The sequence below is a fragment of the Lolium rigidum genome, chromosome 4 (genome assembly GCF_022539505.1).
Source record: "Lolium rigidum isolate FL_2022 chromosome 4, APGP_CSIRO_Lrig_0.1, whole genome shotgun sequence".
Taxonomy (NCBI): Eukaryota; Viridiplantae; Streptophyta; class Magnoliopsida; order Poales; family Poaceae; genus Lolium; species Lolium rigidum.
In genome coordinates this window covers 278,720,286-278,792,374 of record NC_061511.1, presented here as the reverse complement: position 1 = coordinate 278,792,374, position 72,089 = coordinate 278,720,286, and the positions used below count along the sequence as shown (strand labels likewise).

The 72,089-nt window shown below is 45.6% G+C and overlaps 3 protein-coding genes across 3 annotated transcripts; 2 read left to right on the top strand and 1 right to left on the bottom strand.

Moving 5' to 3' along the window:
- The first annotated feature begins 13,949 nt into the window (after nt 1-13,949).
- Nucleotides 13,950-15,030, top strand: LOC124705803 (pentatricopeptide repeat-containing protein At4g14170-like). Its single transcript, XM_047237492.1, has one exon. The coding sequence runs from the start codon at nt 13,950-13,952 to the stop codon at nt 15,012-15,014; it is 1,065 nt and encodes a 354-aa protein (XP_047093448.1). The 3' UTR covers nt 15,015-15,030.
- A 7,399-nt stretch (nt 15,031-22,429) lies between these two features.
- On the top strand, nt 22,430-23,760 carry LOC124705356 (probable carboxylesterase 17). The gene has a single exon (XM_047237089.1). It carries the CDS (start codon nt 22,583-22,585, stop codon nt 23,672-23,674), a length of 1,092 nt encoding a protein of 363 aa, XP_047093045.1. The 5' UTR covers nt 22,430-22,582; the 3' UTR covers nt 23,675-23,760.
- Nucleotides 23,761-37,569: 13,809 nt separating this feature from the next.
- On the bottom strand, nt 37,570-41,124 carry LOC124707844 (protein NRT1/ PTR FAMILY 3.1-like). Its single transcript, XM_047239540.1, has 3 exons — nt 40,852-41,124; nt 39,434-40,250; nt 37,570-38,828 (listed from the first exon to the last, which is right to left on the bottom strand). The coding sequence occupies exons 1-3, from the start codon at nt 40,937-40,939 to the stop codon at nt 37,931-37,933; spliced, it is 1,803 nt and encodes a 600-aa protein (XP_047095496.1). The 5' UTR covers nt 40,940-41,124; the 3' UTR covers nt 37,570-37,930.
- Between the last annotated feature and the right edge of the window lie 30,965 nt (nt 41,125-72,089).

Sequence of the window (72,089 nt, the reverse complement as noted above, 5' to 3'; positions counted from 1 at the left end):
CGCGCGCTGTAAAGCCCGCCGCCGGTCCGCATTCGCCGGCCACGCGGCGAGTTAATGTCGTCGTCTTCCGCGCACGCATCGTCTTCCGCGCGCACTAAAGGCTGCCGCCGGTCAGCTCGCCGCGGACGCGTCGCATTCCACGCGGCATTTAATCCCCGCGCCAGCCACGCCTATATACGCCGGTCCGATCACCGCGAGGCGTACCCCGTGCTCCACTCTCCCTCCACTCTCCCTCTACTCCCAAGATGGCGTTCTACGACGACGACGGCGCAGCCAACAACGGCTTCCCCGCCGGTCGCTCCACGCGTGGGAGGGGCACCTCCTCCACCAGGCGGGGTACCCTGCCCGCCGGACACGAGGCCTCCCGGAGGCGGGCCGGCGGCTAAGTGCCGGCGGCGTTCCAATCCCGCCGCCGCCGCGGGGCCATGCCCTCGACGTCGCCATCGAGGAGGCGAGGATGACGATGACCGACGAGGAGCGCGCCGAGCCACGCCACCACCCCGACAACTACACGGCGTGGAACTCCTACTTCCTCCGGCGGTGGGAGCGGGAGCCGGCGGCCTACGACGGCCCGCCGCCTCCGCCCGCGCGCAACAACGCCGTGGGCCGCCGACGGTGGTGGAGCGCGCCGGAAAGGACGCTGGCGAACGTCCTCGCGCACATCGAGGGCGGCAACTTCCCGGTGCTCACGATGCCCCCTCCATCGGCATCGAGGGCATCGGCGAGCCGCCGTCGGGGAAGCGCTCGGCAGCCACGGCGCATGGCTGCCAGCTCGTCGTCTTCCGGATCGGCGTCAAGGTCATCCTTGGCGCCGGTGAAGAGGAGGAGGCGACGCCGCTTCGACGCCGGTGCGCGTCAAGAAGGAGCCGGCGTCTACGCCGGCGACCGAGGCGCAGCCAGCCGGCGCCCTCGTCATCCGCGAACAGCCTTCCGCGCCGCGGAGCGGCCGGAAGAAGACGAAGAAAGATGCCGCCGCAAGCCAGCTCGCCGAGGAGGAGGCGAAGCGCGCGGAGGACGCCGCGATGGCGGAGGCGATCGCCAGGTCGCTGCACGACATGGAGGAGGAGAAGCGCGCGGACGACGCCGCACTGGACTGGGCGAGGCGCGACTGGGAGCGCGAGGAGGCGGAGCAGCAGCGGCGGCTGCTGGACCTGGCCGCCGCACGCCAACTCGCCGCCCGCGCCGCTCCAACCGCCAACGACGATGTCGCGCGGTACCGCCGTCCTGCGACACCTCCATCCGGCAAAACTGTCCCCGTCGTCGACCTCGAGTCCTCCGACGACGACTGGTACAAGCCGTCCCCGGGGTGGGGAGACGCCGGCCAGGGCAGCAGCAGCCAGGCCGCGCAGCCGAAGGCCAACGACGACGGCTCCGACGACGACGGCGGCGACTACACGGTGTTCTACCGCCATTTCGGCATGTAGAGCGCCGTGTTTTAAAATTAGCGTTTGCATCCCCTAGCCGAATTCGAAATATAGTCGAATTCGGCTTCTATGTATGAACTCCTCCCGTAATGTAATAAATATCATTAAATTTAGTCTATATTCACCCGTTTTTAGCCGTAGTTTGTCAAGTTTCCGTTTTTTAAATTCGCATCGTCGACTTCGCCTGGGCACGCGGCTGGAAACTACTACTCCCCACGCCAAATCTTCCTCCAATCCGGACGAAAATTTCGCCGGATTTGGGCGTGGGGAGCGCCAACGAGTGGGGATGCTCTAATGCTCTTTCGTAGTAATATCCGCGTTGATTATTCGATACAAAAGCTTAAAAAAAGAATGAAATGAGTCGAGGAAGATCTCTCTCTCCTTCGGCGCCCAGATGTTGCAACGGAATAACTTCGATCGGCTTTGTGGGAAATTATGTCTGCTACGTCATACCTAGATACCCCCGGCTAGACGAGAGCACGTCCGATTCGATCGGCGCTGACGGAGCGCGCATTTGATGCTCCGTAGCATAGTTGCATGCGACCTTTAAACGTGCAGCCAGAGATATGGGGACGCCGTCACGATTTTCGTCGGAGATATCGTGTCTAATTATTCCTTCTTGGATTCGATATCTGCGATATGGCGCAAACCCACACCACATGCATGCATGGAAAACAATATCTGAAACTCGACCTACATGATCCAATACTAAGGGTCGACATCCCCTTTTACCAAACAAAATGGAACCCGAAAAAACTGTCATATAGGGCACTTTGGACCAAATAAAATAAGCTTCAATAGGTGATGCAAACCAAAAAACCTAGATTAAAATTATTTGGGCACGCCCTAAAATATGTGGCCGATGATGCAAATATACAACACCCAACACTATTAGGAAAATAGCTATAGGTCCAGACTTGCCGCCGGCGCATCAAAAAAATGCACGCCGGTGCTATTTGCCACCGGCGCACCACTATTTAAGGGTGCCGGTGGTGCCCAAATACCGCCCGCGTAGAGAAAAACTAGTGCGCCGGGGATGAGGTCCGAACATGTTCGGGGCAGGACAAAATCCCCGCCACTTACCACCGGCGCACCACTATGGTGGGACGCCGGCGGTAAGTTGATTACCACTGGCGCCCCACCATAGTGGTGCGGCGGCGGTAAGGGGCCTCAGGATTTTCTTCCACACACACCCTCCCTCTGGATTGCCTTTTATTTTTGAAAAAAAGATAGAAATTTGAAAAAACATAATCCTTCGAGATGACCGTGTGTTATGTGCTCCAGTTTTTAGGAAAATTAACAAACATGAATTTTGATATATTATGCAAAATGGCATCATGTATCGCTAAAACGGCTTTTCTGGTTGCATAGGATCTCCAATAAAAAAATACGAAAATGTATGTATGAAAAACATCTGATTTCAACGGCCCCGTTTACCGATTTTTAGATTCCTCAACATCAAAAAGAAAAACAGAGTTTTCTAAGATCTTAGATTTTGATGAAAAAAATTAAAATACCGCCGACGCACCATCATATTGGTGCACCGACGGTAAGCTAGCGTATATATTGACAACAGACGACCATCTTCTCCTTCTCCTTCACCACCTTCTCCTTCTCCTCCTCCTCCACCACCTCCATCGTCCTACCTCCGGCCACCTCCTCCTCCATCTCCCTCCCTCCGGCGAGAACCTCCTCAACCTACTCACCGGCGACCACCTCCTCGACCTCCCTCCGATGAAGGATGCCTCCGGCCGACCTCCCTCCGGCGAGCTACTCCGCAACCACCTCCTCTCGGCCCTTCATGTGCGATGCCCATGGTGATGACCATGACCATGGTGATGAAGATGCATCTCCCACGACAACGACCTAGATCTAGACCTCTAGATCTAGATCTAGGTCGACTTTTTTTTGAATTCTGAAAAAAAATCTGGAGCTCGTGTATGCGAATCCCGACTTCTACGCTGAGAGGAACGAGAGAAATAAGACAGCTGCTCGTGCAGCCATAGTTTTGAAACATTGGGGGGAGGCCAATCCTTCCACCATCACTATCGATCGAGTTTTCGGATGAGAAGATGGACGACTCATTTTGGATGCCACTTTCCCAATCCAACGACGATGAGGATTACAATGATTTCTGGGACGATCTCTAGGTATCTGAGTGTCAAAGCATCGTCGAGGTCTATGTCGTAGTGTTGGTGTCAAGGTCGATGATATCTATTTAGTCTCGAAGTGTCGTAGGATGTCCACATTGAAAATTCGAACTGTGTATGTATGAAACTGTGGTAATGAAAATGTTCAACTATGTGTCAAAGTGGAAATACAATTCAAATGTTTCAAAGTTTCAAACTCCGTATGAAATCAAAATGGTGATAGTGCCATATTTTAAATCACATGGAATTGGAAAGATGCCCTATTTTAAATTATCTGGAATTGCTGAGAATATTTTGGTGCCCTAAATAGTTGCAAGACACAAGAACAAATGCCCTAAAACTGTCTTTTGGTGCCTTATTTTACATCACCGGTTGGAGATGCTCTAAGATGGGGGGAAACAAAGAGACATAGCGAGCTATGTGCTAAGTAGACTACACGGCTATACATACAAATAAATGAATCCTTCTATGACACTATCCCATGTATATGAAGTAATAACATATATTAATGACATATGCATGATACTAATCCATGTTATTTCAGTGGCGATGGACGGAAATAATTTTATGCAGGACAAACTCTAAAATGGATTACCAAAATACTGATGCGGCATTAATACTATCTATGATTCTGACATAGTAACTTAATATAGCAAAAACAAAAAAATGAATATAAGTAGAACCTCAAACATACTGATAATAAAGCTTTAGTGACGTATTCAATGGCAAAGATATATCACTTTTTTTTAGTATCTTCCATAATTTTATTAATCGAGACATGTGAATATCCCTCGATCGATGTAGCACATCATGAAGTCTGTGAGAAGCCATTGCGGACATCTTGATGCTCAACTCAATATTCATGATCCTCGTCGCTGAGAAGGCTCTTTCAACTATTGTCATTGCGACCGCTAAAAGCAATGATAGGTCAATGAGGCAATACACCATATGAAACATGACATGTCTTTAAAATATCTAGAAAATCTCTAAAGTCTATAATTATCAAGTATGAATAATGAATTGTTCAAGATTATCTTGTATATGCTCATGCAAGATAATGCTCATAAATAGATAAATCTCCATGATAAATCTAGGTAAGATGGGAAGGGTTATTCACATTGAATGTAGAAAACGAGTCTCTTGAGTCAAGACAAGTTTTTCATGAACTCTTAAGATAGCTAAAGCGACGGTGAAAATATATGGTAATAGAGTTTATGGCAAAATAGCAGACTTCCATACTATAAAAATAATCAAGTGACTTGTGCATTTTTCCTTTTTTTTGGATTTCCCAATTTTGGTACCATCTCATCCATACTTAGGATTATGGTGTTATTATTCTGCCCACATTGACATCTTCCAAGAGAGGCTCTCAGCCATCATTCCGCATTTGCGAAAAATGTCCTAACATCCTTAACAAAAAACTGACTAAACAAATACAAATAGAATTTATATCAATAAATATACAAAGCTAAAGTACAAGCGTAAAACATACCCATCGTACAACTTAAGTTGGTTTCAGCTATCCTATAAGCCAGAAAAAATACCCTCGAGTTCTCCTTAAATACCCCACCTTGTACGTTATCAAGTGTCCGATTTATATTGAGAATTAGCTATTGCAAAGAGAAAGAGTTGGTTTCTAACTAGAATAGACCTAGTCCATGTTTTTGTTTCTCGGAACCAATTTTGTTTAGATGTTTACTAATATAAACATAACTTCCTCGTATATTATCCATTTTTCGATATATGACCACCCAGTATGTTCAGAAAAAAAAACATCTAAATGTTTTCGCTAAAAATCAAGGTAGGACAGGTGCCCTATATTTGCCCTACTGGGAGCTCCACCCCTGTGTTGCTTCCAACTATGACAGCCTGATATATAGGCGTGCTCGCTCGACTTGGTAACAATTCTAGGTGTTCTATTAATGTAGTCATTTCTCCTCAATAATCGTGCACCTCTGATCTTATCAAAGGTCTAAATGTTAAAGGCAGGTGGCCCTTGGCTTCTATTAGTAGCTGCCTCTTGCCTAGCTTGTAAAGATCCTTTTTTGGTGCTTTACCAAAGACCTTGGAGGGGAATCAACACAATCAAACTGTCGCTGGAAACATTTCCCCTGGGGCATGATTGTGGCGAGGAAGTAAGAAGAAAGGGCCGAAAAGGCATAGCGCGGGCTATACGGAGAGTAGACTAGTACACATGCAGTTCTGGACATTGTCGAAGGAGAAAGGCGCGCGGTTGGTGGCGCAGGGCAAATCCATCGCTTGTCTCGAAGAACTTTTGATCCTACGGGTATGTTCCCCATACAGCTGATACAGCTGGAAGGAACAGCTGTATGGAAACATTATTCAGATCAGAATCAGATGCTAACCCTGCGTTTTCTGAACCCTGGGCCTGACCCACGGAAGAGGTGATGCGAGGGCACCGAATTGCACAGATCCTTAACGATTTCGCTCTGCTTCAGTTAGCAAGGTGTAAGGGCGTAAGGCCGATCATCCTAGCTAGCTCGTGAACACGCGCCCGCGGAACACACCTTCCATTACAGCGATTCTCGTGTGCTTCCCCTTCCGCGCAGCAGCCGATCGATTCCAAAGTGAGTGATTACTCCTCGAAATTCCTTGTCATTTGGAAATCCCTCACCGTGGCTTCCAAGTGGACGGCAACATGATCTACACGTACCGCGGCAGCGACACTAGCTACCATGGCTTACATTCTGAAAGAGACACATGAACATATGCGTCGGCCACAGCCGCGGATACTACCCACCCTTGCGCCTGTAGCATCTTAGGTTTGACGGGCGGAACGATCCGAGGCCGGCACACGCCGACGTGCGCGGCCTTTCCTGCCTCCGAATCCTCCACACTTCCACAGTGCGATGCCACCTGCGCCCTTTCGCGGCAGGGTCGAGCTGATCGAGCAGCGGTTCCTTGCTCTCGCGCAGGAACTGCTTCCGCGTGTCGACGTCGCCTTCCTGTGCATACTCATGTTGCTGTTCTTGTCTGTCCCCTGTAATATACTCGTCTGCTTGTGCTTGGTTTCGCGGATGCTGGGAGACGAAGCATGTTCTTCGCATGTATACGATCGATCGTGCTGGGTACAGTTGTCGTAGATTCACCGTATATATCCGGACGGTAGCCGGGCATGCATTGTGCTGGAAGTCTAGAACGGCTGCGCCCCATAGCGCCCATTAGCGATTTGGGAGCCGGCGTGGTTTTTAGACTCACACCAGTGTGTCCCAAAAGACGCCGGCTAGTTTTTGAGCCCAATAAAATCGTCGGTATCTCTGTGCCGGCCCCTTCGCACAGGGCGCGAATCGGGCGCGCCGGCGCCTCGCGGCACGTTAGAAAACGAGCGTGGGCTGGCAGACGCAACGATTTCCCCACCTCCTACCCACGCTCGCCGACTCCCACCCCTCTAGATCGCCACCGTCGCCGTCGCCGCCGTGCCCCCTGCTTGCAATAGACACCGCCGTCCATCGACACGGCCGCCACCCCCTCGACCGGCGGCCGCTGTTTCGCCCGGAACAGAGCTTGCCACCACCGCAGCACAACCGCCCCGCCCGCAAGGTGTTCGCCCGATTGTCGCGATGGACAATGACGACGAGATGATGGTGCAGTTGTTCACGGAGGAGCAGAACGCTGAGGCTGTCCGGCGGCAACAGCAGCAGCTGATTCTGACGAGCATGACGCGCGTTCGCCAGCCTTTCTTCGTCGTGCCTCGGCGCGGCGGCTCAAAGCCAGGCAAGAGGAGGAACATCAACCGTCATCGTCAAGCCGGTGCAATGCTGCTTTACGCCGACTACTTCAACGACGACGCGACTCATTCGCCGAAGGAATTTCGGCGCCGGTTTAGGATGATGAAGGAGCTGTTCTTGAAGATTCTCTACGGCGTCAGAGCACAGGTTTGTGGGGCTTCACCTTAATTCAAAAGTGCACTACTGCAATGCGCTGTCTTGCATCCGGAAGTCCTCCAGATACAGCCAACGACTACCTATGGATGATAGAGTCGACATGTACAGAGACTCTCTACAAGTTTTTCCGAGCCGTCATAGCGGTGTTTGCTAAAGACTATTTGAGAGCACCAAGGGCAGATGATACAGCTCGGATCCTGCAAAAAAAAAAGCAGCAAAAGGGTTTTCTGGAATGCTCGGAAGCATTGACTGTATGCATTGGGGCTAGAAGAATTGCCCTTTTGCTTAGCAGGAGATCTACAAAGGCAATGCTGGTGAGTGCAGTGTCATTCTTGAGACGGTGGCAGACCATGTCCTTTGGATTTGGCATGCATTTTTTTGGCAGGACAGGAACAAACAATGAATCAACGTGCTAACCAAACCGAACTGAAACTGAAAACCGAACCGAAAAAAATCTAACCGTAACCGAATTTCAATTTTTATGGTTTTATGGTTAGGTTTCAATTAGTAAAAGTGCTAACCATATAAAATTCAGTTAATTCAGTTAAAAATTGAAAAACCGCAGTTAACCGAAAGAAAACCGAATGGCCTAGACCAACAAATAGTTTCATTTCCAGGTTCATCCCACATGCACGTTAACCTTTTATATAAGTCTGGAAGTGCATATTATACAAGGAATGTGCTCCAGCATGTTGGTATAGACTTGTTAGTATACATTTACGTGAGGATAGGTGGTGAGTTCAAGTCTCTAATGGACAACAACTCTGCAATTTTTTTAGTTTGACCGCATTTTCGTTATTTATCATTTTTTCTCCCATAACACAATTAGTTTGGTCTTAGAAAAATATAGAAAAAAATAGGTGTTATTTAAAAATTCGCGTCAACTTCGGTTAATTTGGTATTACCGAAACCGAACCGAACTTACATGGTTATTACTGAAACCGTACCATATTTTTATACGTAACCGTATTTACCGATGTATTGAAACCGTATTTACTGAAAAACCATATTAACCGAACCGACGTAACCATAATAACCGAACGCGCAGCCGGAGTTGCAGCGCTCTCCGGTGTTTGCCAGGCTAGCTAAGGGACAAGCTCCTGCCGTGAACTATCTACCCGAGGTATGCTACATTTGTGAAGACAATTCCGTCACCAGCAAACGAGATGGACGCTTCTTTTGCAACATACCAGGAAGCAGACGCAAGGATGTTGAGCGTGCTTTTGTGGTGCTTCAGCAGCGTTTTACCGTTGTCAGTTACCCGGCTCTCACTTGGTCTGAGTCTCAGATGTGGAAGGTGATGAACACATGTGTGATCATGCATAACATGATCATTGAGAGAGAGCGCGACGAACCTGTGCAGGATGATCAACCATTTGATTATCAATGGCCACTTTCTGAGGTAGAGCATGTACCCCAAGAATTTGCCATTTTTCTTTCTATGCACAATGAAATTCGAGATGTAAGTGTCCATGCACAACTTCAGACGGATCTAGCTGCACATTTGTGGGCGATGAGAGGAGCCGCCAACCATGCATGATTTTATTTCTATTTGTTTAAATGTATGAATAATTTAATTTCCATTTATTTTATTGTATGAATAATTTAAGTAATATTTGTTTGATTGTATGAATAATTTAAGTACTATTTGTGTGATTGTATGCATTATTGAATATAGTATGAATAAAATGTGATTGATATGTTGTTCCAAAATATTGTAAAAAGGAAAAAAAGTTTTAGGGGGGCGCCGTATGGGAGGCGCCGGTGTGGGAACAACGTCCCCAAATAGAGTATGCGCTGCCGGCGCCCCCCATACAACAGTGTCGACGATCCTGTCGGCGACCATTTGGGGGGCGCCGGTGGAGATGCTCTTACTCGTGGTGATATTCTTCCCCTTGGTGGCGTTATTCGACCATACATCCGCATTTTGGTGTTTTAAAAGTCAACCTAGCACGATTTTTACTTGATATTTAAACATATTTGATTTTTGATATACCTACATATGGGTTAATCTGCGGGATGTCCGCTTTGCAACCCTAACTGTCGCACATGGCCCAAATATATCTAGAGAAATACATTGACGAATACCTTGAAGTAACATTCTTTTATGGGTAACATTTTTTTTGTACCTATAAATATCTCTAGGGTTGTTTTGTTTGGATCTTTACAATTGGTGCTAGCTAGGAAATGATCTCCTAGATTTCGCTGCATGGCAATGCAGGGAGAGTTGAGAGTTGGTAAAATTAATCATGTCATAATCATTTTGGCGCTGAAATTCTGCCTGCCGCTAGCATTGCAATATATATGCCCCCAATATATCCAAAGAAAATGCTTTTCTAAGAGAAATGTTTTTCTACGTGTAAACATCTCTAGAGTTGTATGGTGTGGATCTTTGCCATTGGTGCTAGGAAACTATAAAAGACGGTCTAATATATTTTGGTGCATGGCAATGCAGGAGAGCTGAGAGTTGCCTTAATCATGGCATAATCATGTTGACTTTGTAAGTGCAATATGCTTAATACATTTAGGCATATTTACCTCGTAAATGTTAGTTTTAAAATCAAACTTCGCTGAGTGGTGGGAGGTGTAGTTTCTCCTACGAGACTGCCCTCCCCGGCTTCCTGGAGAAGTTGCCCATCAATAATGGTCAGGCTTTCTCGAGAAGTTGCCCCCCCCCCCCCCCCTATTTTGGTTAGCCTTCCAAATTAGTTTAGGCAAAACTAGTTTCGAAACCTAACCAAAGTTGGGGTTTGGCTTCTCCGGGAAGCTGGGGATGAACGCTTCCCAAGGAAGCTGTCCTAGAGGCTCAAAAGAACAGGGCCTTAAATTGGTACGGAATGTGAAATATTCAGGTGGCACTTACATTCTATTCGAAAAATTTCAGTTCAATTTTAATCCATGTACTACAACACTGTAGGTATCTCCCAATTCGAAGTTGTAATGTGCTCCTAGGTGCCCACGTATGACCTAGGAGCAGCTATAGACTATGGTTGCCCTATCAAGCCGCTTTTCGGCCCTCGTCGTGTCTCTCAATTTGCCTTTGTCCGTGTGAGGTGGGAAGCGTGACAGAACGGATATAAGGTGAACGATCCAAGTGGGCACATCCCGGCCAGTTGATCAGGTTCTGGCTAACATGCATGGAACTAAATTCACTTTATATATTTGTTCCAACATTACACTGATGAAGACACACACCATCTCTAAATATTTGCTCCTAGGCCCTACTGGATTTGAATTTTGAGTGACAACTTTTTGTCCGACACAATAGTACCAGTATGGCACTAATTAAAAGTTCAACTGATTTTTTTTTTTTTTTTTGCGGCAAAGCTATACTGAATCATGCATGTCCTTGTATGTATACCGAAAGAGCGAGCATCAGAGCATGATTGAGCAGGTAGACTCTGAACTAAAGTTTGATGCATATTGGAATCCCTAGTCAAAGATTCAGTCATCTTTGTTTCATAACCGAAAAGCTTGGATCTTTAAGTTCAATCAAGCTCCCACTCAAGTGCCATGGTGCTCTCGCTTTTTCGCTCTAATCTCGGAACAGAAAGAAAACTCTGCATTTTGCCTGCACAGTTGTCTTCCATTGGCTGCCTTGGTTCTAAATTTGCAGTAGGCTTGCATCACTACTAAGACTCGCTAGTACTGGCCTTCACACCTATTGGTCTTCTTCTTTTAAGGCACAGGTCTTGCAACACAATTAGAAAAACATGCTAGCTAGCTATGGTATGAGATAGCCTACATTGCCTGCAACTGCAAAGCAATTGTAAAGAGAATGCATATATCGTATATGGCTTTTTTCTTTCCACCACTAAAATGTGCACAGGCGCCAGTCTAACATTAGCTAGGCCCAGCAAAGCGGAGGAAAGCAAGCAATACGCTGCCCCATCAGGCAAAAGAAGGGTGCAAAAACTAAGTAGGGGAATAGAGCCATTGGCTTGTGTGGTTCCAATATTTGAGATGAACTCCTATGATCTCTTTATTTCCCTGTCACGCAAAAGTTCCCTGAATGGCTGAATGGTCGGGGCGGCAAAGCGTAGTCGGCTGGTCGTTGCGGTTCATGCATTATGCAAAGCGCAAGAAGGCAGCCAGTGATCAGACAAAGAGGTCTTGGCAGTTGGAGTGCTCTTCCATCGTCTACCGCTATTATTGTATGTAAATACGTACAAAAAGCTCTGAAAAATAAGGAACAGAGGGGATGGGCATTGTCATAAGAAACGTCTAGGCTTCGAACTAGTACCTGGTAGTAATATGGTATCAGTTGGTATGGTTAGCTCGTGTCTCAAATAATTAAGCGGCCTTTGGCAAAGCCAAACAAAAAGATCGATTAAAGGCGCTGCAAATTAAACGTACTCGCCGATGTGAAGCTCAAAGGAGAACCAGAGACTAGAGAAAAACAAACGGGGACTTGAGCAGCGCCCGAGGTAGCCAAGTTAAAGAGCAACGGAGACGGCGACTCCAGTGCACTTCTGCGCCGTTGGTTGGACGAGCAAGGAGAGCAAGTGCAGCACCATGGTCCATGGACGCGCGCAGGGTGACGCAGGCGAAATCGCTCGATCGGGTCCTGACAGGGACGGAGCGGAACCGCTGCTCGTCGCGTCCTGATCTTGCTTTTAGGTCAGCTGGGTGCTTCTCCCTCATCCCGCCCGGTGAAGAACAGCCATGGACCAAATAGAACTAAATTAAGCATATGAGGAGCATATCACAAATACATGCCAGAAAAATTATGTATTCAAATGGTGAAAAATAGTGTCCATGGAACAAATCATAACTTCATGCCCAACAAAAAAAATTGAGTAGGGGATTTTTCTGCGTCCATAGAACAAGTCATAGCCACAGGTCAGATTTTTTTTCGAACCATGTTGCATGTGTTAAATTACATAGATAAGTAAGCCACAGAAATGGCCAGTTTACAGAGGCTGGTCAACACCAGCCATAGAGAATAAGGGGGGCAAACAACGACCTCTAAGAGACCACCAAAGCAGTCAAGGAACAAGAAACAACAATAACGACCTTGTCTAACTATGAGGGGCTGGAACACATGTCAGAATTATATACCAACAAGAACAAGGTTTAGCGTCTTGGAACAAATAACGAGTATAAATGGTGTAACAATTCGGACCAACCGAAACAAAATTTAGTGCACTTCAAAGAACTCAAGACTTTTAGCAGAATAAAAACACTGAACCAGATGGAAGAAAATTTTAGTGCCAAAAGAACAAATAACATCTGCAAATGGAACATCATTTGATACATAATTTTAGAGTTTTAAAGTACATGAAAAAATTTCAGGAGTAAAAGAGTAATAAAATTTAGACAAGCATAACAAACTTTAGCACATAAGGAACAAACCATAACTACTAGCATAACACAATTGGACTAACCGGAATAGGATTTTGGCAATCATGGAACAATTGCAATTATTGGTGTAATTTCTTTTATTAAATGGAACATAATTTCAGCAGTTGTGAAACCCCTCCCTCCTATAGGAGGATCTATTTTTAAGGCCGCTGATAAAATAGCTACTACCATGGAAACACAATTTAGGTTAAATTGAACATATATTTAGAAATCATAAAATAAAATAAATCAAAATATGGCCAAAAGGGGAATCATAGGAAAATTAATTTAGATAAATAAAAAAATAATGAAAATGTAAATAGAAACACATTTTTATTGAACTTTAGAAACCGAAATGTTGTAGGTTTGTTTGGTGTCTGGCAGTTGGGTGTGTGAATGACGAAAGGAGGTGGCGTTCCTCTTCTCCAACTGCGTTGGATGAAGTTGGCGGCGTCGGGATTTGGTGACCAGGGGAAGATCCCCGGCCAACGTGCCACAAAGTCTCGGTCTCATCGATTGCGACGGTCTGGTTCATCGGCTCGAAAAGCATCCTTGTATGCGGAGGTGCTCTCCCATATCTGGGTATGGCGGGTGTTTGCCTCTTTTTTCGGTGCTTCCTTGGTGGTGGCGGAGGACGATGGAGAACGGCAGTTCGGCAAGGCACATGTTTCTCCAAGGGTGGAATTTTAATTTTATTTCTTATATGTTTCTTTGTGCAAGTTTGCTTGACAACCATGTTTATCTTAGGTGACGACCATATGTGTAATCTCTGTAAGACAACAGATTGTCTAATGAAATATATGGTTACTTCAAACAAAAACCGTAGGAAACTCTGTTGGACGATACCGGGCAATTGCAGTAGGAAATTGCCCACAAACATATAGACGACAGAAAAAGCCCATGGGCCAAAATTCCTAACAGGCTTCCATCGACGCTACGCCTACTTCCTCTTCGTTACCAATCGTAAGCACTCCGCGCTCGCTCCGGACGACACGGCGGCCGGCGTCGCTAACCGCTCTCGGCCGCACCGCATGCCAGCCCCCGCCACCGTCGCCTCCTTCAACGCCCTCGTCGCCTCGCACGCGCGCTCCGGCCGCCCCTCGCAGGCGCTCCGCACCTTCCGCGACATGCTCGCGCGAGGCTTCCCGCCGGACCACTTCACACTGCCCCCCGTCCTCCGCTCATGCGCGCTCACCGGCTCCGCGGCCCTCGCCGCCTCCTCGCACGCGCTCTCCGTCAAGCTAGGCGCCCAGGGAAACCTCTTCGTGGCGTCCGCGCTGGTGCAATGCTACGCGGGCATGTCGAACCTCCCCGGCGCGCGGAGGCTGTTCGACGGAATGCGCGAGAGGGACGCCGTCCTGTGGACGTCCATGCTCTCCGCTTACTCCCAGGGTGGGAAGCCAGAGGAGGCGATGCGGTTCTTCGAGGGGATGGTGGTGGCCGAGGTGCAGCTGGATGCGGTGGTCATGGTCAGCCTTCTTCTCGCGTGTGGGCAGCTCGGCTGGCGGCGCCACGGGAGAAGCGTGCATGCGTGCTGCGTCCGGAGGTTCCTGGGGATGCCTCTCTCCCTAGGAAACGCCCTCGTGGACATGTACGTCAAGTGCGGGGAGCTTGCCTATGCCGAACGGGTGTTCTCCGCGATGCCCAGGCGGGATGTTATCTCGTGGAGCGCGCTGATCATCGGTCATGGTTTAAACGGGAGCTCAGATGTTGCTCTGAGGCTTTTCGATGAGATGGTGGCCAAAGGAGTGGAGCAGAACTCGGTCACCTTCCTCGGGGCCCTGTCAGCCTGTGCGCATTCGGGCATGGTGGAGAAAGCATATGCTATACTTGAGCAGATGAAACGGAAGGGCATCAAGCCTGAGCTGAAGCATTACTCTTGCGTGGCTGATGCGTTAGGCAGGGCTGGCCGTGTTACCGAGGCCGTCAATCTGATAGAGGAAATGCCTTGCCAGCCAGACGAGGCCATGCTTGGTGGCATACTGGCGGCTTGCCGAGTACATGGTGAAGTGGATGCTGCCGAACGGATTTCGAAGAGGCTGATGGCCATGTCTCCTGCAAAGAGTGGCTACTACATGAGCCTGGCAAACGTGTATTCTGACGCCGGAAGGTATGTTGATGCGGAGAGAATAAGAGGCTTCATGAAGGAAGACAAAGTCGACAAGCTTCCTGGATATTCTGTCTCGGAATAAAATAACTAGCTCCATATAGTAGGCAACGGATTTTGAAGCAGTTTGGCAAGTCTGGTGACATACACCCAGTTCAGTATATGCTTTGACAAATGATATATAGTCACCTGGCGGAAGGGAAGGATAAATCAGATGACTCAACAAGATGTTTTTTGTCGATTATAATACTTTAAACATTTGAGTGGCTGAGTTTGTGCTGTCGAAGTGCAAGTGACAAATATATAAAATTACAAACATTTGAGTTGCCGAATTGGTGCCATTAATCTGTCAAGTGCCAAGAAGTTTGGGGTATCAGCTTCTTCGAACTGAAGAGGACAAGATTGAACAAGTTGATGAAACATACGTATATTGGGACCACACTGTTCTCCTGCATCTATTTGAGAGAGCAAATAAAGAAAACAGTCAACTCTATGTGGCTTTTGCTTGATCAGTTGCCTATGGGGTTGAAATAGCTTTTGACACTGGCAAAAGAATATGTCCAGATATGTGGACATCTGACTGGCAAGGTTTAAACTAGGATCCATGTTGTACTCACAGAAAAGTGTTTGAAAATTTTTACCCATGGTGGTGCTGACTGTGTAGTGCTCACTTAGGTGGTTTGTAACACGTCAGATGGGGAACTCTTCAAAAGGAAATGAAGAAAGCCAAGCCTCCAAATCAAATTACCTTCTACCTATATATGCTTGTGTTTCTACAGCTACAGTGTGCATGCTCTGGATCAGCGCCATAGCTGTTGTAGTTTGTGTCAATTCCGTAGGTGGAAGCAGGGTAGGACGTCAAGAAACCCTCGAGAGGGATTAGGTTAGTTCCTCTGAAGTGGTGGCAAATTGAGGTGCAATATTTTTGCGCATTTGATGGGGTTGAGTCTAATCCTTAGTTCCTTACCTATTGAAACAGCCTCTGAAGTGCTCAGAGGAACCAGAGGAGTTAAAGCTGTTGGAGGAAAGAGGCTAAGTTCTGAATATGACGATGAATGATAAGCTATTTGCTGTTATTCAATTTTTCTTGTATAAGGCTTCATTGAGCTGGCCTCCTCTTTGAGAATTTGGTATTTAGCTGCTGGCAACCTCACTCTGTTTTTCAGTGTGCTGCTGTAATTGTCAAGGTTGCCATTGTAGAGCAACCAACTTTTTGATCTTTCTCCCATGGATTCTGGAATTGTTGGTACATCATAAATCTTCCATGTGCCAGGGTTGGTAGCTGTTTGCTTGGTGATGTGGAAACACATGAAGTATCTTATGAACTCAGACACTTAAAGGTGAAAGCCCCTGTTGGCAGGAGCCATGCAAGAGATAGTGATGGCAGGCGCAGTGAAGCTATGGGAGGTCGTCTGGAATGGCTACGGAAAGCAGAGCAGCACACCAAGATCTACCATGGTGCTTTCATCTTACAGCTCGAAAAGCCCCCTGGCAGTATGCACTCTATCTTGCTACCTCTGTTCTCTTTTAACTTCTCAGAATTTGCTCAAAAAGCTACGGGATTATCCATCTACAATGTATATCATAAGATTTGTTGCTCAAGATACTTCACAATGTTATAATTTTACTAGCGTATGTTAGTACCGAAGTTATCAACAGGTATTGGTCAAATTAATATCTTGAAGACGTCGCGAAGTGAAAGCATTAAAAAAAAAACTGGAGGCTGTTGTAATGTCACAGTTGTAACGCAATGCTATTTCCGTTTTGGGTAATGGTCTAATGGAGATTGGCTAAACACTGCGTGTAAATAATCAGACTTGAGAAAGTATTATGTGTATCATTTTTCACTTAAAGCTTCTTTACTGCCTCTTTGTAACTCAGGATTTTAGGGTCACAGGAATATCAAAGAGGTCCTTTTCAGTACCTCCAAATCAAATTTGCCATCCATTTTAGGGCATCCAAAGGCCCATATCATCTTATACTAGTGGTAAATGTGATTAGTCACGTCTCATATTTATTATAGGATGTAAAAGACTCATGAGGACTAAATAAACCGGAGCATGGAAGCGAACCACTGCACACACGTTTGTGCTTAGTCAAGCAATTCGTACAAATGAGCAGTTGGGTGTGTGGAGGACTAGATATGGAGGAGGGCGAACCCGGTTGGCCTGTATTTTCGCTATAAATCTAGGCAACTAGGATCCGGATTTGGCTAATTTTGTAAGTTATGAGCCAAGCGAACAGGTTTACAGAAATAATACACTTGTCTGTAAAATCTACTCTGTTTAGTGCTTTCTACTGTGTAGAGAGAATAGCCTAGTAAGTTTTCACGTAGCAAATAAACTGTTACCATCGTCATATTTACACATACGCTTTTCATGGATCTAGCACTGTTTATACTGTTCCGATATGGTATGTTACTGTAAGATATTACTGATGGTCACTTGGTCAGATTGAAACTTTTAGGCTGAATCAAGCTCATCCTTTGAGTCTTAATAACGCTGCTCTCTCTGGCCGGCTGGAGCTATGAAGGTACTCGTGATTCGTGCCACGCAGTCTACTGCGGTAAGTCACAAATGTACATCCTTTTTTTAGAGAATCACAAATATTTGTGACTAATAACGCTACTGGCAACCTCACACGAACTCTCTGATCGCATCAACCACAGTGCTGGTAAGTCAGACTGCGAAAACCTTTCATCGCCATTAGTTCCTGCCCTGTTTCTGAAGCTTGATATCGCCTGTGCCTTCAACTCTATCTCCAGGCCTCTGCTTCTGCAAGTGGTACGACGCCGAGGTGTTGACCCTAAAATGATTATGTGGATCCTTGCCCTGCTGTCAACTGCAAACACCAAGTGATAATTAATGGAAGTCCAGGTGACTGAATTTGGCATGCAAGAGGGCTGCGACAAGGGGACCCAGCATCGCCCTCTGTTTCCCTTGTTGATGGATGATCTGAATGCAATTTTCTGTAAAGCTGAAGAAAGGGAGATTTTTCAGAGCTTGCCTCGCTGGGGTGTCAAACACAGGTTATCACTGTTTGCGGACGATGTGGCTATGTTTCTGCGCTCTGTAATAATTAATAAATGAAGTAGAAGTGGCAAGCAAGATTGTTGCTGGATGTTTTTGGACAAGCCTTGGGCCTCAATTGCACCTTGCCAAGTATGTCATCGTCCCAATTGCATGCTCTGAAATTGATATGTTGGCTGCCATAGGTCCCTTCCCATGACAGCTAGTAGATTTTCCCTGCTGTTACCTGGGATTCCCGATGTCTCTTAAATCCCTGCGAAAGGTGGAACTGCAGTTAGCTACCTGGCAAACTCTGATGCTCACAAACAGTGGGAGATTAAACTTGGTTCAGACTGTGCTGACAGCCATTGCTTTTCTTTCATATGCTCTCCCTTGACATCCCTTCATGGGTCCTCAAGTGCATAAACAAAATTTGTTGGTCTTTCCTGTGGTATGGATCTGATGATGCAGAAGGTGGGCACTGTCTCGTTGCATGGGACCAAATGCGTAAGCTGAAGAGCTTGGGAGGACTGGGCATGCACAATTTGAAGTATCTGAATGCAGCTCTATGAATGCGTTGGTGATGGCTGAAATGAGCTGGCCCTGCACGGTCATGGATTGGAGACCCTCTGGCCTCTGGTCAGATGCAGAGCAAATGTTTCAGGAAGCAGCAGGTGCACGGTTGGACAGATAGTGGACCTGTGGGCAAAGCCCTACCCAAATTTCCCCAGCTTTGCTTCCGTTTGTCCTTGCTCGTAGCGCAATGAAAAGGACAGTAGCGGAGGCACTATATGGAAATCAGTGGATTCTTGATATGAGAGGAGCACCCAGAGTACAGGGCTAGATGTGATTTCTGAATTTTTCCAATTATGGATTCAGATATAGGCTCAACCCCCCCTCAACAGCGAAGGGTACTCCTGCTGGTGGCTTACTCCAATGGTCAGTACAGCTCTGCAATAGTAAGGGGGTTGATGACATTATGCCAACTGCTCATGATACTGTCCGAAGCTGGTGGCTCTCCATCTCTAATCGTTTTCCACGAAACAAAAGGCACGAGTTAGCGGTGATTGCAATTTTTTTTTGCGGTTACGGTGATTGCAATTGCTAGATCAGATTGTAATTATGACACAGAATGATCTGCTGTTGTGGGAAACTGCAAAGAAAAGAGTAGTAGGGCATGTTGCAGGACTTGGGAGGAGTAGTGTCTGAACCTTGAGTTGTATCTTGTAAAACCTTGCCTGTTCTTGAAAAAACAAATATATGCATACTGATGTGACATATCACACATACTAATAAACAAGCTGAGGCATAAGATGCGATTCCCAGGCTGGTGTAAAATCTGTGGTTCTGAGTATGAGTATGTAGCTCATGCTCTTTTTAAATGCCCCCACGCACGTACACTATGGGAGGAAATGAGAAGCATATGGAGTTTACCTATCTCTCATTACCATTGTCTAGTTGGTTTCAGACTTTCAGTCAGTCTTGATCCGTATTCCAGATCATATAATTGACACCACCCTCCTTGTGGCTTTTTTTTTTTTTTTTTGGTGTAAACCCTCCTTGTGGCTTGGAGAGCATGGTATGCAAGGAATGAGGCGACCCACAACAAGCTGCTCCTGTCTATTGAGGGGTCCAAAAGATTCCTATGCAACTATCTGAAATTAACTAGAGATATCAAAGATAAACCCACGGTCGTTTGCTGAAACGGAAAAGCCCAGTGGGTGCTACAGGGTTTTCGCCTGGCCCTATCCAGATTACGAAAGCTCCTGATAAACCCTGGGCTAAACCCCCAACAGGGTGGGTCAAGCGCTCGATAGATGGATCATTCAAAGTTGAAGATCATTTAGCTGGCACTGGTATGGTGTTGAGAGATGAACTTGGTCTCACGATCTTCACAGCGTGTCACACATTGGAGGACTGTCATGCACCAGTCAAAGCGGAGCTCAGAGCATGCGCCGAAGGTTTACAAATGCCACCTCATCAGTCACAGTTACCAATCATCATTGAATCAGACTGCTGAGACAACTATCCCCTTCGATCTATGATAAGTACTATCGAGAATTTTATACCAAGTTAGTACAACTTTTGTACTAACTTCTCGACAGTTTTTGTGGATCGGAGGGAGTAGCTGATTTGTCGTTCTCCATCTCTAACCTAGGCCCTTCTTTTTTTAGATAAAAGGCAGCTATTGCTCAACTTTAAATTAATAAAGCCCTCAGGTTTAAAACATAGTTTGATTACATTGCTGCGGCATACAGCTTAGCCAACACAGTTGCGGAAAAACACAAACTAGAGCGATAAAACAAGCTAGGAGAAGGTCAAGGAACGTCGTGGCATCTTCAGCTGGCTGCCCCTGCACGCTCCTGGAGAATGCGCTCGCTAGCCCACGCCGCCTAGTTCTCACTTGCCACCATGTCCGCGTGAATAAGCTTTAGTTGTCTTGTCAGCTCCAACAGGTTTGGTCTGTCTTGTGGCTTTGCGAGTGGCTCCCACAACTGCAAAATAACAATGATTTTATACAGAAGATTAGCTGGTTTCGAAATCACCCTTGATTCAAACACATGCTTATTGTGTACGTTCCAAAGCACCCAACTTTGAGCCGCAAACAAAGTCCAAATAAGACACCGCGGGCGGCCCGAATAACTAGAGACAATAGCAAAAAATTGAGCAAAGGATGTGGGAGACCAACGGCATTCTAGCAGCTGTCTAACCACACTCCACATAAATCTATGGTCGGCGTTTTCCGGTCTATCACATAAGGCGCAGCGCCCCGTGGCTGGGCCAGGTCTCGAGGCAATCAAAAGGCTGGACGGGAGACGATCAAGGACCAGCTGCCAGGTGAATATACGAATTTTGAGCGGTAATTTGGCCTCCCAAATGTCCCTAGCAAAGGCTACCGAGGCGCCCTCCGAAAGCTTGTTGTACATCGAAGACACTGAGTAACATCCTAAAGGGTCGAGGTTCCAGACAACCGTGTCCTCCCCAAGACAGAGGTTGGTATGCTCTAAAATACATTGTAACTCTTCCCACTCCTGTCTGGCAGCTAAGCTAAAGGATCTTGAGAACCTGAGTCTCAGAGGCTACTAGAAGTTGTGGGTTATCACAAATGTTGAACAAGCTGGGGAAGGAATCCTTAAGAGGGTGTCGTCCCACCCACAGGTCCAGCCAAAACATGGTACGCTTCCCATCATACACCATGTGTTTGGCTCCCAGCTTGAAGAAGTTTTTGATTTTATGCAAGCTTTTCCAAAAAGGTGAGCCTCACACCCCTGATCCAGCGAAGATATCTATCGCGGTAACATACTTGGCGCGAATAATCTGGCACCATAAGGCATTGTCTCCCTCGTACAATTTCCAGATCCATTTGAGCATAAGAGCTATATTCATTTTCCTGGAATTGAGTAGTCCTAGTCCCACGGCTTCCTTAGGACGGCAAACCGCTGGCCAATTCACTAAGTGGTATTTCCGCTTAGGTCCCGATCCTTCCCAGAAGAACTGAGAGCGATGCGAGTTAAAATTGGAGTGAACCCCATCTTGTAGCAAGAAGAGTCCCATGGCAAACATTGGCAAACTAGCAAGGCAGGAGATGGAGAGAATTAACCTTTCTCCCGAGGAAAGAAATCTCCCTAACCAAGTTTCAATCTTTAAGCCTAGTTTTCTAACCAGAAACATCCATTGATCTATAAAAAGTTTGCGATCGGAGATAGGTAGACCTAAGTACACGAAGGGAAATGCTCCTAACTTGCAGTTGAGCATGTTTGGCACCCTCTGCTGCACCTCAATTGGTTGCCCCATCACGATCACCTCGCTCTTGTGGTAATTGATTTTAAGCCCGGACATCTCCTCAAAGCACATAAGCAAGAATTTCAGGTTAATGATTTGTCTCTCGTCGTGCTGAATCAGGATTAAAGTGTCGTCGGCGTATTGCAAATGGGAAACCCCCGGGAACCAGATGCGGCACCAGTCCAGAGATGTGGCATGCCTCGCCTGCCTTAGAAAGCATGATAGAGAGAGAGCTTTAGCCATAAAATTAAAGAGCAAGGGGGAAAGAGGGTCTCCCTTTTTTCTTCTCATTTCTATTGTTGTAGCCGTTGAGAAACAACATATCTACCCAAGTTTAGTAGCCACTGGCCAGAGTCTTTGTCTTACTATAATTTTAGTGCAAATTGTTCCAACACCTGATCCAGGTAGGTTCGGAGTTCAGATTTTAGAATTTGATTTGAAAAGCGTGTCTGCAACATGAAAACGACCCCTGAAATTTTAGAATTGGAAATGCGTGTCTGAAACATGAGGACGACCCCTGGCTGGTCCTGAAGTTGCAGCCAAGACGTCCAAATCATCTCGGTCGCGCTTCACAGTTCACACACAACACTATTCCACTCCACGGACAACTCCTGACTTGTGCTCGAATTCCCTGACATTTCGCTGCGAAACTTCCCGCTAAATCAGTGGCAAAGACGCGACCGACGACGCTACTCTCTCTCGGTCGCCTCTGCCTCCGGCCACCGCCTATAAAACGCCGCCTACCTGTTGCTCCCTTCCATCATCGGGCCGTGCATCACACTCTCACATCGTTTAACACGACACCAAGTCGAGCGCGCACTTGCCCTCGTAGAGCACTAGAGCAGCACCAACAACGACGACAATGGCCACCATTGCCGCCGAGTCGCAGCAGCACGAGCACCAGGCGAACGTCGTCTTGCCGGACGGTCGCAAGGTGGTGGACGAGGTGTCCGGCTGGCTGCGCGTGTTTGACGACGGCAGCATCGACCGCACGTGGACGGGGCCGCCGGAGGCCCTGCCTCTGATGCAGCCGGTGGAGCCCTACGCCGTGCCCCGCGACGGCCACACGCTCCACGACCTCCCCGGTGAGGGAGAGCCCGACCTCCGCGTCTACCTCCCCGAGCTCAAGGCTCCTGCTGCTGCCGGGCGCCTCCCCGTCATCGTGCAGCTGCACGGCGGCGGCTTCTGCATCTCCGACCCATCATGGCTCATGTACCACCACTTCTACGCGCGCCTCGCGTGCGCCGTCCCCGCCGTGGTGGTCACCGCCCAGCTCCCGCTAGCGCCAGAGCACCGTCTGCCCGCCCAGATGGACGCCGGCGTCGACGTGCTCCGCCGGCTCCGGTCCATCGTCACGTCCGACGCCGCTGGCACCCTCGAGGACCCGGCGGCTGAGCTCCTCCGCCAGGCCGCGGACGTCTCCCGGGTGTTCCTCGTCGGGGACAGCTCCGGCGGCAACCTGGTCCACCACGTGGCCGCTCGCGTTGGCGAGGACGGCGCGGACGTCTGGGCGCCCCTCCGCGTCGCCGGCGGCGTCCCGATCCACCCGGGGTTCGTGCGCGCCGCGCGGAGCAGGTCGGAGCTGGAGAACACGTCGGACTCGGTGTTCTTCACGCTGGACATGGCCGACAAGTTCCTGGCCATGTCGCTCCCGGAGGGCGCCACCAAGGACCACCCATACACGTGCCCGATGGGCCCGAACGCGCCACCGCTGGAGTCCGTGCCACTGCCGCCGATGCTGGTGGCCGTGGCGGAGAAGGACCTCATCCGCGACACCAACCTCGAGTACTGCGACGCGCTGCGCGCCGCCGGGAAGGAGGTGGAGGTGCTCATCAACCGCGGCATGAGCCACTCCTTCTATCTCAACAAGTTCGCCGTCGACATGGACCCGACCACCGGGGAGCGAGCGCAGGAGCTCATCGATGCCATCAAGAGCTTCGTTGCCCGCCACTAAATTGCAAAACATGTATACTCTTGAGTCGATCTTGTCAGTGTCAGGTGTGTCTGCCATTGAGTCCATCGACCTATGTGTGAGTTTACATCCGTAAGACCATGTGTCCATGTTGGCACGCCTGTTTATTTTTTATAATAAAATTTAAAATAATAGTAATTATATATAAATATATTTGCACAAAATGCGGGTATTAAATTGCACAAAATTTGCACATATATACTGAATACTCCCGTGTAATATAAAAGATAGGCCAACGAAGTTGTAAGTATTTCTTGATACTTCCATGCACTACATAAGTAACAGTTGAAGCAAGGTCCCGTGTCTCATCAGATCAGAAACGACAGTTGTTATTGCCCTTGCCGAGAAACATGCATATATCTGATTCAATCAAACACCAGCAAGAAATATGACAGCAATTCAATATAACAATATTTAGATGGCAATCCTACCTTCCGCCGCAACATCAATAAGTGTAATAAAAAAATGTGACAAAAAATATCTACAGTTCATCTCTATAAGATAGAAGTAACATTAAGCATATAAACAAATGTACAGGAGTGGAAGATAAGGAATCAATTTGTACATATGAAGCAGCAAAGGCAATGAGACCCGGTTAAGCAGACAACGTCCAACTCGACGTAGGGAGAAGCAGCCCAGAAACGTTGGACGGGCCCATTTGGTGCGAATGTTGAATGCTTATGCATTAAAGAGGAGTCAATTATCTGTTGTCTATGTTGTCCCGGTATGGATGTCTGATACGTCCTAAACGTATCTATAATTTCTTATGTTCCATGCTACTTTTATGATGATACTCACATGTTTTATACACATTATATGTCATTATTATGCATTTTCCGGCACTAACCTATTGACGAGATGCCGAAGTGCCAGTTCCTATTTTCTGCTGTTTTTGGTTTCAGAAATCCTAGTAAGGAAATATTCTCGGAATCGGACGAAATCAATGCCCAGCATCCTATTTTTCCACGAAGCTTCCAGAACACCCGAGAGCCAGTAGAGGAGGGCCACAGGGCCACCATATGACAGGGTGGCGCGGCCAGGGCCTGGGCCGCGCCCCCCTATTGTGTCACCGCCTCGTCAGCCCTCCGACTCCGCCTCTTCGCCTATTTAAAGGTTCCTGACCTAAATCTTCGAGACGAAAAAACCACGGTACGAGAAACCTTCCATAGCCGCCGCCATCGCGAAGCCAAGATCTGGGGGACAGGAGTCTCTGTTCCGGCACGCCGCCGGGACGGGGAAGTGCCCCCGGAAGGCATCTCAATCGACATCACCGCCATCTCCATCACCGCTGCTATCTCCCATGAGGAGGGAGTAGTTCTCCATCGAGGCTAAGGGCTGTACCGGTAGCTATGTGGTTAATCTCTCTCCTATGTACTTCAGTACAATGATCTCATGAGCTGCTTTACATGATTGAGATCCATATGATGAGCTTGTAATCTAGATGTCGTTATGCTATTCAAGTGGATTTTACTTATGTGATCTCCGGAGACTCCTTGTCCCACGTGTGTAAAGGTGACGAGTGTGTGCACCGTGTGGGTCTCTTAGGCTATATTTCACGGAATACTTATTCACCGAGTTATGATTTGAGTTGGATGTCTCTATGAAATTGTGGTGTGTTAGTACCTCCTATGAATGCTCACAGTGACAGCGTGGGGTGTTTATTAGTACTTGGGAATACATCTTTAAGGCTTGCCTACATGATGAATTAGTGTTCGTTATCTTGCCAGAGAGTAATTCAGAGTAGCATAGTGAAGTGCTTATATTTATATTCAATTATGATTGCAATGTTGAGAGTGTCCACTAGTGAAAGTATGATCCCTAGGCCTTGCTTCTAAGCATCGAAACTCCGTTTACTTACTGTTCTGTTGCATGTTTACTCGCTGCCATATTTTATTTAGATTGCTATTACCACTCATATATATCCATACTACTTGTATTTCACTATCTCTTCGCCGAACTAGTGCACCTATACATCTGACAAGTGTATTGGGTGTGTTGGGGACACAAGAGACTTCTTGTATCGTGATTGCAGGGTTGCTTGAGAGGGATATCTTTGACCTCTTCCTCCCCGAGTTCGATAAACCTTGGGTGATCCACTTAAGGGAAACTTGCTGCTGTTCTACAAACATCTGCTCTTGGAGGCCCAACACTGTCTACAAGAATAGAAGCACCCGTAGACATCAAGCACTTTTCTGGCGCCGTTGCCAGGGAGGAAAGTACTATTCATGAAAATTCTTTGCTATATGATTCAGTTGTTTAGTCATTGTCTTTACCATTGCTTCGAATCACTTCATTCATCTCATATGCTTTACAATAGTATTGATCAAGATTATGATAGCATGTCACTTCAGAAATTATCCTTGTTATCGTTTACCTACTCGAGGGCGAGTAGGAACTAAGCTTGGGGATGCTTGATACGTCTCAAACGTATCCATAATTTCTTATGTTCCATGATACTTTTATGACAATACTCACATGTTTTACACACACTTTACATCATTTATATGCATTTTTCGGCACTAACCTATTGAAAAAATGCCGAAGAGCCAGTTGCTGTTTTCTGCTGTTTTTGGTTTCAGAAATCCTACAAAGGAAATATTATCGGAATTGGACAAAATCAACGCCCAGGGTCTTATTTTTCCACGGAGCTTCCAGAAGACCGAAGAGCATATGAAGTGGGGAGACGAGGCGCCCAAACCACAGGGCCGCGCGGCCAGGGTGGGGCCCGCGCCGCCCTATGGTGTGGGGCCCTTGTGCCTCCACCGACGCTGCCCTTCCGCCTACTTAAAATCTCCGTCGCGAAAACCCTATTACCGAGATCCACGATACGGAAATAGTTCCAGAGACGCCGCCGCCGCCAATCCCATCTCGGGGGTTCAGGAGATCACCTCCGGCACCCTGCCGGAGAGGGGAATCATCTTCCGGAGGACTCTTCATCACCATGATCGCTTCCGTACTGATGTGTGAGTAGTTCATCCTTGGACTATGGGTCCATAGCAGTAGCTAGATGGTTGTCTTATCCTTATTGTGCTATCATGTTAGATCTTGTGAGCTGCCTATCATGATCAAGATCATCTATTTGTAATGCTACATGTTGTGTTTGTTGGGATCCGATGAATATGGAATACTATGTCAAGTTGATTATCAATCTATCATATATGTGTTGTTTATGTTCTTCATGCTCTCCGTTGCTAGTAGAGGCTCTGGCCAAGTTTATACTTGTGACTCCAAGAGGGAGTATTTATGCTCGATAGTGGGTTCATGCCTCCATTGAATCTGGGACAGTGACAGAAAGTTCTAAGGTTGTGGATGTGCTGTTGCCACTAGGGATAAAACATCAATGCTTTGTCTAAGGATATTTGTGTTGATTACATTACGCACCATACTTAATGCAATTGTCTGTTGTTTGCAACTTAATACTGGAAGGGGTGCGGATGCTAACCTGAAGGTGTACTTTTTAGGCATAGATGCATGCTGGATAGCGGTCTATGTACTTTGTCGTAATGCCCTGATTAAATCTCATAGTAGTCATCATGATATGTATGTGCATTGTTATGCCCTCTCTATGTGTCAATTGCCCAACTGTAATTTGTTCACCCAACATGCTATTTCTTATCGGAGAGACACCACTAGTGAACTGTGGACCCCGGTCCATTCTTTTACATCTGAAATATAATCTACTGCAAACTCTGTTCTTTACTGTTCTTCGCAAACAAACATCATTTTCCACACCATACGTTTAATCCTTTGTTTACAGCAAGCCGGTGAGATTGAAAACCTCACTGTTACGTTGGGGCAAAGTATTTTGATTGTGTTGTGCAGGTTCCACGTTGGCGCCGGAATCTCTGGTGTTGCGCCGCACTACACTCCATCACCAACGACCTTCACGTGGCCCTTGACTCCTACTGGTTCGATAAACCTTGGTTTCTTACTGAGGAAAATTTGATGCTGTACGCATCACACCTTCCACTTGGGGTTCCCAACGGGCGTGTGCTCTACGCGTCATCAGGGCTCTGCCCGTATCACTGCTCGTTAAACTCTCTGGAGGTCTTCTTCGCGAGGCCTTTGACTTTGAAGTATTGTCAACTGGTGATTCTTCATTAATTTGCCCAGATTTCGCCATAAAATTTTATATTTCTAAAAGACAATTAAAGAGAAGATTTCCACATCGCAGTGGTAATTAGTCATTAGTGGCAAAGATAGAGAGATATTTTATCAATTTCTTGACAAATTATTACTATACTAAACATCAACATTAACGTTTTTTCACAGTTTTTTGGTATTTATTTTTACCCTGTTTAGTGCTGCCACGTGTTATTCGTTGCTACATTGAGCCTCTATGTGTATTTTGGGGGACACGTTGCTGTTTGTTAGTATTTTCTGTCCTCTCGGTTCTTCCTTTCGTGTGTCTCCTTGGGTGCGTGTACTGTTTCTTGGTTACTGTGCTGCTGAGGCTACGTGGGCCTCGCCTGGGAGACATCGCCGGGTGCGGCCGCCGCTTTACCGCCTGTCTGGCCGGTGTCCAGCTTAGGGCATGTACAATAGTGATATCTTAGCAGTGCCACGTAGGATAAATGCCGAGGTGGATGAAAGAAAAAGATAAAAAAAAGACTTTTCCTTCTCTTAGCTAAGATATCACCTCTTAGCTCAATCTCTCTCACCACAAATTTAGGATATCTTATTACTAAAGATAAGACTAAAAAACAAACCATTGTACATCATGTTTTATTGTTATATCTAGATTACTTGGCAGGGTTAAGATAAGACAATCTTATCAACCATTACACATGCCCTTACTTTTCCTTTTTTTTCTTTTTTTTCCTTCCTTCCGCTCCTCTTTTCTTTCTTCTTCACTTCTGCCACCGGGTGCCCCGTTCCTTTTTTTCTTCCACCTGCCTCCAATGGTGAGGGGATCGACGCGCGGCGGATCGGCGCGCCCGCCCTACTCTGGCCGTTCTGCTATCGCTGCTGCTGGAGGATTCGTTGCAGGACCGCCGGCTTCTTTACCGGCGAGTAAATCGAGCGAGCAATACGCCCCCTCCCCTTCAGCACCGTGCAAGTGGGATGCCTCTCCCCAGTTCTTCCTTTTCTGTCCCAAGATGTGGATCAAAAAAATGATATGGGGGCTCTCCGGCTCCGGCGAGAAGAAAGGGGTGGGCGGTGGAGCACAAAGCAAAGTTCATTGACTTTCTGGGCGGCCGACATAGGCGCAACTGGTTTGTTGCTTTGTTACAGTAGCGATGTGGCCCAAGATCTTGACTGTCGGTGGCGGTCGCTCGACAGGGTGGGGCTTGCCACACTACAGGCGGGTGGGGGGACGGGAGTCTCCGCTGGGTTCAGGATGCTGCAGCGGCTTGCTGCCCTCTAGGAATCCCTCTCCTCCACTTCCTTACTCTCCTGGATTCTCAGGAGGAGCATAGGCCAGTCACGACCGCTTTTCACCACCGAAAATCCTGGGCTGCAGCGACATCTTGCCGTCTCGGTCAGAAGTAGAGAAGGACTGGCAGATCTGGGCTGGCACTGACGGTTATGCTGCAAACAAATCAACGGGAGTCACAACTACTGATGGATCCACCTTAGTCGTGTATGTGAGTTCCCCATCTTATTCTCTTTCCCAGGCCCTCTACTGTTGTGCATTCCTTCTGTCTTTTTTTTTATTATGTTTCATATCCTCTAGGTACATTCTGAGATGATGATTATGTATAGGACCACGTAAGCTGGAATGTTGAGATGTTCAGCACGTACTTGTGATTAGTTTGTACAAATTGGTCTACAAGTTATGGGAGGAAAATCATAGTGTACAGATGTAGAAATATATTTTAAGAATATTACCTCCTCTCCTTTAGATGCATCAAAATATATGCTTATTTGAAAATCTTTTGAGCAATATGACTATTTACATTCAGCTATTTGGCAGCAAGTAATATACAAATCAATTTTTTGCTGGATATTTGTCTTTTTATGGTAAAGCTTACGAGCTATGTCATCGATGAATATTTTCTTTTGCACTACATTGGCCAGTTGAACCAGCGGGTGAATCAGTCAATGATGGAGCAAGCATTGCCTTTCAGGTTATAATGGTTTTTGCAACAAGAAGTATCATGTATGGTTCAAGACTTTGATTGACGGCTTATATTGTTTAAGAAATAAATATTGAAATAAACCTTTTGAAGTGATTTTTACTGGAATAATGTAAAGCGTTTCTTCCAAGTGTAGCAATTCCATGTTTCTAAAAAAATATGGCACTTTTGCCTCTGTTGCAGGTTTATATGAATGGAGCATGGTAATTTGTTTAAGATCTGTTAGGTATCCTTGAAGATTTGATCCAAGATTTATATTAAAAACCAAAGATCCATGAACAGAATTACAGGCGAGTTCTTAATGAAAATACATTAAATATTTCTTTAAAGGCAAAAGAGTCGGATGGCTCAGTTTTTTTTACAGTATTTTCGCATTTCTGCTGCGTGTGATAATTAAGCAACGTTACTACCATGTTGTACAATTTAGCTGGTTTATGGAGCATTTTGGTGCCATTGAATGAATTCTTCTATTCTCCTTCCTTCCGATCATGCCACTGTTCGAAATATAGTTGTCATGCTAGGTAAAGCATGTTGTGGCCAGCAAAATAATTATGTGTGTCACATTGATACATTTGTATCTCTAAACTGGATCTGCGGACTAAATTGTGCATCCCTCATTTGCTAACATATCTAAGTGATCTTTTTTGATGTTTTGACTGTATGATTATATTGAACAAATACACCTTCAGTATTGACATAGAAAATCTAGCATGAGGCAAGAAAGTGTTGTACATTGGATGTCGTTGTGTTAATTTCTACAACTTACCGAACCATCAACCATCCAGTGGAACTATGTCAGCCGTGTGCAATTTTTTCTTTGAATGATTCCCATTCAAATAATCTTTAAGCTCTCCCTTACAGGAGAAGATAGGCTGGCTGGGTTGTCTCTGAATTCTAAGGCTGGAATGGAGCACCCACGCATATAGAGCCACATGGAACACATGGGACGTGTTTGGTAGCCTGCAGACACATAAATCAATTTAGAGAACAATTAAAGAATGGTCCAATCTATGCACGAGTTGATATTTACCGTCTCATGTGCATGGGCTTGCTCCTTTGCTGGCTTGGTTTTCTGTTGAGGTGGATTTTCCACCTCATATACGTACATATCAATGTCCATAATGTTTGGTCCCAGGCTCTCTAAAGCGTTTCCTCTCAGTCGCTGCTGACCTGGTCTTGTCGGTATTATTTCCTCATTCAGTTGCCTATATGTTGTTGCTTTCTTTTAGGTTGCTTCTGCCGAAGTTGCCTCCTCCGATTAAAAAGGGGAGATAACTTTCTGATTTTTGTGAACATTTGTTCCTTTTGCTATTTAACTGGCTCATCAGCATTGAAGAGCAAGTTCAATTCAACAATGTCTTGCTATCTACCACATTCCATTGTATTATTGCTGGAAGTTGCAATCTCTAAGCTTCTCTGTAACAAGTCGACATGTGCCATCACTAGGCCAAGAACAATACTTTCTCTGTTTCTCACTCAGATATGTAGTGTCCTATTTCTCATTATTGTTTGCAAACAATGCAGAGATCGGAGACACCATCGAGGCATCAATGTCATGCACATCAGAATGGGGGATGACATAAGAGGACTATCCCAATCAGGATAACCAAGAAGGATGGCCTGCTTTGTGCGTCCGGGGGCATGGGAATGATAGGACATGCGTGAGTACTCGATGGTCATAATTGATCGGCAGATTGCATCCAAACTTTGGTAGATTTATGGTACAATATTTTCACATGAGAACTTTGTGGTTAGTTGACATCTGTACTTGATTGAGATAGTTGCTGAAAGATCAAGAAAAATCTTCCAAAAGAAAAATACGCAAGAGGCATCTCACCGAATTAATCAAGTTCACACAACGGGATTTATCAGACATAAGCCAATGTATTAGGAAACGGCATTGTGGTATATCATTTAAAAGCATAAAAAATGACTGGATGGTCTACTAACTTTTATCACTACACATATTAGAGATTTTAACTAGACCTTTAATATCCAACATGCTATTATTATCACCCGTTTTTTACTTCATTGGCAGTTAGATCAAGTCTTTTTTTATTATCTTCCTTCAAAGAATCACAAACATCAATTATCTCATCAACTTGTCAAAATCTGCCCCTTTTCCATGCGCCTTAGCAAACAGAGACCTCCTTTTCTCTTCGGTGAATGTCTCCAGTTCTACATAGCTACATAAAGCACTAGAGGACAAAAAACCAGCAGTCAGACATTAAAAGAAAAACAGATAATGTGTCTTAGTTAAGGTAACCCAGTTCCATAATACATTCTATGTAGTATGCACATCTAACCCAGCTAGGTCAAAACTCAATACAAAAGGATCCACTCATTATTGTTACGGCTCATATTTCCATGCAAAGTAAGCTCTAGGTAAAGACTTGGTATTCCAAAAAAAAAACAATTGATACTTAGCGATATAGCACTATCATCTGGTTTACATAACCTAGCCACATACTTGCAGACACATGGTAAGGAGATCACGACCGAGAGAAAGTCTCTGGCAACTCCATCCCCTCAGAAGAAAGCGAGAAGGTAGAGCTCGGACAGCCTTCCACCAGGATTTCATTCATCGAAGAACACAAGCAAGCCGGCGCCAACATCTTAGCCAAACAGAGGACACAACAAAAACAAGGCCAGGCAGGACTCTGAAGGACAGAGACCAGCAAAGCACGGCAGGCGTCCCAAGGTTGGACTTATGCCAGGGGTCATATTCAACCGTCGCTTCATGCATAGGGTAATGGGTAGCCCTCTTGACCCACTCAAGACCCCCAAATCGTTATGTAAACGCATCATTGGGAATTTCCCTCAGAAAATTGTGCTTGGGAACATGGTTGAAAAGTTCGTCTGGTGGAGTGGAGGAACTGCATCTTCAATTCTTCATAGAGCACGGGTGGGATTATTTCGTGGAAGCCAACGACATTCTAGAAAGTGACACCTTCATCTACACCGTGGATTCTAGAAAGTAGCCATCCTCTGATACAATGGATGCAAGAATGTTCAAGACCGAGATACCTAGAGATTAGCATGAAACTAAATAACCTTTTGTCCATTGGTACAAAAATCTATACTAGCCTAGCCCTTAAGTTATATATATATATAATAGTTCTTCTATATTGTATTATGTACCTATCAACTGATGATCAATATGAAGTACCGGTTATTATTACCAAAGTGAGACTCTTTGCCTTTCTAATGCCCACTTATTTACTTGATCCTCAAGATCAACTCTGTATACACATTATTTCAGCAGGTGCACCATGAGATTTTGTTACCAACTATCTTAAAGTACAATGTCTGAACAACAAAAAACAGATTGTTTCCGTCAATTCAAATGTTTTTCCAAAATCGTATTAGACAGTTGGCACGGCGTGCCGCCGTGCCCATCCATTGCTAGTATGAAATTTAAACATGGAGTATAGATGTTGGATTATGTAGCTATCAGTCGCGGATGTGCCCCGTTCGACAGATGAAGCAACTAGTAGAGATGGTCAAAAATTCAGTTTGTCATCAGCGCTGAATTGTACCCTGATTGTATCAAATACCTATCACCGGTAAAGATTACCACTGGATGTATACTCGTGACGTCGGACTCTACCGCCAGAAGTACGGAAAACACACTGTTACTTGTAATATTTTTTTTCGGTAGTTTCTGCACGATTACTGAAAGCCAAATACTACCCCAATGTTATCCTTACCGATACAGTGTTCGTAAAAAATGCTTCCCCTAGTTGCCAAGGGATCAAACTCCTAAACAAGGCCTTGTGCGGAGGATTTTCAATGACTAAAGAATTTGTATATGGAAGGATAGTTGTCAGCGAGAGGTAATCACAAAATCTTAGGTAACCCAAGTGGTTCCAAGTTGAGATGGGTTCAAAACCTGATTGATCCTGAATTCCTAACTCAAGAGACTGGAAAGAGCCACTAACCAGATCCACTTTCCACAAATATGACACTGACAAAATTCTGAACATCAGAATTCCAAGCATAGATTGGTGTTGACCATATTGCTTGGCAGCTAATCAAACAAGGCCAGTTCTCAGTTAAAAGTGCTTATAACTTGGCTTTGCATCTGAGATCAAACCCATAGAGCCATGGCTCGAGGAAATAACCAGAGGGTGAAAGGAAAATTTGGGACCTCAGTTGGAAGGCTAATGTGCCTCCCAAAATCAGAGTCTTTGCTTGGAAGCTGGCCTCTAATACTCTCGGTGTCCAAAAGAACAGAATCAAAAGAATCAAGAATTGTCTTCCAACATGCACCATGTGCGGTATGCAACCGGAATGTGAATACATGTAGTCATGTCCTGTAATAAAGTTTCTAGTCTTCGTCGGGCTATGCGTGAGGTGTGGCAGCTGCGAGGTGAATATGAGCTGAGGAAAACATGGGACGAATGTGGGCTAAGCATTTGGGACAATCGACCCAGCAAGATGAGACCCATGCTTCTCTTTCTTTGGTGGAGAGCTTGGTATCTACGAAATGACAACATCTTCGTAAAAAGGCGACGCTTCAACTAGTAACTCAATTAGCTTCATCTCTAATTACCTAAACACCACTACTGATCAAGAATGGTTGGAATTAATATGACCGCAAAGGAAAAGGGAAGAACACTTACACTCCTGAATCTGTCACACTCATGTGTTAAACAACACTAAAGCTACCTTCACGCATGGTGCTGATCATGGCCATTGGGGCGTGATTGTCAGGAACCATGCTGGCAAAACCATTACATCATCTTGGGGTCCGATATTGCGGTGCCAATTGGCAGAACACTAGTAGGAAAATCCTTATAGGCGATCCTTATTTCTGTGGCGCATCGTTTTGAGTGCGCCACAGAAATTTGTTTTGTGGCGCACCAGACACGGTGCGCCACAGAAATAGCTTAATTTTGTGGCGCACCAACAATCCATGCGCCACAGAAATAAGGTGGGGTCAGCCCCAATCATTGGTTTCACTATTTCTGTGGCGCACAGGACCACGTGCGCCACAGAAATAAGACATTCAGTGGCGCATATTCCTCGTGCGCCACTGAATTAAGACTTTCTGTGGCGCACGAGGGATGGTGCGCCACAGAAACTACACATTTCTGTGGCGCACATGAGATCCATGCGCCACAGAAGTTCTTTTTGGCTCCCCACGCAACTCCACCCCCCCCCCCGTGGATCGCCTTTTTACCTCTAAAAAAAATAAAAGAAATAGATAGAAATTTCAAAAAATAAAATCCTTCGAGAGTCCCATGTATTATATCATCTAGCACCACTAAAATTTAACAAACATGAATTTTGACTTTTTTTGCAAAATTGCGTGGGAAAATCATCAAAGCTGGATTTCGGTTGCATACGAACTCGAAAAAAAACGCATAATATATCAAAATGATCCCACGAAAATTCTACATCCGAATCCACCGGGCATGCCCGGTTGGACAATTTTTAGAATCTCCAAATTCGAAAAGAGTAAAAAGTTACGGCCAGTTAAAGTTTTTTTGCTGCAAAATACAAAAAAAAGAAAAAAAATTCTGTGGCGCACCTAGTGCCCATGCGCCACAGAATTAACGTCCAAAAAAATTCTGTGGCGCACCTAGTGCCCATCCTGCCGCCCTCCACCACTTCTCCTCCACTTCTCCTTCACTCCTCCTCCACTTCTCCTCACTTCTCCTCTTATGCAAACTTCTCCTTCACTTCTCCTCCTCCTCCTCCTCCTCCTCCTCCTCCTCCTCCTCCACCACCACCACCACCTCCTCCTCCGGCCGGCCTCCTCCTCCTCCTCCTCCACCACCACCACCACCACCACCACCACCTTCTCCTCCGGCCGGCCTCCTCCTCCTCCTCCACCACCACCACCACCTCCTCCGGGGCCGGCCTCCTACTCCGGTGACACCCTCCTCCGGGGCCGGCCTCCTACTCCGGCGACCTCCTCCTCCTCCTCCGGCCGGCCTCCTCCTACTCCGGCGACGACGACCTTCTCCTCCTCCTCCTCCTCCTCCTCCTCCCCCTCCTACTACTCCGGCGACCTACTCCGGCGGCCACCTCCTCCTCTTCCTCCATCACCTCTTCTTCCTCCACCACCACCACCTCCATCACCACCTCCATCACCACCACCACCACCTCCACCACCACCACCACCACCACCACCACCACCACCACCACCACCACCACCTCCTCCTCCGGCCGTCCTTCTCCTTCACCCACCCACCCACCTCCGGCTACCTTCCGGCGAAATTAAAAAAAAATTAAAAAATTTCGGCGGCCCCGGATCTAGATCTAGATCTAGATGCGAGCCGCCATTTTTTTTGAATTTCAAAAAAAAATTCCGTGGCGCACCACCGCCGGTGCGCCACGAAATAAGTTTACGTGGCGCACCACCGCCGGTGCGCCACGAAATAAGACTTACTGTGGCGCATGGGCCGGTGCGCCACAGAAACCTTATTTTTGTGGCGAGAATTCTGTGGCGCACCGCCCATGCGCCACAGAATCGATTTTTGGTGCGCCACTGATGAGCCTTTTCCTACTAGTGGAAGAAGCTGAAGTTGTGGCTGCAGTGGAAAGCATTTAGATTGCATCTACTCTTAATAGCCCAATTATTTCTAGAGTGTGACCATCAACAGGTGGTCACTGCTCAGATCAGCCAACGTCGCGGCGCACATGATGGTTGCATATAGCCATAGAACTTCTTCTAGTGGTGCTATGTACTCCTCTGCACCAGCCTTCATATATGTCTGCTTCATATATTTATCAACACCATTTCAAAAAATTGCAGAGACCGATTGTAACCCTGACATGTCTGCTTCATATATTTATCAACACCATTTCAAAAAAAGTTCCTAAAAGGTGAAGTATTGGATAGTACACTTCTTAGTATTTAGTGTTGCCTAGCTTCGGTGATGGAGGGGCGATGACGGTGGCGCGCCTTCGGCTCGTGCTAGTGTTTGCAGTCGTCGCTAGGTAGTTCAAATACGGAAATTTAATTTGGCTCCTGAGTGCATATCTCCCTCTACCACAAAAACATATTTTGAAGTGTCGAATTTTTTTGACAAGACATTCTAGATGTACATCTCCATAATATACGTGTATTCGTCAAGTTTCGCGGAAAAGTCTATATTTTTATGGTCTATGTAAAAAAGAGAAAATTTGTCTTGTCAAAAGCTTTATTTTTATTATCGAATTTTGTGTTTTTTACACACGTCACATGACAAGTTGATTTTTCGTGAAATGAATCTATTGGCACGTAGCATAGGAAGATGTACGTTGTATTTTTAGTTTTAATTTTTTTGACATTTTAAAATATGTCTAAGATGCATTGCAAAATGAAGGAAGCATATGTTCCCATGAGCCAAACACCACTATTTGTAATGTTTATTACTTTTTAGTCTATTTGTAATGTTTATTACTTTTTAGTCTATTTGTAGATCGGTGAAATTTTTGCAAAAAAAAGTACGGACAGTACACTTCTTAGTGGTTTATAGGACTTACAATTATAGTCGGTGAATAATAAGATGTAATGAGGTCCCGTGAAGAAACCTATCCACAGTATAATGCTCTTAATTAGCATATCCATGTAATCCGATCATTGGATTCTGCGTTTGTTTAGCTGTTAGCAGTTCAACCTGACGCACGCACGTGCGTGCAAATTACATGCGACCTGAACAAGAACGCCAGCACCAGGGGTCCATGCAGATTCAAATCTTCTACCATAAAAAAGAGATCTATCACCAAATGGTCTCTGAAAAGAAATTTAAGTTATCGCGAAACAGCGGACTCTTTTCAGAAATCGTAAACATTCTCTAGTCGTCCTTTCAACTGGTTGTGATAGATCACTCCAATTCTCCAATTATTAAAGCGAACAAAAGAGCAAATCGAAACATGCTGCAAAAGAGCAAAGATGATGCAGGCATGGCAAGGATAGATTATCTATCAGGGCTGCTTTTTTGCTGCACGATCTTCCTTTTTCCGCGGCATGACCTTGCAACATGACCTTCACAATATTGGCCCTTGTCACGGCCGGCCGGGATGCTTACTATGCTAGTTAGCTCCAAGAACATTTCGATGTTGCAACAGTTGTGCACACATATGCAGTTGATTAACTAGCTACTGAACACATTCGATGTAATTACTAGTATTATACTATACCCTCCACCGTCTAGGCTCGATCTTATACAGCGCCACCGCCGCCATTTTTGTGGACAGAGGACAGCTCGAGCTCCTTCTCGTGGTCGTCGTCCTCCGCGAACTCCAATGGCTTCATGGTGTAGAAACGGAAGCATATGAGATAATAGACAAGGTTGAGCAGCATGAGGCAGGTGACGAGCCAGTAGTAGGCGTCCAGCCTACCCCTGTTGATATTGTCCTGGAGCCAGTCGCCGCTTCTCCGCGTGGCGCTTTGCACCGCCGTGACGAGCACCGTGCCCATGTAGCTGCCGAGGGAGGCTGAAAGCCAGAAGAGCGCGGCGGCGGTGCTGCGCATGCTCTCCGGCGCCTGGTCGTACAAGAACTCCATGTGCGCAACCGAGGAGAACCCATCCGCCACGCCGTGGATGGCGTACTGCGGCACTAGCCAGAACACGCTCATCGGCACCATGGTTGCTGGTGTGTCCAGTAGCCCGTGATCGGCAGCGGAGCCCCGGCGTTTGGCCTCAACGAGCGCCGCCGAGGCGACACCGAGGATGGAGATGGCGAGGCCGACGGCCATGCGCTGGAAATAGTTGATCCCGGACGGAAGGCCCGTGAAGCGGCGCGCGATTGGCACGAAGGCCCGGTCGTAGAGAACAAGGGTGACGAGCATCGCGATGGTGCTGAAAATGGACATGGTTGCCGGGGGGATCTGGAAATGCTGGGTCATGTGGCGGTCCATGGTGCGCGCCTGCATGATGGCGAAGCTGTTGTTGTGCGAGCCGGCGGTGACGAGCAGGATACCAGCCGACCAGATGGGCAGCATGCGGATGAGTGACTTGAGCTCCTCCACGCGGTGTACCGTCGACAGACGCCACATGTCTAGCTTGCCGGAGCCCGCTGTGTCTGCGGGCGTCACGATCGCCGCCCGGTCGAAGAAACTGAAACCACACATGTACGGAACATATATCATCATATAATACTAGTATCTTGCATATAATATTTGTATCATAGTATCATTATGTTTATTGATTTGTAGGATCTTAATCTAAAATTGAGTATTTGTCATTAATTTTCTGGTACCATTATGAACTCTCATCATTAATTACTCACATCAGCTTTTCTAAACGTATGAAGTACTCCCTTTGTTTAGAAATGTAAGATGTTGGAGTATTTTAGTCGGTTCATCCATTTTAGTTTGTATTTAGTTTATTTTTATGTGTATATTCACTCACTTTAGTTTGTATCTAGTTTATTTTAAAAATATCTAAAACGTTTTACATTGATGCACGGAGTGAAGTAATATGTAAGAAATTAAGACGCACACGTATATATGTATTGCTGTCTAAAGCAAAGCGCGCGCACCCTGCTTTCGATTTGGATTTCTTCCTTTGTGCACTGATAATGTAAACGCCACCAAAAGCACGTAGCCGACGCGCCTAACACCATTCGTGGACGCCGGCTCCGAGCTACGTCACGTCACGTGCTACGCGGCTTAATTTGCGAAAGGGAAATGCATGTGAGGACGAATTAATTTGTCACTTACGTGAGCTGGTTGGTGTGCAGGAGCCTGCCGTTGGTGGAGATGAGCGCGTCGAGCTCCTTGTCCTGGTACAGCATGCCGGGGTCCTCCGGCAGCGGGGCGGCCCGCTTCTTGTAGGCGGCGGCGACGACCTGCGCCACCCGCGTGAAGGGGCTGCCGCCGGGCTTGAGCCGGACGTAGAGCGGGTAGCCGAGCACGAAGACGAGGATGGAGACGAACATGGCGATGGCCGGGATCCCGAAGCCCCACCCCCACCCCACGTTCTCCTGGATGTACACCACCACCGTCAGCGCCAGCAGCACGGCGAACCCCATGGTGAAGAAGTAGAGGTTGAAGTACTGCCGCTTCTGCCCCGCCACCGCCTCCGCGCCGCCCGCTTCATCACCGTGCTGCTCCTCCTTCGGCTGGCTGTCGAACTGGTCGGCGCCGAACGCCACGACGCACGGCCGGATCCCGCCGGAGCCGAGGGAGGTGCAGAGCAGAGAGAGGTAGAGCACGGCGAGCTGCAGCCCGTTGGCGCGGCGGCACGGTGTGGCGGGAGGGGAGCAGGGGCCGGGCCGGAGTGAAGGGACGAGCGCAGAGACGACGAGGCCGAGCATGCCGAGCTGGAAGAAGACGGAGCCGGCGATGATGGTCCAGAAGCGGCCGGCGAAGGAGTCGGCGGCGAGCGCGCCGAGGATGGGCGTGAGGCTGGAGGTGCCGCCGAAGTTGGTGAGCGTGTTGGAGGCCTCCACCAGCGGCAGGTGCAGCTCCTGCGTCAGGTACGTGATGAGGTTCGCGCCGAAGCCCGCCGTGGCGAACCTGTCGCAGACCTCGTTCACTGCAGCAAGGTCGACAGACAATACAAGCGATGAGAACACCTGAGTCTCCAGTAAACATTTGCGTTATAGTACTAATCTAGTACTCTCCGGTTCAAAATTATTGCTTACAAATGAATATACCTACACACTAAAACATAACTAGATACATCTTTTTTTAGGCAATTATTCTGAACTGGAGGGAGTATCTTCATTCAGTTTTGTTCTGTCCTTAGAGTAATAAAATGTCCGTAGGGTTATGTATGTGAGAAAAATGCTGCAAGATGCTCCCTTTAATAGCAAGAAATTAGAGAGAAACAAAGTTACTGGGCAACCACGAGGCAATTGATTCAGATTTCCGAAGACAGCGAGAAGTACGTCTTAGTACAAACAAAACATATAAAATGCAGAGCAACCATTAGCTCTTAATCTTCGCTGGCTGGATGCGAACACAGCTTTGGTCAGAGGTGAGCTCAGTTGCCGACCAAATTAATGGAGAACTGGACAAGGTACAACCAACCATCTTGGTGCGAGGATGCATGAACTCTACAATGTTGGCTCTGCTTTCCCTAGATTATTGAAAAATGCTCATGCAAGCAAGCTGCAGCGCTGCACGATGCTCACCTAGTATGAACGGCATGGTCCGGAAGCCACCCTGCTTCCTCTTCGTGCGGTCTCCACCCCTCTCCCTGTCCACCGTTGTGGTCGCCATGGCCGGAGATCGAGAGCTCAAAGCCCAAGACGATTAACGCAGGCGCTGCTTGAAGCTCTAGATCGTTAGCGGGGAGAGCAGGCAAGATGGGACTGTGGCCTTCACATGCTGCTACATGTGATGGGAGGATGGAGCCAGTTTATATAGACGCGCCGTGCCTGCAGCGTTGCCCGAGAGAGTAGCAGCTGGTGGAGGCCGACCACCAGTCACTGTAGACTGTTGATTCAGACCTACGATTTGGGGTTTTATCGGATTGGAGGGGAAAATGGATGGATGGCTAGGAAATTATACGTGATAGTGGGCTGGTCATAGTGAAGCATTATCCGTAGGTTCTTTCCTTTTTGTGCCGTTCCAATGATCGCATCCGGATATCCAGGGAAAAGGAGCTAGGGTTTCCAGAACTTGCCACCGTCAAAGGTTATTCGATCTGCCTCACTTTAGCTTTCAAAGTAGAGGTGGTTGAAGGCTTTGGTAAGAGACACACGCTTGAGTGTACTGGTATGTTGAGCAAACCAAAATTGCAATGTAGCACACTTAAAGTAGATACCGGCACCGCAAAACATGCAAAACAACAAAATAACCGTTCTTTTACGTTTTGGAGCGCAAACGGGATCGATTAGATACCATAAATATGTTTGTGGGAAACCTCAAAATGGCCTCCCAAAATCGCCCATACTCGGTACGAGTGGCTAGGTGGCGGGAGGGACACTGCAGCCCCTTTTTGTCGCCATGACCTGCCATCATTGATCTCTTCGCCGTTGATCTGTCCTTCCTCAGCGTATTGCCCGCCCCCACCCCCTCCTTTGGGGGCCAAAATCTATCGCTAGCGGGCTGAAGAAGACAAGGCAGCCGCATTCCATGGTCCCACGCATCCTCCACCAACGGATTTCGCGGCTCCCGCGTCCAAGACCCCTCCATAGCTCGATCGGAAACGACGGTAGCGCCCCACATGTGTTTGGTGTAGTGCCGGATAGGGATGAATTACCCTAACTATCCGCATTATTTTGTCAAACTATATGTGAATGCTTACTTTGTTTGATCTTCTATTGTCTAGTATGAATTTGCATTCGATTTGTACTTCGTATGTCAATATGTAGAAGCAAAACGAAGTTGACATTCATAGTGCGCCACATGCCCAAGAGGCCAAGGAGGTGGACGAGGACGTGCTCGATGCTTCTCAAGCAAATGGAAGATCAAAAAGATGTGCAAATTACAAACCGAAAACATTGGGTTGGTCAACGCATGAGAGAGTGTGTCACCAGATACGGTGACCGGAAATGATGAAACCGAAAAAATGTATTAGGAGAGAATCAAGAAAAAAATCATTAATTCATGTTGCCGCCTATGTCGGAACCATCAACCCACCACAGGAGATCTCTGCGAGGCAAGTGAAAGAAGCTGCTAGAGAGTTATTGCTTCACCCATAGCCTAGTCGCCATGGCAAGAATGGTGCATGGAACACAAAAATTATACCATTAGAAAGTATGAAACCTAAAGTTTATAATGGTATATTTTTTTATAATATATATCTTATGTTAAGTTAGTCAAATTGAGAATCTAGAGATACGCGCGAAGGGAGTATTTATGCTTATGCTCTCAAGCTGACATCTCTTTGTAGTTATTATGCGGGTTTTGAACCGTCTTCTAAGTCCCCCGTGAAGTTCTTGCTGAACATGTCATTAGCTAAACTCAAGGCAGCTGCAGTTATCAGCCGTCCCTATCGTCCGACACATCGGCCGGAGATCCACTGTACGTTACTGCTGCGCTGTCCATTTCCCTTTCTTCAGTGGCTGAACTAACACTAGCCGAAAGTTGCTTGAGAACAATCTCCCAATGTTTTCCGTAGGCCGGAAGAGGTACATAAACCGGCAGCTAAAACGGAACGTGCACATCAGCCACACCGTGGATCGAAGCTACGCATTCATGCCGGAAGGGGACGCGCACTACGTATACCTAGGTAGCTTGCCGCCGGAGGTCGATCGTGTCACGGGCAAGGATGGTGAAGTGAACGCTGGTGTCGACCTGCGTAGGCCGGACAGCTCACGGTGCTGGTACCGGACAACGGACAACCACACCTCTCTAGTCCGTATACGGCTAGCGATGGGCTGGTCCTCATACTGTACCTCCTTGGTGCAAGTTTTTATTTTAACAATAACAGGGCCTAGAAGACCCCAGATATCCATTCATTCCACATGTGGCGGGTACAAATTACGAAGAGGTCCTTTGACATCTCTCGCCCTGAGAAACCTAGAAAGGCCCTCTAGATTAACAAAAAAACACCCTAGGACAAAAACTAGAAAAGCAATTGTGTCCCTGGGTGCCGCCACCACCTCTCGCCAGCGATCTCGAGACGTTCCCGTTGAGATACGATGCCGAAATGCTCAACAGCATTCTTCCGGCGAAGCATCTCATCCGCCGGCCACTCCTCCTCCTCCGGGGACGAACCACTTGTCGGTGAAGGAGTGTTGAGCCCCGACGAACGGTGCGATGAAGGGCCTCCATCTTGGAGGTTGAAGAAGGGCCGCCTTGCCGGCCAAGGATCACGGCGCCGCTGGGGGACACCGCATGTTTCGCTTGAATGAGCTCTTGTCTAGAAGCTCTATAGCACCCCGCAGGCAAAAGCTGATAAGCATGGGCCGCCAGTACATCGCCGCCGCTTCTCTCCTGGCCACCATGGCAAGGAAGAGAAAGTTGCAGGCTAGCAGCAGACGACCACCGCCACATCGACAGAGAGGACAGGATCCCCCTTGTCGATCCAAAATCAGCACACCACGCCTCTGCTCCTCCTCGCCACCAAGGCCGACCAGGAGAGAAGCAGTGGCACACCTTGCAGCTCCAAGTTGACTCCCCCTCCCTCGCCTCCACGGCCGGCCCGGGGAGCTCCATCTTCACTGCAAACAAGGGAAAGGGGAGAACCTACAGCCGCCGATTTACTAAATAAGACGACGTCGCTCTCCACAGCATCTCCCTCCGACCACCGGAGCATAGATAGCGTGAGCAGCAACCCTAGCCTGGCCAGGATCCGGCAGCGAGGATCCAGACCACCACCTCCTCTACTGGGCATACACCCAAAGCGGTGGCAAACAGCCACAAACAACAAGAACACCTACAGATCTACACCTAAACTACTCCGGAAACCAACCTAGACCTACTCCAGCCAGCTAATCCGGCGGAGTGGCCGTCGGCGGCCCGGTCAAGGGTGGAGGGGTAGCAAAGCTACTGTGGAGGGAGGAGAGAAGGAAGGGGGAATGAACGGTGTACCTTGGTGCAAGTTCAGTACAGCATACTCAGTACTCACTCCATTAATGCGGCCGGACGAGCTCGGGATAGGTGAGATCCCGGACATTTTCGGGACACGAAGATATTTCAGCGCGTCTCTAAAGCGACGCCGCAAATCAGACGCCTAAAATAGTCGCATGGTCCGTTTGTGTCAGTTCACAGATCATAATCTTAGTCGAACATTTTCTAAAGAAAGTTAGGCTAAGGTTACAAGTAAGGTCAGCTGGTTAAGTCAAACTCAGGCTATGAAATCGCTTAGCTCCCCTTAATTAATGATCAATAATTAAGTAGTAGTGAGGCTACAACATCCTGCTGGTTGCACAAACTCACCTTTTCATCTATGTTGCTTGTTTTTACCTTCTCATCCTTAACCTCTGTGATCACTTCCTCTAGTTTGCCTAACTGAAACATCACAACTATAGTATGAGAATTCACCTTCTCTGTTTTACCATCTATGACTACCTCTTCAGCTGCATCCCCATGAATCTCATCTATCCAAAAGATTAGTGGATTCATTTATTAGAATCGAGAATGAGCTAATTAAGGAATTAGTAGGATATCGAGAAGGAAAGAAATTGTCAAGAAAATGATCATTTTTAACTACGCAACCGTCTGCACCTAGAAGTGCCCCCAGCGACTCGACGCCATAATATTTTTACTATTTTTTCTTTTTCTATTTTACCATAGATAGAAACGCTACACAAACTACTACATAGTTCGAAACATGGTTCACAAATTGCAAAATAAGGAAACCTAATAAGGAAACCTAACTAGTGTTGGTCTCGCGGGTTTCGTGTTTTTGTTGTGAAGAAAGAACACTCTTAGACACCCAGTTGCCAAACTAGAAAATTTAGCTGGGTTCTGTGTGCCTTATGTTCTTGGATGCGTAGGAAGAACATTCAGAAACGTACACTAGTGGCTTCGATTGACCTGTGGCCATCTTCACCGCAAAGAAAGAACACTCTAATAGGTGTCCTCGTTGGACTCGTCTGTGTGGTAGTGCCTGCGGCAGGATATCTTGTCGAACACCTTGACGATCATTTCGCCGTCCCTTCGTATAGGAAGGTGAGTAGGCAGCCGACCACGAGGTTGTGGGCGCGGGCGAACTTGTACCCCGGTGTAACAGCTTGCCCTACCCGTTGAACAAGACCTCGACAGGCTACCGGAAAAAGGCACATATGGCCTCACGCAGCTGCAAAATGACTGGCTCGGCGCCGTCGACGAACTCGGCGAACTTATCCAGCAACCGCTTGATGGCGAGGGGTCCCCGTCGATGCGGAGGATGAACTCGAAGCAGCTCGCCTCCTGCGAAGACGACGACGGCGCAGGCGACGGCGAGCGGCGGGGTGATGCTGCTCCAGCATGACGGCCCCAGCCGTAGCGAATGTGCCCACGGCCTCGACCACCTCGCGCGGCCACCTGGACCAGCCATTGATTCCCCCGCGGGTTTGTGTGGCGCGGTGCTACGGTGGAGGTTGTGCGGCACTAGGGTTTGTGTGTAGGAGATGATAAGGCAGCCGAGCACAAGCCCCTCTTTATATACACCAGAGGCAGCCAAGGGGTGTGGCATGCTTGGCAACGACATTAACTTCATTGGCAAAAGTGGGCTGCGGTCGCTTGGCAAGCGAGGCATCGCTATTAACTTGGCGCAGACTCCGAAGCGATGCGTCGTCGGGAGCCATAAATATCTTGATCATATTCGTTGTCATGTTCGTAAATGGCTCAGAATGGTCTAAAGATAAGAATTATTGGACTATTGGAGATGGGTTTACTTCAATCGTTTGTATAACTATTATTTTTTCACTGCCAGGAGGGTCCGTGTGAGAAGCAAGCAGTAACGCGACGCGACCGCACAACGTCCGCTCAGACGCAGACGCATCTAAGACACATATTTGGATCGTGTTTACTTCTTCTTGGACAGATCACTATACGCGGATATGCTCGTCCAGACGCTGCTCTAAACTACGGACAGTGTCTTTTGTTGTCGCTAAGAATCATGCCTAGATTGTATATGTCATGCTGTTGTTCGACGATCACTATACGCGGATATGCTCGTCCAGACGCTGCTCTAAACTACGGACAGTGTCTTTTGTTGTCGCTAAGAATCATGCCTAGATTGTATGTGTCATGCTGTTGTTCGATGTTGATCTTTCATTTGAGAGGCTCGATGCACCCTAATGGACCCAGTTCCACAAACTCACCACGTCTTGCTTTGTTGCATTGCCATTTGCGGCACCATGGATCGGTGGTGGTGGCTCTACCCGCTATCTGCCTTTGATTGGCCTGGGTGCTGCGTGGGGCAGCCACTCGATCCTTGACGGCGATCGATAGTGCTACTCCTGGAGCTTTCTAGTCTCGGAAGCTAGCGAGCACCGCGTGTGTGGCGAAGCTGTCCGGAACTCGGACCTCGTTTTTCAGGTCGATCCGCGGCAAGATCTCGCGGCGCCACCGGCCAGACACGTACGTACGCTGACGTTCAAGCCTTGGTTTGTTCTGTTGCGCCCATGCCGCTATCGCCGACACCCCGGCCGGCGGTGCCTAGGTTAGGCGGACCGGCCGACTGATCCACTCATGGTCTTTGGCGGTTGAACCTTTGCGCCACCTCTGACCTCATGACCTGGTATCCAGGAGAAAATCTCGTCGCTAAATTATCGTCTTGTGGCGCCGATCGCTTCATGTCCAAAATTAGCTCCGTCGAAAATGTTGTCTCATCCCTCATTTTCTACCTTAATGTATGGTCAGCATCATCGTATATCATGCACTGGTATCATATTGCCATATCATGACATGATTTGCAGTTAACTCGCAGACGACTAATAACCAGGTAATCATTCGGCAACACAGAAGATATATAGCAATCAGTGTACCCTAAACGTAATGTGTCCGCGTAGCAGCTACAGTAGGCGCACGCGCCATGTCCACAGTACCGATCAAAGGCGGCAGCCGGTAGTGCGGGTCACGGCGGGTTCGACGGCGACCGCGGCGAGCTAGGCTGGTTGGCGCGCCGGTCCAAACGTCGCTCCTGTCACATCCCGAGCGGCCGGTCCTGTTCCAAAAGCTAAGCTCCGGCGGATGATTGATTGACTGGGGCACCTACCGCCGATCGCGCTTTACAAGTGTTCAGCGCGGCGTGGTGCCGCTGCTGCGGCGCGGTGGTGGTGCTCAATCGATCCACGGTGATCTGCCGCCCCAAATTCGGACCTTCCGTCTTGTTGGGCTCCGGCGCGCGCGGACGTGGCAGATTCGCCGCCCGGCCGCACTCGGCTGGCGCCTTCCGCCGGCGCGCTCCGGCCGTGTACCGTGTGCGAACAGCGCACAGCCGCACACGAATCGGATCGGATAGATGGTGCTGGACTGCTGGTGCGTCTGTACGTGGTGTCCGGCGCGGGGACTGGGCGGTGCACGCGGCCGGGGTGGAGCGCCGGACGGATGCGCGCGCCAGGAAACGTCGCTGTACGCTGGGCGAGCGAGACAAAACTGGTGTCGTCCGGCGTGACCTCACCGCGTGCCCGCGCCGGTGTCCCGTGAGGCGTGATGCTGTCGGCGCGTGGGGTATGCGATCGGGCATCCATCTCGTCGTACGTGATGCCACATACGGGATAAACGCCTGGCACACGATCCTCCTCATGTACGGTTGGAGGTGCCGCTGTTTTTCGAAAGGTGGGAACATTCAAACCTCTGCATCTATGCAGACCCAGCGCAAATAGATATAAAACGAACATTTGTGTTTGCCTGGATATAAAAAATGATTCACACCCTAGTCCATCGGCCCGATGTAAACTGACCGGGCTGTTTACCGATAAAAAATGATTCACACCCTAGTCCGTCGGTCCGATGTAAACTGATCAGGCTGTCTAACTAAATAAACACACCTTACACAATATTACTTTAGAAAGGATATTGGTCGGATAACGACTTAATATCCAAGCAAGTGCCTTCCCAAAAATGCACCTCTCCATTACCTACTCTGAAGACACCCCGCTCAAAGAAGTGATACCTTAGAGCATCTTCACCGGGGAACCCCAAATATAAACCGGTAGCACACATGCCGGCGCCGTATTAGGGTCGTCGGGTCGAACTGCCAGCTAATTTTTTTCAATTACCACACGGGTTGTCCCCCAAAATCGCTCCCAATAGGAAAAAAAGCTCGGGGTCAACCCTGCTCCTCTCTGTCCTTGTCGACGGTGCGCAACCAGAGGCCGTGCGGGACCTGCACGGGTTCCCCGTCGAGACGGTCTTGCTTGCTGACCGGTGGCCTGCGCAGGCCGCGCTGCAGGACCCCGCACAGCTGGGCGAGCTCCCCTGCCTTGTGTCCCCAACTCCACCTGTGGTTATCAAGCACAAGGTTTCGTATTACTAATAGTAAATAAAACATGTAGTATAAGTAAAATAAACTAGATACTAGTATTAGTATTAGTAAACTAAGGTTTTCGTATTAGTATTAGTAAAAGTAAAGTAAATTAATTGAAAGCGGTAAAGAGTAAGTTGTTTTTGGGTTTTGTGTGTTTAAGTAAACCAAATGTTTTTTTATTTTCGAATTAAAATATTGATGCGAATAGAAAGTAAGAAAAGTGCAATGGAAAGGTGTTTTTTATGATTGAAATTGGACCAGGGTTTACTCTCTTTTTAAAGTTGTAGTGGATAATAACAATTCATCGTTGAGATAATATTGGTGAAACTTCAATACGTGTTTGATAAGCTTTCTTATAGGCATCACGTCCTAACATAGAATTGATGCAACATATATCTCTTGCACTACACAAGAAAGGGAAAACTCCAAGCAATTTTGTATTAAGAATTAACAGAGCATAGCCATAAGTATTTTGACATGATGTTTAAATATCAAATATGCTACTTTAAACAAACAAGATTATCAGTTTTGTCATGTGATAAACATAGCACATGCATTCACTTTATCCCTAGTGAGGTAGCAAAGGGAAAGTCAAAACCATAATAGATCATGAATTTGTTGTCACTATTCAATCATTAAAACCATGCTACTCCATCTAATACACACATCTCCCCACACATGTTATTGCATACAAGTTGGATCAAAACAAATACTTAAGAACATGGTACATAATATGCATGTATCAATACATCTTACACATAATAGATTCCAATCTCATATCACAATATCATAGAATAAAGATCCACCACATAGGAATTACATATATGACTATAATCATGTTGGGCAGCTCATATGGTACTAAGATCTATGAAGAACAAGACAGAAATAGATCAAGCTACTGCCACAAACCCATAGTCCAGAGATGGACTACTCCCCCTTCATCATGGTGATGATGTGAAAGACGTCGGATAAGGTGGAGATCCCTCCCGCGACGTCTCCGGTGGAGTTTCCCCCTCCAATCTTCTCTGTCGTAGCCTATGTTTTCGTGTTTCGATGTTTTTTTGTGGCGCTCTCCTCGAGGAAAACCCTGGGGGGTTATAGATGTAGGGGTTTTACGTCAAACAAAGTAGGTTGGCACAAGATTGAAGCGAACCGGACGGTCGATGGCGAAACGAGAGGTGGTAGCGCGCCCCCCTTGCTCGGTGCGCCACCATGTCTCTTTTGGACCTCAGGCCCTTCCTCTTGAGTTCCAGGTTCTCCAGTTGCTTCTCGTGATGAAATATTTACGTCCCTGAAATCCTAGCTCAATTTGTCTCCGTATAGGTCCATGAAAGTTGAAAATACGCAAAACAGGGTTTTCTTGTTCTGCAGAGTTATAACCCAAATAAAGGGGATCATTGGTAAATCCCCATAAATCAATATAAAACATGAAAATAACAACATATATGTTGGAATATGTGTTAATAAAGTGCAAAGTTCATGTATGCATTTTACATGCATCAACATCCCCAAGCTTAACCTATGCGCGTCCTCGATCATAAAGGTGATAAAACTAACATGAACTTTGGAGTTTATTGCATTGCTTCTATGTTATCATGCAAAGTCTTACAAGGTTCAATCATTAAAGAATAACAATAAGTAAATGAACTATAAAGTGATATCTCTTACATTCTACAAAGCATTCATAATAATAAGTGGCATCGTAAGCAAATAAATGAGAAGTATTATGAACCATAAAGCATGCTTGGATATTCCTATAGAATTTATTGGAAGACACTTTTTATTTTCTTTGGATACTTGTGACTCTTTTAACTCTTGAATAACAGAAAGTAAGTAGGGAATATAGGTGCTAGTCCTCTAACAAAATAAAAGATAAAAGTGAGCATAAAGTAAAATTTTGAGCTATGCAATTCATGTAAACGGTACTCATAAGGATGGGTTCCACGCATCTCTTTGTTACTTTGTTTTAGAGATACTCATGATTCATGTGTTTTACATCTTATAAGTAAGTGCCTCATGCCCCTTAGCCACTAACAAGTCACACCTCGTGCTACTGAACTTTACGTTATCATATGCCCCTTAACCAAGTCACACCTCCATGCCGCATGTATAAAGGACCAAAGGAGATTTAGATTCTTGACTTATATAGGCCATCCATACCGGGATGACAAGGACAACAGTCTTATGACCATCCTCTCTAAAATCTCCCTCTCACTTTTTTCTCTTTTTTTCCAATCTCTTTTTTTATCTTTCTTTTGTCTCTTCCTATTGAGGATGCTCTTGCTGAAACATTCACCATGATTAGGCATGGCTTCAGTTCTTGCCCAATACTCTAGTCTTTAGTTTGATAATCCCCTTTATTTCACAAGAGGCAACTATCAAGTGGCTGAAAAACATGATGATCAACTCAAACATAAGTGCAATGTTGAAAGGTGTTTCCATGTCAGCATGGTTCCTACCTAGCTCATTCCTCATAATTTTTCAAACCCATAACTTACATAGCGGTGTTTTTCCTTCCATACCTTACTTTCCCATGACCTTTAAATTACACAAAAAGGATATTTTGAAATGATGGAGGCATACACACATATTATAATTGGAATATCAAGTGCTATGTAGGTAGGTATGGTGGATGTTTGGGGTAGAATTGAATTGGATAGAAGTCTATGCTTGTTTGAGAATTCATTTTTCTGGCAACCAAAAGCGAAATAAGAGCATGCAATAATATTCATAGTGCTATACTGCTATTCATTTATCATAAAACAATGATACTTAATGTTAAACATCAATGTATCCTATTAAGAAGCAGAACTGAATAAATCACTTAGCAAATCACCATTCAATAAAGCATTTGAAACTAGTAATACCATGCATAACTTAACTTTCAACTTTGTAGGCATTCCTATTTTTATTTTCATAACATGGAACTTATTTTTATTGAAGAATAGTAGAGTTTATTTCAGTAGCTCTTTCATATGCATGTAAATAATTAATATAAGGGTCTCATTTATTAAAAGCAAAAATAGACACAAATAAAACAAAAGATGCTCCAAGTTTTTGCGATAACTCCATGTTGATCAATAAACAAAGTTTAGAAGTGTGCAACCGAGAGTTTTAAGATGAGTCCAGTGGGATGCCTTGGGCATCCCCAAGATTATGGTCTTAACCATTCTTGGGTAGCTCTTGGTGTGGTGTTCCTCTATTCAACCATTACATATTTTACTTTTCCTAATGCCTTTGTGGTTGAATCATCAGCAAGTAATAAATCAATAGAGCATTTTTCATATTTTTAAGGTTGAGTAAATCATATAGCTCTTTAGAGATAACAGAAACACTAGATCCTAGATCAATAATAGCATGGTGTGTTTCTTTGTCAATAGATATTAAAATCTTGGGAATCCACACATCCCCAAGCTTAGGTGGTATCATGGCCTCATTATTATACCTCTGAATCTTTTCTTTAATAACATAGTTGGTAATATAAGAACCAAAACCAGCTTGATTAACATTGATAGTGGGATATGTAGCAAATTTTTCTAGTATAGCAATCAATTCATTTAAGCTACATTTATCAAGATCCAAGAGTGGTTTCCTAGCTTCACTAAGCATTTTAACTTCTTCAATTTTCTTTTCCCTATTATATAGTTCAAAAATTTCATGCCTATCATCAAAATCATCCTCAGGAACTTTGGCTTTTTCAAGACTTCCTATAATTTTTACTTCTATGAGGAAACCATCTAGCATAACAAAAGCGTTTTGGGCTGTTAAATTCATAAAAGTACCCCCACTTTGATTATCTAGATATGTTTTACAAGTATTTCCTAACCACTATAGAACAAACGTATTAGCATCCAATCCTTAAAACCACTTTCTGTTCCGTATGCAAGCCCTCTAAATCTTTCCCAAGAACTTACTAAAAGTTCATTTTTATTCTGCTTAAAGGAAGAAATAATTTCTCTAATATGGCATAGAATTGCAGGTGATCCAAATCTTTCTACGAAGGCAGACCAAGAACTAAAGTTTCCAGGTGGCCATTTTAAAATCCAATCTAAAGCTTTACCACCAAGGGAGTAAGGAAAAAGTTTAACTTTGATAATATTATTGTTTGTATTCCTCACATTAAGAGTTTTGCACTTATCATTAAATCTTTTCAAATGTTCCATAGGGCAATCATCAGGTCTTCCATAAAATCAATGTTCATAAATAAATTTGACTACCTTTGGATCAATTTCAAAAGTTTCAATAGGTATATAATTATTTTGAGGAAAATTCTTCACACTAAAGGGGCAATGGGTCCTTCTTTCCATGATTTTCAGAAGGTAGTTGTTACTACTTTTTAGGTGTTTTTCAATTTTTAAGAAAGAGAACTAACAAGCAAAAACTAAAAACAAGAAAACAAAGACTAAAAACAAGACAAATAAAATACGATGAAAAATCTAAAAGAGATAGGAGAGCTCACATTTATGTTACCTCCCCAAGCTTGGGTGAGAAACGGTGCTAGAAAATCTCTTGCATTACTTGGAGCTTCTTGCGCAACAACCACTATAATGCAACTTTTCTCAGCTCCCGGACAAAGGCGCCAGAAAATACTCTTGATGACGGCTACTAGCAACGTCAAAAAGATCTTGATACATTGGGACTCCAAGTGCAGAGTGTTAACGTTGTATCAAGGAAGTCTCTTCCCTACAAGGGGGACTCGAGGGTTTATATCGAACTCTCGGGGAACTGGATGGAAAAGTATCCTCTTCTGTCTTCTTCAAGCAATCCTGCAAGTAAATACCTTGTGTCCCCAACTCCACCGTGTGGTTGTCAAGCACAAGGTTTTGCGTAAGTAAATAACAGAAGTAGTAGTAAAACAAGTAGTAAACTAAACTAGATAAAGAAACTAAGTAAAAAACTGTAAAGAGATTGATTATTTTTGGTGTTTTAGATGGAAATAAGAAAAGTAAATATTTTTGTATTTTCAGAATGAAATAGTGCAACAAATAGAAAATAATTTAAATGCAATATAAAGGTATTTCTTATGATAAAAAGTGGACCGTGGTTCATGGGTTCACTTGACTATTCTCTAGTAAGGTTGTGGTGGACAAAAAGAAATTTCATGAATGAGATATGAAGATGAAATCATATTATATGTAAGATCAGAATTAATATGGGCATCATGTTCTAACATAGAGATGATGCAAAAAAATCCCTCTTATGCTCCACAAGAATGAAACTTTATCAATCTTGTATTAAGAATTAACAGAGCATAACAATAAGTTCTTTGACATGAAGTTTGAATATCAAATATGATATCAAACAAGATCATCATTACTGTCACATGATGAACATAGCACATGCATTCACTTTCTTCCTAGTGAGGTAGTAAAAGAAAGGCAAATCCATAATAGCTCTTGAACATATTGTCAGTATCCAATTACTAAAACCATGCTACTCCATCTAACGCACACATCACCCCACACACGCTCTTGCATAGATGTTGGATCAGAATATAAACTTAAGAACGTGGTACATAATATGCATCTATCAACACATCTCACAAATATAATAAGATTAGATCTCATATAACAATATCATAGAACAAGGATCGATCACACATGTATTACAAATATGACCATAATCATGATAGGAAGCTCATATGGCACTAAGTAATATGAAGAACATGAGATAAATAGATCAAGATATTACCAGAAACCCATAGTACAGAGGTGGACTACTCCCTCTTGGTCATGGTGATGATGATGAAGACGTTGGAGAGGGTGGAGGTCCCTCTGTCTGTGATCCCGGCGGAGTTTCCCCCTCCAATCTTCTCTGCAGCAGCCTCCATTTTGGTGTTTCTGTCTTTCTGTGGGGCTCTCCTCCCAAGAACTCTTGAGGCCCATATATATAGTCTTTTTTAGGGCAAAATACGCCAGTGGGCGAAAAAATCAGAGCAATCGAACGATCGAGGGGCGAACGAAAGTGGGTGGCGCGGCCAGACTTCTGGGCCGTGATGGTGTGTACTCAGCGTATGCGGATACGCTGTTGGGAAACCCCAAGAGTAAGGTATGATGATCACCGTAATCCAACAGCGTCTATGGCTAATAATCCACCTTCAGGTTATTGTCCGAACCCCTTTCAGTATTAAGTTGCAAGCAACAGACTATCGCCTTAAGCAATGTGTGTAAACTAAACAATAGAATTACCCTCGGATAAAATATTTTTGTTTTCTCCCTAGTAGCAACAACACATCTACAATCTTAGAAGTTATAAAGTCACTCTCCCAGAAAACTAGAGGCATGAACCTACTATCGAGCATAAATAACCCCTCTTGGAGTCACAAGTGTCCACTTGACAAGAGTTTCTACTAGCAATGGAGAGCATGCAAGATCACAAATAACATATGACATGAATATATAATCAATCTCAACATAGTATACAATATTCAGCGGATCCCAGCAAACCAAACATACTGGATTACATAAAGATGATCTTGATCATGTAGGGCAGCTCACAAGATCGATACATGAAGCACAAAGTGGAGAAGACAACATCTAGCTACTGCTATGGACCCATAGTCCAGGGATGAACTACTCACGCATCACTTTGGAGGTGGGCATGGCGATGTAGATGCCTCCGGCGATGATTTCCCCCTCCGGCAGGGTGCCGGGAAGAGCTTCAGAACCCCCGAGATAGGTTCTGCGATGACGGCCGCGACGGAACTTTTCGTGGATGGATGCTTGGGTATCCAGGGTTTTCCCGAGAAGGTGTATAAATAGGTGGATGATTAAGGTCGATGGGGCGCCTGGTGGGCATGGACCTACCCTAGGCGCGGGCCAGGTTCAGGCCGCGCCTAGGGGTGGTCTAGCCGCCCTGCTGCGCCTCTTCGACCCCCCTATGGACTTCGTCTTCGTTGCGGTAAAATATTGACTTTGGCTTTTGTTTCGTCTAATTCCGAGAATATTTTCTGTACAACTTTTCTTAAATACAAAAATAGCAGAAAACAGGGAACTGGCACTGTGGCATCTTGTTAATAGGTTAGTGCCGAAAATCATGTAAAAGTGCAACGAAGTGTAAACAAAACATATATGAATTTGTGTAAAACAAGCATGGATCATCAAAAATTATAGATACGTTTGAGAAGTATAATGCACTATTATTCACAATTCTTTGTTTGAGTTACTCTTCATGTTATAGCATAGTTGCTAAATTCTATTGAATTATATCTATCATGCCTATGTTTAGAGTACTTAGATCCCATCTCACAATGCTTTACAATACTTGATAAAGATCGTGTTGGCTGCATGTCACGTCAAAAAATATTTTGTTATCACTTACCTACTCAAGGACGAGCAGGAGTTAAGCTTGGGGATGCTTGATACGTCTCAAACGTATCTACAATTTTTGATGCTTCATGCTTGTTTTACACCAATTTGTATATGTTTTGCTCATGCCTCGTTGTACTTTTATACATTTTCTAGCACTAACCTCTTAACAAGATGCCACAGTGCCACTTTCCTGTTTTCCGCAATTTTGTATTTTAGAAAAGTCGTACAGGAAATATTCTCGGAATTGGATGAAATAAAAGCCGAAGTCAATATTTTTCCGTAATGAAGATAGAGTCCAGAGGGGAATCGAATGGGGGCAGCAGGGCGGCCACGCCAGCCCTAGGCGCGGCCTAGCCCTGGCTAGCGCCTAGGCGTGGTGTGGGACACCCTGGCCTCCACCGACATCGCCCATCCGCCTATTTAATCACGACCTCGGGAAAGCCCTGAACACCTAAGCCTCCATCCACGAAAAGTTCCATCGTGGTCGCCATTGCAGAACCCATCTCGGGAGGGTTCTGAAGCTCTTCCCGGCACCCTGCCGGAGAGGGAAATCATCGTCGGAGGCATCTACATCACCATGCCCGCCTCCGAAGTGATGCGTGAGTAGTTCATCCCTGTACTATGGGTCCATAGCAGTAGCTAGATGGTTGTATTCTCCAATTTGTGCCTCATGTTTAGATCTTGTGAGCTGCCCTACATGATCAAGATCATCCTTATGTAATGCTACATGTTTTGTTTGCTGGGATGTGATGAATATTGAATACTATGTTGAGATCAATTATATATTCTTGTCATATGTTATTTGTGATCTTGCATGCTATCCGTTGCTAGTAGATACTCTGGCTAAGTAGATGCTTGTGACTCCAAGAGGGAGTATTTATGCTCGATAGTAGGTTCATGCCTCTAGTTTTCTGGGAGAGTGACTGTAATAGCAAAGTCTAAACCCCGTGTTTTGTGTGTTTGATGACAACACTTGAATAATCTCACCGTGTGCAAAGAGTGTCTTTGATAGATTTGCAAGTGCACGGTGACCTCTCGCTGGAAACGTCAAGATCGGAGGACTGAAGCGTAGCTTATAGGTTTTCTGGTTTTGTGTGTGTATCGCGAGGTGACAAGGTTGGAGAGGAAAAGAGGAGAAAGCAGTTTTTGCCTGACCGGTACTACCGGTACCAGTAGCGGTAGTACCGCTACCCCTACTGGTACCGCCCAACGGTACCGCTCTGAGCTTTTCAATGAGAAAGTCCCACAGAACAAGTTACGGTACCTTTGCGGTACCTTGAGCGGTAGTACCGCTTGAGAGCGGTAGTACCGCCTCGGTACCGCTTAAGTACCGTAACATAAATTACGGCATTACCGCTTTGGTACTGCTTCGGTACCGCTTGGGATCCAGTATGTCCTAGAGGCCATTGCGGTACCTCGAGCGGTACCGCAAGCGGTAGTACCGCTATGTGTCCACGTGGATAAGTTCTGTGGGATTTCGAATCCAGAGCGGTAGTACCGCTTAGGCGAAAACTGCAGGTAACGGTTGGATTTCGGGGGGGCTATTTAAAGGGCCCTTCTTCCCCAGCTCGTTTTTATCTCTTCTCTCTCTCTCTTCCATTTTTGCCGAGCTTAATCCTTGAGGATCTCCCCAACCATCCAACCAATCTTGCCCAAATTTTGAGGAGTGGTGGAGGAGGCCCCGATCTATAGTTCTACCAAGAGAGATTTCACCAATTCGTGCTAGTCCTTAGTGGATCTTGGAGTTAGGGTTCCTATGGTGGGATCTTGGAGGAACTGCACCTATGGAGGCTAGCTTGGTGTTGTGCTAGCCCCATAGGTTGTTGGGAGCCTCCTAGTGTTGAGGAGCTCGCCCCAACCTTGTGAAGGAACCACCGCCTCGACCGGTGCCATAGTGGAGAAGGGGGAGCCCCTTTGTCGAGCTCTCTCGAGAAAGAAGGTGAGGCCTTCCTTCGTGGTGTGGCCGCCTAGCCTCTTGTGTGAGGCTAGCACCTCCTCAACGCAGACGTACTCCCTTTTGTGGGAGGAACTGCGGGAAACAAACCTCGCCTCGTCTCCACGCCATCCGGTTGTCCCGCTCCTTACTCTTACTATCATGCTTGTTTCCTTTACTTGTTGCACTTGCCTAGGATCATACTAGGATCATCTCCGCCACTAAAGCTATCACCTTTACCTTCTGCACCGCTAAAACTGAAAAAGACTTAAAATTTGTGTAGCGTCCACTCACCCCCCCTCTTGTCCTCTACGATCCATTCAGTGACAATAACTTCTAACATTGTAGATGTGATGTTGCTACTAGGGAGAAAACGACAATGTTTAATCCAAGGGTAATTCTATTGTTTACTTTACACACATTGCTTAATGCGATAATTTGTTGCTTGCAACTTAATAATGGAAGGGGTTCGGGCGATAACCGGAAGGTGGATTATTAGTCATAAACGCAGTTGGATTACGATCTTTGTATTATGTTGTAATGCCAAAACGAATCTCATAGTAATCATCTTGTTATTTATGGTCGATATTCTGACAATTGCCCAGCTGTAATTTGTTCACCCAGCATGTTATTTATATTTATGGAGAGACACCCTCAAGTGAACTGTGGACCCTGGTCCTTTCCTTTACACTGATAAATTCAACCACTGCAATCCTGCTCTGTTTACTTACTGTAAGATCTGTTCTTTTTAATTACTGCAAACATCTCTTTCCACTCGATACGTCTAATCCTGTGTGTTCAGCAAACTGGTGAGATTGAAAACCTTACTGTAGGTTGGGGCAAAGTATTTAGGTTGTGTTGTGTCCAGGTTCGATGTTCTTGCTGACGTCGGTAGTGCGCCCTACCAGTAGTCAGCTAGCAACACATTCAGAAGTCACGCCTTACTCCTACTGGTCGATTAAATCCATGTTTCTTACTGAGGGAAAACTTGCTGATGTGCTCATCACACCTTCCTCTTGGGGTTCCCCAAAAATTGCACGCCATCACCGTCCTTGGTCGAAACACCACTGTAAGATTTCGACTAAACCATGTGTTGCATGTCCTCACTCTTGAGGAATTTTGGGGTTCCTTCGAGTTCTCCACTGAAGGGGAGCTCGACATTAGTGAGGAGGCTGTCCAAGAGGCGCAACATGCCTCACATCAAATTTCTGTTTTCGGGAACACAAACTACATGAGGAAGAAGACCGCTACCATCCAGAACCCTGCCAGTCGCTACTTCACCACCTTCTTGGTGAATTCTATTTTCGACAAGGGAGACACGGGGGTCCATGGCTAGCCCCGAGATGTGCGTCATCTACAACTAGCTTCACCCAACATGGGGAACAGGGTGAACCTCGGCGCCCTCCTTATCAAGGACTTCCACTGGCAGATGTCGACAAACTGAGGTGATATCTGTTGCGGTGGGTTGGTTACCCTAATTGCTTATAGCCGCAACCTCGTGATGCCCCAGGGAAATGTTGACTCGGGAAGTAAGTATTTGGATGCTAGCCATATGGCTAGCACGAAGTTCGTGGGTGTGTATAGGCATGCTATATAATCAATTATGTCCCTATCAATTTTATTTTGAGCCTAACAGTGATTACTTCCAAGAGTTTCTTGCTTTTTCTGCTGCATTTGGCATACCAGGGAGGAACACTTGGGTGCTTTCCCCGGAGGAGTACCACTCTTTGAGGATGGCGGCTAGGCGAGAACAAGCCCCAGACGGGAACGCTGCTTGGGAGTAGGAAAACAAAAAGTTGTAGATGAAGACCAACAGTGGGGAGAACAAGGGTGGGATGACTACGGTCAAGACCACCAATTCCAGCAGCACTACTACCAGTAGCCGCAGTAGCTCTTCATGCGGCCACAACCAGGCTACAACTATGCCCCAAGGGAGGAGTACGATACATTGGTGGTTCGTGTCGATGACATGGAGAGCACGTTACATGATGTGAACGCCAACGTGTTGTCTCTCACCGTGTTGTCTCTCACCCAAAGCTTCATCGAGTTCTCCACCAACTTCCAGAACTACTACCCGTACCCACCGGCGCACAGTGGTGGTGGTGGGCAATGATCCAAGTTAGGCTAAACAGCTAAGTTTGGGGAGGTTTAAATCCTCTACCTTTGCATTCATATTTTGTTTTATTCTTTTTGTGTATTTCTTTTCTTACCATTTGCATGTTTACTTCTCGTTTTGCATTCATATTTGAAATTTTTTTTAGTTAAAATCTCCATTATTGCATTTTGTGAAACTCTCTTAATCTTTTCTTTGGAATTTTTGTAAGTTATTCACTTCCAGTGACCTAGTGATGGAAACGGAAGGGAGGAAGAGTCGGGTATAAGGCTAGCAAGCGAGATGAGGTACCACTTCTCATCTTCACTTTCGATGTTATTCCATTGGCCAATGAATGATCGGCGGACGAAGAGTCCCGATATTCGGTTATTTTGAGTTGAAGACATGGGGGGCGTGCTGCCCATGGGAAAAAATATTAGATTCGTGGGGATGGACATTACCACAATTTTATAATTGTCTATGAGCATTTATGCAAGTCATTCAAGTTTCACTAAAATTTGGTAGATGGAAGTTCTTGAAAAACAATGAAAAGATTGGGTGCTAGAAGGTCATGATTCTCGATGTGGAGGTAAATGATTTGCTCTAATCTTAATTATCTTATGACTCACATGTGTGTGCACCCTTGATATGACCAAAGCATTTATTGCTTAAAATATTTTTTTGCTCTCAATAAGAAGAGAGGCGCCAACACAATGCATTCACGAACATAGCCAAACTCTTGACACTATCCATGGGTTTGAGATTTATTTTTGATTGGCAAGCTACACATAGTTAGGACGCGACATTAGGTGCAATTATCTGAATATCTTATGATCTTGCAAGAGCTCTAAGCTCCCAGGGGTTGTGAGCCCCTGTGAGCGTTCGGCGGGTCACCATCGTTGGGCCGACTAGCTACAGTCGATTTCTGACCGGGATGTGTGGCAGATAGAGGTGCCATCCTTTTCTGGCGGTTCATCACTCCTAAAAAAAGTTAGGCGGAGGCTTCCTCTGGCGCTCACTTCCCCCCCAAACCTCTCTCATCTCTCTACAGTACCTGCCCTCTATTCTCTCCTCGCCGGGCCGCTCCTCCCTCCTCTCCGCCGGAATAGCCGACTGGAGATGGAGAGGAGCAGGTGTCGGAGTAAATACTAGTAGTACTAGGTGTAGTCTTTGGTCCTTCGTGGCGTTTGGCGACGATGCCGGGAGGGAGGTGCCAGATCTCGGTGGCCAGATCTGGTGCTGCCCCGTCCTCGTTCTCTGCTTCCTGGAGCTCCGGCGGTCGGAGTTGTACGGGAGATGGAGGAGGGAGATGGGAATCTCCGTAAATAAGGCGGCTTTTCGCGGATCTGGTGGTGAGGGATGCACAGGCACGCTTCTTCTTCCTGATCGTCATGGTGAAGAGTGGGGAGAGTAGCTTCTGCCTGCTGCCTCGTCCAGGCCACCACTTCTGCAGCAGGGGAGCAGGTTTGCTTCTCACCGGAGGTCAATCACGGCGCCGCTGTTGCCGTACTCCTTGGCCGTAGGGCGGCTGTAATAACCCAGAATATAGGAACAACGAAGGGTAGATTTAGCAATGGGATGTGCATTTCATCGCAAAACGGGGAAAATTTTCGCGCCTTATTGCAACTAAACCTAAGAGGGATCGAGGTTCTCTCTCACTTTGCACTTAGGGTTAGGCAATGTGAGTTAGGGCAATTTCGACATGATCTCTTTTGTATCTTATTACTTTGGTGAATGATTGCATTTGATAAGTGTCAAAACCTTTAACAATAAACATAAACAAAATAAGTAAGGAATTCACAATTCAAACACAACTTATGAATTCAAATGACTTTGAATTTCAAATTGAATATTAAATACAATAATTAATCAAGAATATAAACATTACATAAGATAAAAGCTCACAAACAAAACTTGAGCTTTATTGATACACAACACAAATTACAAAGTCTTTACAATATTCTTGATACAAGAATTGAGGAATAATAAACAGAAATGAAAAAGGAAAATTACAAGATTTTCCTAAACTAAAAACTAGACTAATGCTTGAAGAACATCTTCTGGTCATATTCACCTTCAAACCTGCAAAACAAATAACAAGTGCTAGCCAGAATGTAAGTGTTAGCAATTTCTGTTTGAACAGTTAACACAAATCACAGAAATTCAGTTTGGACAGTAAAATTGTCACTGCACACTTGTGCTTGTCCAAATTCCTGGACCGCACAAGATAAGACTAGGCAGACCAAAACTGAGCAGCCACAGGGGCTCAAGTTTCAACATATGAAGGCTGTTGCTAAACAAGCAACAGCAAGGCCATGCAACAGCTGAGTCACAAAGTAACCAGGCCTTGGGTGTCATGGCCAGGGTAGAACTAGAGATGATATAAAAGGATTACAAACCCTAGAACCAGTGCACAGTCGATCAGATAAGATTCACCAGGTAAGGGTGAAGTTAGAGCAACACATAGTTCATCCAGTTCTTGCTCAAGAACAGCACAAACACACAAAACCTCAGCCATCAGAAATCATGGTGACCTAGAAGATCAACCAGAATCTGGAGGTGAAGGGCTTTGCACAAACCACAAGTCTGCAACAACAAAATATTTCATACTTGGAGCTGGAACAAGGTATACCAGGTTCCTGGACAGATCCAAGGGATCTGATCCATAATATATGCATGACATAATCATGGGATTGAGCAGATGCTCAAGTGGGTAGATCATCACTTGGTTTTCACCAAGGATTACTGCCAGTCTAGAAGCTACTAAAAATGGAAATCATCTAGATACAGATCTAGTACACACAAGCTAGCAATCATGCACAGATGCACACACTAGCAAGATCATATGCACAGACAACACCAGTAGATGTGTTGCAATGATTAGCAGCTAATACAGACTACACAGTAGATCCTAAGCATATAACCATCAGTAAACCCTAGATTTCATCAGGCTAGCATATTGGCATTCATATCTAGTATGATTCCCAAATATGCAAGCAAAGTTGAGTAGCCACAAGATCCAATCAAATATGTGAGCAACCAATCTGTAGCAAGGCTGCTGAGGTCACAACACACTTAGCACCATTTAAAGTAAAGCCAAATATAAGACATCATTATCCAGAGTGGATTCAGATTCATTTGCTTGTTATATAATCATGAACAGCAAATTCAAAAACAAGCAAGTCATTTAAATCATCACTGCATAAGCAGTTCATCATGAATCAATTTATTCAAGCATGAATATGTAACAAATTCATACTATTTATTGACAGTAGCACACTGTAGGGCAACACAGCACCAATCACTGCATCATAGCCACTGGATCTAGTCCAGTAAGCTAGAGCAAGCAATAGCACATGTATGCAGTAGCATAGTGATGCTTGAGCATCAGCATCACCAAGGAAAAGGATTCACTTAGCCACAGAATTAATCAATCACCAGTCACTGACATTTCATTGATCAAATGGATCAATTGAATCAAGTCAAGCCACACAGATAAACTAGCCAACAAGCAATGGTTGATCCAATGGATCAATAGCTTACACAGGAAGCACAGAAGCACCTCACAGGCACCACTGGCACTCACAAGTGTCACTGATGCACAGCAGCACACCTAGACAAGCAAGTATGGATTGCCAGTAAGCATAGCAAGCTCATAAGCATGAACATCATAGCATAGCAAGCTTGTAAGCAAGTACAGGGTAGCATAGCAATACCAGAGCATGCTAGGAGCAGCAGACAAGCAACAAATGGCAGGTATAGCAAGCAAAGCAACACTGGCCAGTACCAGAAATTGGTAGATTGGCCATAATTTACAGAAAATAGAAGCACATGTAGCTTAGGTAGCAATTGCAGTGATCTGTATGATCATAGGATCATCAGAGAGCAGTAGAACAAGAGGAGGAAGAAGCACAGTAGCTTGGGAGGAGCTCAGACATGGAAAGGAGAAGGAGGAGTAGCAGCACACACTTACATGCGCCTGGTGGCAGAGGCTATGGCATGGCGAGGCAGTGCTCGCGCGGCCATAGCAGCTGCAAAGCCAGGGTAGGCGCCGGCGTTACGCCGACGAGCACGAACACCACCACAGCAGCACGGCACGGAGACGACGGCACAGGTACTGCGAGCAGCACCTGCGCCAGGTTGGTCTCAGGAGCGTGCACGTCGACGACGAGGGCGAGAGTCGCCGGAGACCACCAAATCGCCCAAGGCGATTCTCCAGTGGATCCAGAGCGGAGGCGATTCGCCAGGAGAGGAAGAAATCGGAGAAACCACGCGGACAGATCGATAGATCGTCTCGCGGCGGTCAAGATCCGGTAGGTGGCTACGGCAGGAGAGCAAGGAGATGGCCGGAGCAGGGCGGCGGCCACGGCGGCGACGCCATCGCCACGGGCGTCGCGAGAGGTTAGGGTTAGGACGAGTGAGAGAGAGGGACGCGTGAGTGAGCGAGGTGGGCCGCTTCGGCGCCACCGAACCACTATGGGACATGCCTTAGTGGGCTGTCCCATGGGCCTTAGTTAAGTGGGCTGGCCCAATAGGGGCCAAGGGTAATTTAGTCTTTTATTTTTAGAAAAAGACCAAGATTTCACCAATTTTTAGTAAATAAAATACAACTCTAAAAATCCATTAAAAATTGGATTAGTGAATGAAAAATAAATCTTAACCAGAATAAAATATGAAATAGAATTTAAGAAACAAATTCAAAATTATGAATTTGAAGAATTTAAATAATAACTTGGAATCTTAAACTATTTTTTCCTTGTATTTAAAAATCAAGGAAAAATCTCAAATAAGTTCAAATACTTATTTTCAAACATTTCAAAAGGAAATTCTACTATTCCAAGTCATTTCTATTAAGAAAGATATTTCTCAGAGAAAGATACTCTATTCCCTATTTATTCCAGAAAATATAGAGATAACTCTATTATTTCAAATTATTTTTGGAATGAAAAATAAACCATCAAGTCAAATAGTTTTACTTGGAATTATTGTACATTATGAGAATTAAAATGAGTTGCACTTTTAAATCCATTACAAGTTACTGTCAAAGACATAAATCGTAACTCAACCCTAAATTGCTATAACTCAGCGGGGTAAAGGGATTCAACATAAAATAATACATCCATGATTGCATTATTTGGATTTTATAACATTTTCTTTACCGGACAATGATGCTTCTTACAGAACCCGAGGTCCAGGTTCCATCAACTGCATTGAACTGCACTATCTCGCAGTCCACGGGCAAGTTCACCCTTGCTCATACCAACTTGAGTATTTTCTATTACTTTAATGCAAAGCTATATACTTATCATTCCTGCATCGCAAATGAAATGTTACTTTCCAACTATGAATATGACTATGTGGCTGGCAATGGAACCATGGTATGTGTTGTTATGGTGGAGGTTCCATTGCATGGGTTATATCACCCTAGGATTAATTAACAATGCCGTCTAGTGATTCTAGCGCCGTACAAATCGCGTTGACCATGAGATCTATAATGGCTCTGGGGAAGCCAGCCGTATCTTTTCCCTTTTGCACGCCAACAGATCTGTAGAGCCGGTGGGGTGTTGGAGGCACTGCCGCAATAGGTTGGGATATCCTTTTAAATCCCCATCCATTAGTGATGATAAGCTCTACGATCTATGAAGGATTGTCCGGAGTACACCGTGAGTAAAGCCGTATTATCGGGAGAAGTCTACTGGGGGTGTACGGTTGGACAAAAGGGTGGGTTTGCGGTCGCGGAGAAGGCGGTGTGGGCTTGGATTTTCATATCCGGCCTCACACCAAAGGAAGTGTGAACGGGGGCAAGTCCTCGCGGATGGCAAAAGGGGTGGAATCTCTTATGGGAAAAGTAACGCACCTCTGCAGAGTGTATCAAATTGTGACTGTCACTCCTTGTTCCGGGAAGGGAACTGCGAACGCGGCAGGAAAGGAACTCCATGAAGTTCTAGTAGACCTGTGAAGACTGACGGGCATAGTTTTCATAATAAAAGCAACCTTTTGAAGAAATGATTATGAAACATGCATTGACCTGCGATTTCCCGATCAATGGTCGTAGCTAGTGCATAAAACACCTTTTTACTCTTTTAGAACTTGCTGAGTACCTCTGTACTCACTTTCTTTCGACACCCTTGCTAGACTGTGATCCGGAAGTGGAGGCCATCAATGATGGAGCACCGGAAGGAAGCTACGAGCTGGTCTACGAAGAACCTGATCTTACCGGCGGAGTTGAAGGAGTAGACTATGGGATAGTCTACGGACCTGATGACACGGAGGTGGAGGAGAAGTGATGAACCCTAGCATCATAGAGCCGAGCAGCGTAGAACTTACTTAAATAAGTTATTGAGCTCTCCTTTATATATGGTTATAAGTTGTAATCGTACTTAAGTAGTATCTCAGGGTGTTCTCATAGGACCTGTGAGAATACCAACTTGTTAAGACAATGTGTGTAATAATATATGGAGTGTTATGACCTGCAATGTTTCTGTTGTACCACTCTGAGGGATATGGCAATTTGTGAAGAAGTCCCTTCACAAAGATCATATCAACGACTTGTATACTACAACATGCAGTGGTATGCTGGGTCACCGCAGCTGGTATCAGAGCAAATGTTGCGACCTTAGGTTGGAAAAACCTAGTATAGTGAAGAAACCTGTAGGAGTTTAGTAGAAATAGTAAAGGATTCTATTGAAATATGGAGATTATTCACATGAGAATAGCAAAACCATATATTTTAGTGCGATAATTCTTTATTATAGCTATTATGATGCATTATCACTAATAATATTCTGCTTTTGTATACAGCCATAATGGCGAACACTTTTCCAAAAAGGACTTTGAGGAAGGTTGATGGATGGCTCGGTGATTATGATGGACCAATCACAGCTCTCCTGTGTGGGATGCTGAAGGAACTCCATTGTGACCCACGGATACCTGTTATCAAGTATACCTACTATGATGGGGAAATCCTAGCCAAGTGCAGAGTATCGGTCCAACTACCGACAAAACTGCTGATGAGTCGTATAATGCCATACGGAGAAGCCAAAACCATCACCACTGCCTATCACATGGGCCTATTCAACGCAATCCTTGAGATAAGGCAGCACAAGTCCGTAGAGCTGCTATGTTCAGAGTTTTCTCATATACCTCATGCCGAGGAAGATGAGGATCCCACTCTGAATCATCTGGTGTTAGCACACAGAAGTCCTGAAGCTGCAGCACAACACATGGATAGCTGTAAGTCTTTATTGACCACGATGTACCTTTTACACATGAAGATGAGGGGTGAGATTAACCACATGCTAGCTGAGTTCACGGACCCTGATAAAGTCCAAACTTGGATGCGTGATCTGAGGGCACAACCACAACACACTACACCTTTCTTTAGCCTAGACAACTATGTAGATTTGAGTGACCAGTTGTCTCAGAAAGATCCACTCACACCCAACTTTGTCCCACACTATCCACATGTGTCAAGCATCGTATGAATCCGGATATGGGGGAGATGATTCCGAAACCTAAAACTGCTCGGAGTCACCAATCGAGAACTCGACTGGTTGGCGTTTCGGGGAACCATATGGGGATGAAGGAGAACCCATCACTTGTGATACAGAGGATGAATGAGGCGCGGTTAACCAAGATATTAACCAAAGCTTTGGGCAGGAAGAGAAAGACACCAACTCCATTTCTTTAGATCTGGAGATGGGATTACCCAAAACATCCCAGTACGTCGTCGGTGAGAGTTCTGGAACCAAGAAAAAGAAGAAGAAGAAGATGAGAGGTCAAGTAAGTAGGAATCCTCCATGGATGGCGGAAGAAGGTGAGCTGTATCCCAACGGGGATACATATGAGTCTTTATCCGGACTACTTTGGCATGACAGATCTCTGTCTCGGCACTTCGTCCGATTCAGACTACATACCTACTGGAAGGACCTTCATTCCGGATGGTGTTCGGAAGACAAACCGCTGTACCGGATGGACCCCAGGGATGTACGCGGAGGCGAGTTATGATGACGAGGAGTAGAGCTCCAAGGAAGAATAAAGTAATCTAGGTGGTATTGTAATAGAACGTATTTTAAATTCCCGTTGGCTTGGGCTTTGAGCCAAATAAGTGGTTTATATGTACCACATGTAATATAAGTGTGTATGTTATGTAATATACAAAGTATATGCATAATAAATGTTTGTTTTGGATTTGCTTCTTGATTTCATTGTGTGACTAGTTCCGGGCAATGAGTTGAGCTCAGAAAACATTTGCATGGTGTAATTATGAGTAATCGCTCTTTGTTACAGGACTAGGGGGACATGGCGTTAGTTGAAACTGAAGAGGCTCGACGAGAGCGGGAGGAGAGAGAGAAAGAGGAGGCTGATGCAGCAGCTAGAGCGGAGAATGCACTGATACGTCCAAAACGTATCTACTTTCCCGAACACTTTTGCTGTTGTTTTGCCTCTAATTTGTGTATTTTGGATGCAACTAACACGGACTAACGCTGTTTTCAGCGAAGCTGTTCGGTGTCTCGTTTTTGTGCGGAAATCCAACTTTCAGGAAAAACCTCGGAATTTATACGAAGGCCCTATTTTCCCGTAACACTTACGGAGCCGAAGGGCAAGTCGGTGGAGGCCCGAGGGCCCCACACCCTAGGGCGGCGCGGCCCGGGAGGGGCGCGCGGCCCTAGCGTGTGGCCCCCTCGGTCGGCCTCCGACGCCCTCCTTCGGACTACTTATCGGCCTCGACCTAAAAGCGCACGGAGAGAAGTCGAAGTCGCCAGAAACCCTCCAGAACGCCGCCACATCGCGAAACTCCGCCTCGGGAGCCAGAAGTCTCCATTCTGGCACTCCGCCGGGACGGGGAATTGGAGGAGATCATCGCCGCCATCACCACCGACGCCTCTTCATCAACCAGCCATGTTTCCCCCATCCATGTGTGAGTAATTCCCCGCTGTAGGCCGAGGGGGATGGTAGGGATTGGATGAGATTGGTCATGTAATAGTGTAAGATTGTTAGGGCATAGTGCCTAGTGTCCGTAATTGGTACTTTGATGATATTGTTGCAACTTGTTATGCTTAATGCTTGTCACTAGGGCCCGAGTGCCATGATCTCAGATCTGAACATGTTATTGTTTCATCATGATATTTATTGTTTATGGTCTTACCTGCAAGTTGTATACACATGTCGCTGTCCGGAACCAATGGCCCCGAAGTGACAGAAATCGGGACAACCGGAGGGGATGGTAGTGATGTGAGGATCACATGTGTTCACGGAGTGTTAATGCTTTGCTCCGGTGCTCTATTAAAAGGAGTACCTTAATATCCGATGAGATTCCCTTGAGGCCCGGCTGCCACCGGCTGGTAGGACAAAAGATGTTGTGCAAGTTTCTCATTGCGAGCACGTACGACTATAATTGGAACACATGCCTATTGATTGCTTTGTACTTAGACACCGTTTTATTATTATCTGCAAATGCCCTGCTTGATTGTTACATGAGTTTCTCTCATCCATGCAACGCCCGTTATCCGTCCCCGTGCCTACGATATTTTAATCCTGCTGTTTACTATAATCACTACTGCTGTCTCGTTACTCTGCTGTTGTTATTTCACTCATCGCTACTGCTATAAAACTGTTACTATCGATAAACTCTTGCGAGCAAGTATGTTTCCAGGTGCAGCTGAATTGACAACTCCGTTGTTAAGGCTTTCAAGTATTCTTTGTCTCCCCTTGTGTCGAATCAATAAATTGGGTTTTACTACCCGCGAAGACTGCTGCGATCCCCTATACTTGTGGGTTATCAAGACTGTTTTCCGGCGCCGTTGCCGGGGAGCATAGCTTTATTTGGAAGTTCACTTGGATTAATATTGTTCGCTGCAAATTCTCCATCATGGGTAAACCTCGCGATACTAAAGTCGCCATATTACCATCCACTACAAGAAAAGGTACAACTCCGAGTACCTCTGCTTGCTCTTGATTCACCATCCGTGATTGATAAACTTGTTTCAACACCACATGCTTCACATGCTGGTACTTCTGCTGAATCTGAAAACTCTCATAATATTGATAATATTTCTGCTGTGCTTGATGATAGTGGTTCATTGGGATCCTTTCTAGATGCTACAATTTCTAGGTCTAGACAAATTGAAAATGCTTGAAACTCCCGATGCTACTACACTCGTTAGTTCACCTGAACTTGATTATTCTAGTGATGATCCCGATGAAGATTATGTGGAGCTTAATGATGATCTTATTAATAGATGCAATGCTACTCGTTGATGCAAGTAAAATTAAAAAGTTTCTCACACAATATACTGTTAGACATAAGTTATCTCCTGATCCTAAATTTTCCACATCTCCTATATGCATTAAGGATAAAGATTATGATTTTTCTCTTGATCTATCTCATATAGCTATTGTAGAGAAAGCACCCTTTTGTGGTACTCGAAAAAGAAAGTGTTGTAGAACACATGATTGAACTTTCTTCTATGAGTAGCTTGTTTTCTGATGATATCAAGATGCGTACTTACTTTGTCGCTAAAATTTTTTCCTTTCTCATTAAAGGATGATGCTAAAACTTGGTATAATAATTTGCCTCCTGGTTCTATTAAAAATCCAACTGATTTGCGTGATGTTTTCTTTCGCAAATACTTTCCTGCTAGTGCTCAACATATTGCTTTACGAGAGAATTTATAGATTTGACCAGGGAGATGAAGAGAAATTGCCCGAGGCTTGGGCAAGATTTTGTTCTCTTATCGAGCTCGACCTCGGACATGATTTAGAAAAGAATGATCTACTTGATATATTTTATAGTGGACTAACCATTGAGTCTAGGGCATATTTGGATAGTTGTGCTGGTTGTGTTTTCAGGAAAAGAACTCCGGACGAAGCTGAAGAATTATTGGCTAAAATAGGCCGGAATCATGATGATTGGACTACGCTCGAACCAATTCCAACGCCAATATTGAAGAAGAGGGGTTTAATTAAATTGAATGATGAAGATATGAGGGAAGCCAAGAAGTCTCTCAAGGAGAAAGGTATTAAATCTGAAGATTTGAAGAATCTACCTCCCATAGAAGATATATGTGAGATAATTCCCCCTTCATCCATGATTGAGGTAAACTCCCTTTAGTGCTTTACTAGGGAAGATATTCCGTATTCAAAACCTCCTGCGCAATGTTAGATGAGTTTGATAATTATATTGTTAAGCAAGAAAATTTTAATATGAGAGTAGAGAATCATCTAATGGAAAATTAGATGATTGTGGAGAGAACCTCCAATGATGTTAAGATGCTTGTTAAACATTTTCAAATGGTTCAAACTCAAATTTATCAACTCACTAAAGTGCAAAATGACTTATTACAAAATAATTCTAAGGAGAAACATGCTTATGAAGTAACAACTAGAGGTGGTGTCTCTACCCAGGATCCTCTATATCCTGAAGGGCATCCCAAAAGAATTGAACAAGATTCTCAACGCATTGAACCTAGTGCTCCTTCTAAGAAAAAGAAGAAGAAACATAAAAATGTTGTAGAATCCTCCGAACCTCGTTAATGATCCTAATAGTATTTCTATTTCCGATGCTGAAACTGAAAGTGGTTATGAACATGATAATAATAATGGTAATGATAAGAATGATGTTTCGATAAAGAAGAAGTTGAAGATGAACCTCGAAAAGCAAGATAAAAATAAAAAGTATACTAAAGAAGATTTTATTGCTAAGAAACATGGTAATGAAAGGGAACCTTGGGTGCAAAAGCAAATGCCTTTTCCTGCTAAGAAACTAAAATCAAAGGAAGAAGAACACTACAATAAATTTTGTGATTGGATGAAACCTTTATTCTTGCAAATCTCTTTGACTGATGCTATTAAATTGCCTCCTTATTCAAAGTATATGAAAGATATTGTTACTAACAAAAGGAAAATCCCCAATGAGGAAATTTCCACTATGCTTGCTAATTACTCTTTCAATGGAAAAGTTCCAAAGAAGTTGGGCGACCCAGGTATACCTACTATTCCTGGTTCTATTAAGAATAATTATGTTAAAACTGCTCTATGTGACTTGGGAGCCGGTGTTAGTGTTATGCCTTTTTCTCTTTATAAGAGACTTTACTTAGATAAGTTGATACCTACTGATATATCTTTTCAAATGGCTGATAAATCTACTGCTATTCCTGTTGGTATATGTGAGGATGTTCCTGTTC

Bases quoted from the DNA above. Each gene is read 5' to 3' on its own strand.
- LOC124707844 (XM_047239540.1), bottom strand. From the start codon at position 40,939: ATGGCGACCACAACGGTGGACAGGGAGAGGGGTGGAGACCGCACGAAG. The intron at 40,251-40,851 runs GTGAGCATCGTG...ACCTTGCTGCAG, and splicing joins GACCATGCCGTTCATACTAG to TGAACGAGGTCTGCGACAGG. The intron at 38,829-39,433 runs GTAAGTGACAAA...GTGTGGTTTCAG, and splicing joins CTGCACACCAACCAGCTCAC to TTTCTTCGACCGGGCGGCGA.
- LOC124705356 (XM_047237089.1), top strand. From the start codon at position 22,583: ATGGCCACCATTGCCGCCGAGTCGCAGCAGCACGAGCACCAGGCGAAC.
- LOC124705803 (XM_047237492.1), top strand. From the start codon at position 13,950: ATGCTCGCGCGAGGCTTCCCGCCGGACCACTTCACACTGCCCCCCGTC.